Genomic DNA, 63,845 nt, shown 5'->3' with positions numbered 1-63,845 from the left:
CACCTACGCAATTCGGGTACAACAATTTTTCGTGATCCTCTAACATGCGCTGCAACTTCTTCTTCTCCAAATCACTTGCGCAGTTTCTCTTTGCATCGGCAATGGCCCGACCTAGATCATCAATGGGCTCATCCGATGCCTCTTCTTCAGCTTCTTCCCGCATTGCCGGCTCAGCTTCTTCCCGCATTACCGGCTCAGCTTCTTCCCTCATTGTTGTATCATCGTATTCAGGGAACCCATGGCCGGGATAGCTGTCGTCGTCCTCTTCTTCTTCATTGTCTTCCATCATAACCCCTCTTTCTCCATGCTTGGTCCAAACATTATAGTGGGGCATGAAACCGGACTCAAACAGGTGGACGTGAATGGTTCTTGACGTAGAGTAATTGCGACCATTCTTACAGCCAACACATGGACAATGCATAAAACCATCCGCTCGCTTGTTTGCCTCAGTCGCAAGCAGAAAAGTACGCACGCCATTAATGAACTCGGGAGAGCATCGGTCATCGTACATCCATTGTCGGCTCATCTTCAATACACAGCACCGAAAACATCAAATTAATACAATACATAAAGTTCATACATAAAGAGCATACAACACTTCAATGCAACAAACAAATAACTCTCTAGCTAAAGAATTTAAATGCAACAACAAATGCGATCAAGATCGCAACTAAGGTAACAATTGATCCAACAGCATAATGATACCAAGCCTCACTATGAATGGCATATTTTCTAATCTTTCTAATCTTCAAGCGCATTTTCTCCATCTTAATCTTGTGATCATCGACGACATCGGCAACATGCAACTCCAATTCCATCTTCTCCCCCTCAATTCTTTTCAATTTTTTCTTCAAATTCTCGTTTTCTCTTTCAACTAAATTTAACCTCTCGACAATAGGGTCGGTTGGAATTTCGGGTTCAACTACCTCCTACATACAAATATCTATGTCAACTTGATGGGCATAATTTGTCATAAACACGAAATGCAATGAATAGTTTTAAAAGAGAATATACCACATCCGAATCATAACCCGGACGAGGGCCGACGGGGACGGATATCAAAACCATGGCACTATGCATAACAAACAACGTATGGATAAGATAATTATACGAGTAACTATATATCCAAATCACACAAACATTATTTTTTTTATATAAAACTTCATGAACAAGAGGCTCACCACAAGGTGGTGCCGGCAACGGGACGTTGCGAGCGATCGACGGTGGTTACGACGGAGATTTAGAAAGTACTAAGTAAACCACACCTACATATGCAAAACTAAGTGTTATTTTTGACCTCAAATTGCATATAAATCAAATACTAGCACATATATATAATTCCTCCCAAATTACTAAACTCAAAAATCAATCACTATATAAAGCATTGCACGAGCTAATCTAGCAATGAGAGATGAAAGGAAAGAGTTGCTAACCTTTGTGATCATTTGAATGGATGGGAACATTCAAATCTTGGGCAAAATGTGTGATGAGCTTGAGAGGAAGAGGGAAAAGAACAGAGAGGAGAGGGGAAAGGGGAAGAACAGAGCGAGCTCGAGTGGACGAAGGGTCTATGTAGGACGACCTTTAGTACCGGTTCGTAATACGACCCGGTACTAAAGGTGCTGGAGGGGCCCCGGACTGACAACATACTGCCACCACTCACTTTAGTACCGGTTCGTGGCACGAACCGGTGCTAAAGGTTCGCCACGAACCGGTACTAATGAGAGCGGCCCGGCTAGCCGTTGAAATCGGCACTAATGTACACATTAGTGCCGGCTCAAATTCAAACCGGCACTAATGTGCTTCACGTTTGACCCTTTTTCTACTAGTGATCAAATGGAATATGAGATCCATATCTTTTCGGAAAAAATGTGAGATCCATATACATCCCTTACAAATGTACCAGGACTATGTATGTACGTCTTGGACGTTCGTCTTCCTGAAATCACAAAAATTCTGCAACAATTTGCATGTTGAACTCTTCAGAGGTTTGATAAAATTTAATCGTTGCTCCGTTGTCCTAGAAAACTAGAAATCGACACGAAACCTCACGTGCATGTATGTGCCAGGCCAAAAAGGAACTGATGGAAAATGTTTCCGTGTGTTTTGTTTTCCAACATATTGAACTGTGTATGTGAACGAATGTGAGAAGACAAAATGAAGTGGAATTATTATGCAAGGGTAGACCGCTAAAGTAGTTGCAGCAATTCCACGTGACCAGACTATTTTCAGAGTGTAACACACCACTTCATTATCTTGAGAAGACAATTTGAAGAAACGAAATGGTGGAGAAGCCCTGCGGCGCAAGTGTTGACCAGTCCTGGGGAGAAGGGGAATTTCATCTCGGGACATGGGTACTTTCTTTCCGAGAGGTTTTGATGAATACAAGCAACAAGGGCATGTATAATGCATAGCCTTAAGGTGATGCCTTACATGCCATGTAGGATTGGATATGACGTAAAGTAGGTTCGGATAGGGAAGTGGGATCCTTTCCAGGAGGCGGGTGCTTGAAAAGAAAAAGTGTGGTTCGGTGTCAAAAGCTGAAAAGGTTGGAGTAAAAAGTAGAGATGCATGTGTACTAGAGTCTTTATTTCTATTTTTTTAATGAGGCCCACTAGTAGTAGCTTGCATTGGGGAGAAAAAAATAAATGTAGGTGCCACAAATTACTTTTTGTCATGGGGCATATGTATCCATATGCCACCATTGTACATGCCCCAATATCAACAGGGTTTCTTTCTTGCCAACAGTTAATGGCAACTAGGTGCAAGCATGACAGATGGTGATGAAAGCATTATTGAAGCCAATGGAGCAAGCAACTGTGGAAAAAATTGGCACCATAAGCCATGAGCCAAGCAAATGTGCAACAAATTGGCGCGATAAGAGCGTGGAGAATATTGTGTGGTCCGTGATCGCCTGATTGACCAGCTCAATCTTTCTACACCATAAAATATTGTTTTCTAGACGAAAAGGTAATGCGGGGGAAATTATGATGAGAGCTGGGCATGGACCACTGTTTTGGTAACCGAACGAAATTTCGCGATCTCGCCCGGTTACCGCGTTTATCGCCCCCCCTTCGAGGAACACTTATACCGGGCAAAAAATCTCGAAATTTTTGAATATTTTGAATTCAAACGCTCAAAGTGTAGTTAAATATAGGCCATCTCTTCTATTTTAACATCAGTGGTTGTGGCCTAGTGGCAACGCCTGCCTTTCCTCAACAGCGCGTTGCGGGTTCGTATGTTGAACCACGTTTTTTAATTTCTTTTTGATATGCAAAAGTTGAAAAAAAACTAGAAATTTGTTGGAATGGCAAGGGGTCGAACTCGCCACCTTTTATAGCAAGGGGCAAGTTCGGCTTGAACAGCCACTACGCCTAGACCAGGTACGTGATAATTTTTGAAGTTAAACACCTATCTATATCGACTTAAAAAAATTTTGAATTCAAAATTTAATTTCAAATTTCGTCCGAATTTTTTGGTAACCGCGAATTCCGGTTCCCCTCGAGAAAAAATGTGCACTTGGGATCCAAAACCTTGGCATGGAGAAGGATTGGATGGGAACATCATGTGCATGCTCTAGCCTTACAAGCACAATAAACCCAAAATGCACACACCTTGAATTCAATTCAGTTCAATTTATTTTTTCTGTAATTTAATTGTTATCGTCTTGTAGATTTTGATCTTGGAGGCTAGCTAGTAGATTGTTTTTAGTGTTTGCACAATTGCATCCTACAGTAGACACGATTTTTTGTCCCCGGAAGGTTGCAGTACACAAGATGGAAGCAAAAGCAGAATTATGTAACGACGATAAGTACCTATCCAAGAATGAAAAGAAGGGATGATTGGCATACGACCACATGACAGCAGGAGCAGATAACAGTCGGCATATTCTTTCTAGCCAAACAGGAAATACAACCCAATAACAGTCGGCATGTCCACGCCATCACCCTCGTACTGTGCATGACAGCCAATGACGAGAGAGCTGTGCTGCCCAATTGGATGTGCGAGAGAGGGAGAGAAAGAGACAAGACCGGCTGCTAGGGTTCCGCCGCCGCCGCGAAAGCCACCTCCACCATACCTGCTCCCCAGCCTCTCCCCACGGCCATCAGGAGGAAGCCGAGCAGAGCAGCAGGAGAGGCGCTGGTTCCGCCAGATCGGTTGCCCGCGCGCTGTGGGGATGGCCCGATGGGGAAGATGGAGAGACGACGAGTTTAGGAGGCGCATCGCAGGGCCTTGACCCTCTCTTCTCTGTAGCACAGGGTGAGAGAAGTTTATGCTTCTGCTCACAGTCCCAACATCCTCATGGCAGGTCCAAATCCCTGAGGTATGTTTTCTGTCTCCGCTGAACCTGAATGAACCCTGTCTTCTAGCACATCTCACCGCCACCCGGATTGATTTAATATTTGCCACACTGTATTGCCTCATAGAAATTGCTATCCTCTCACTTGAATTGATGGTCTGATGGATATCATGTATGTGTCTGTTTGTTACATTTTTCAGATGTTTATTCTCTTAGCTCAGAGTATTTTCAGTGCTCCAGTTACTAAGATATTCTCATGCTCTTTTCAGGTTTATGACCTTGATTTTGCCATAGAGGTAGTAGAAGCAGATATAGTGCAAGAAGCCGACGCACTCATAATGTACACCCATCACCTGAGGAAAGAGAGAAGGTTTGTCTTCTGCACAAACTAACAAACTGTTTTTGCACGCTTGTATTCTGAATTTTGAAGGGTGCATTTACAGAAGACAGAATTATTTTATCACCATGTTTTGTCATTTATGGACACTTTGCTGTTGGGATCTTGATCATAAAGGCATGTATAATCATTCAATAATTCCTTTGCACCACGACGTGGATCTTAGTGGATTTCCAACATCCTAATTTTACCCTTTTACTCCCTCCGTTCCAAAATAGATGACTCAACTTTGTACTAACTTCATTACAAAGTTGAGTCATCTATTTTAGAACGGAGGGAGTACTTGATATCCACGTGACCGTAGGTTTGTTGAACACTAGATGGGAATGTACTCGACAGGCGAAGTCCTTAATGCTACCGTTGGGGTCCATCATCCAACACTCTGTTTGCATGAGCTGGACATTTTTTTGGCCCAGTCTCAGATGCGCTGGAGAGTGGAGACAGGGAACTTGGACCATGCCCGCGTGCACCCCAAAGTTCCTGGACACTAGCGAAACCTTCCAAAAGTGGGCGTTTGGAGGTTCGGCTCTGTTGCCCATCCATTCTCTGATTTGGTTTGGTGTGTTGGAGATGGAATTGTTTGACAGTCTTCAGTTTGTCAGAACAAAGGGTACCGGGTAATTAGAAGATGCATTAGCAAACTTTCTGATCTGGATCCTGAGACTAGATAAACTGTGGAGAAGATGATGATGATAAGCTTTGTTCACAACCTTGTTGTTGGACTACACGTCTTACAATTTCTTCAGCCCTTAAACGATAGCTAGCTCACTTTTTTTTCTTGTCAGAGCTTGACCAACGTCAGAACTAGATGGGTCTGCCAACAAGTGATGAAATGCAAAAGCAAGACATGCTCAAGAAATTCATGTCTTGGGTAAGTGGCAACATGCTCATCGTCCTACTTTGTATGCATTGTCTAACTTCTCAACCTGGTGTATCTGACCGAGCTTTTCATTGCAACACCCAGAAATGGTGCCTTAGCTTTAACTGTCAAGCTAAATCTATGTATTTGTCCCTTCAGATATATGGCACACATTTTATTTCAAAAGAAGAATTGATTGATCGAGAAGCTGCAAACTATTTCAGTTTGCATATGCTTTCAGCGTCGAAAATAATTTAGCCACATTTATGCTTTTTGCTTAAGTGATCCATGCCATGATAATGAATTTGCATAAGAATGCATATTTTCCATCAAAAATTCTATTGGATGGGTAAATATCTTGGTAGATTTTCTTAAGATTTAAGAGCCCAAGAGCACCATACTGTTTTCTCCAATTTGGAAATGAAGGGCGTGTTCTGATCTCCTCCAGATTCTCCAAACTTCTCAAATCCAGCTTCTGGGCGTGGCTTCTCACTTCACCTGTCGATTGGAATGTGTTCGGCAGCGGTCGCTTCTCCCAGCGCCATGTTGAGTTGGCAGCCCAGCTGGGGGGCTGCAGGCCTGTTCCTTGCCACTTTGGGCCAGCTGAAAGCAGCCCATTAGCACGTGGGAGAACACGAGGGAGAGGGGTGCGAGGGGTTGGTGCGCCTACTGTACGAGCGAGAAACAGAACATATCGAATCGTTTTCTTAGGCGGTGGCAGTATCGCCGTAAATAAGCCGAACTCCAGATTCCTCTAAACGCAGAGCTCGGTTTCCCTTGCTTCTTAAAATTGCACTAGGCCCATCTTTGCTTCGTGAAGTTAGCTTCCTGGCGGTAAAGCGTTCGGGGCTGCTCCGAGCTGACAGTTTGTGAAATCTGGAGTGGGAGAGATTCAGAACAGGCCCGAAGTATGCTGTGGGGAGTGGATGTACTATAAACTGGTCTAAAATAAAGAAAGAGCAATCTTCGGGTGACAATGAGATTCATGATGGAGACACCATGCAGATTGTCTTTCCTTTCCATTTGTTTCTTACTTCTGTCATCTAATGTAGATAAATAGATTATATGCTTTTGTCATGAATTACGTGGAAGGTTGATATAACCACACCTACATAAATGTTTGTTCGTTATGTCTATTAATGTATGGATGCCTACTGACCCTAAATATATTTGGTTAAAATGTTTCCCTATGAACTTTCTATACTATATAAGAAAGTTGGTCTGAAATATTTGAGGACATATTCTATTTTACAGGTTACTCATATAGTTGCATAGCTTATTCAGTTACATTAGTCAGAACAAGTGTTTGTATCTATCTTATTTTTCAGGTTACTCATATTGCATATAGATTGATTCCGTGCTTGCTCGTACACTAGATTTTATTTCATGTGTACGTATTCTTCTTTAACAAGCAGTATTCTGGACAGAATATATCCATCTAGGTCTTATATTTGAGTTACGAGCAATTGTCTGATTATATTGTTCTTTTCACCCTCTGATTATATTTTCCTTTCACCCTCCATGCATAGATTTTACTTAATTTGTCAGGACCAGTGTTGTCCTGAAATTCATTCTGAGCCTTTTCATCTTGTTAGGTAATCACGCTGATTGCCTGAGGTGTTGAAGTGTCGTGCCTCTGTGTGCTATGTTGTCGAGGTAATAAACTGCACACCTCCAAGATTTATCTATTATCTAATTTTCTCCTGGCAGAAAACAACAGAATCTTGCATTTCTTGAAGCTCTAAACAAATGCAGCCTAAGCTTCCATCATTTTCCTGTGTAGATCAAATGTGTTTGCTCAAGCTTTAGACTCTAAGTACCACAGAAGAAAAATACTAATAACTTGATAAGTTACTACTTGCTAAGCATGCCTTGTAACCATGAAGTTATGGTTAGTCTTGTGGTGAGTGCAGCCCGTTGTACACTTTGCTCAAGAGTTTTCAGTCAGAAATTTGTAAACACAATCCTTCGATCACTACATTGTTAGGCCTCTTTCATTGTAGTTACTCATCATGACATGATATTGTCTTCTGCCATGCCCTCAATCCTTTTCTCTCTACCTTACAGTACTTTCATGTGCAGTACACATGACAACTTGAAGAAATACATCCACCAAGATGATGCATGATACCCTCCCAGTCAAGCTTGGAGATGGAACCGAGGGTTATGCCAGTGGCTTCATGCTTGGAACCGACAAGTGGGCCAGCATCATGATGAACTGGTCATGGTTTCACAACCACACAAACATCCAGGAAGGTGTCATATGTGCCTTCCACTTCAAGCGCAAGGCAAGGTGTCACGTCTCTCACTGTGCATCGTCTCTAGGTGCACCACCGTCAACTACAGCTATCGCCTATACATATGATCCGTGTATCGACTCTGCCTCTCTTTGGGAGGTCGCCGTCTTTTGGAGGATGTTAGACTTTAATTTCAACCGATTGTCGTGCTCTGTGATCATTCCTCCACCTTCTAAGGTTGTCACCTATTAGTGAATACTATGTTTCTGTAGTTTTATTTCGTGTATTATATTTTTTAAAGTTGGTACTCATTTGCACTGCATACGCACGTTGACAAATGCAGCAACAAGATTAGTGCGCACAGTGACGCAAAGGAGGCCCGCCTGGGGCGGGCCCCAGCCACTAGTTATGATAAGAGCTGGGCGTGGATCATCATCTGCATGCTAGAATTGTGCAGAGACTTCATTTCACTTCAATATGCATGTTTTGGTTTTGATTTTCTCTACTTGTTATCTAGTAGTAAAAGCATGGCAAGCCAGAACATTAATTTTACACAAACCCATCCTGCAACAGTTCAGATGGAAGCAAAATCACAGTTACCTTTACCTGTTTCAAAAAAAAAAAAACAATTACCTTTACCTGTACAAAAGGATTAGGCGCGTGCTAGGCGTCAACCGACTGATTTTCCCTAGAAATCAGTCGGGTGTGTGGCCGTCGGATCGTTGTGATATGGACGCAGCGTAGCCACCAGCTGATTTGGTCAGCTTACGAGCGCAAGCGTGGCGGTGGTGGTGCAGATGCCGGTCTGTGTCTAGCCGTTGCCTACTTCGTTGCTCAAGCACTCCAACTCCATCCGAGCATGCGCAAGCGCAGCAACCACGTGACTCCGGCGAGCAACCACGCCGGACCAGCTCCTAGCAAAAACGTCGGTGAGCTCGCCATGACCAAGCATGCTACAACGCAAATATCCAGGGTTACTCCGGGGAGCAGTCGCGCCCAACCAGCTCATAGCAACGCCGGACAACGATCCTTGGCGACATCTCCAGTGGCGGGTGCTGACCTTGTAGCTTGCAACGCGACGGTGGTTGAAGAGCCCGCGATGCTCCATCGTAGCACCGACGTCCACGCGCGATGCTCCATTGCACCACCGGCGTCCACATGTGATGCTCCATTGCTGTACCGGTGATGCTCCGATGGCTTGTCGATGCTCCATCGCAACACCAGTTCATGCTCTATTGCAGCGTCGTCATGCTTCGGTGGCTCGGCGATGCTCCATCCCAGTGCCAGTTCATGCTCCATTGCAGCGACGGCGTGCTCCGGTGACCCGGCAATGTTCCGGTGGCTCGTCGATGCTCCATCGTAGCACCAACGTCCGCACATGATGCTCCCTCGCACCGCCTCGTCGACATGTGAAGCTCCACCGCTGCACCGATGATGCCCTAGCGGCCGACAATGCTCCAACACACAAGACCAATGATGCTTCGTTGCAGCACCGGCGATGCTCCGGCGGCCCATCAATGCTCCAACACAACAACGGCGGTGCTCCGGCGGACCCGGTAATGCTCAAACACAAGACCAGTGATGCTTCGTTGCAGCACGGCGACCGGCGACCCGGCAATGCTCCAACACAAGACCGGCGATGCCCCGGCGGCCCGTCAATGCTCCAACACAACGACGGTGTTGCTTCGTTGCAGCACCGACGATGCTTCTGCAGCCCGACAATGCTCCAACACAACACCGGTGATGGTTCGTTGCAGCATCGGTGATGCTCCGGTGGCCCGGCAATGCTCCAATACAACATTCATGATGCTTCGTTGCAGCACCGGTGATTCTTCAGCGACCCGGAGATGCTCCATTAAATCATCCCATGAGGTTTCGGCGGCCCGACGAATCTCCATCGCCGCACTGGGGATGCTCCGGTGGCCCGGGAGTGCTCCATCACAACGCTAGTGCTGCTTTGTTGCAGCACCGACAGCCGCCAACGGGTGGGCCAATGATTAATGGAGCAAGGCACGTTGCTTGTGGTTTCATAGCGGAGGCACTACCCACGGCTCGAGTAAACAACGGCGACATCGTTGTATCACTTGCAGGAAAGCTGCAACGCCGCACTATAACAGCAGACGCCGTGAGCACCTGACTTTGCACCCCCGCTCGTAGCAGGCACCCACCAGCATTTACCTATGCATCACCGAGCATGGCCAGGTTGAGAGGATCACATGCGATCCCAAGGGAAGGGATAAGGACGAGGGCAGAAGCAGTGCTCTGGGTCCACGGGACACGTGTCAGGTCAACGACACGGCTTACGTAAAAGGAGAGATCAGTCGGTTGACACTAAGACTTTTCCTTTTTTTTTTCCTATTCTCGAGCAGGCACCTAATCTTTTGGAAAAGTCTAGGTTTATGTCGAACTGTTCCTGTAGGCAGACTTTTATATGGTGTTGTCTAGGTTTTCGCCCCATAGCACTCGTCTCGATATCGGGCGTGGTGCAGTGGGTTTCCTAGCAATGCTCAAACTCGCTTTACTTCTTTCCCTCTCTCTGAAATGTTTTCTGGAACTGATATATTTCCGTTCATTTGCAATGAAAAGGGGTTTAAAGCCCGGTTCAGAAAAAAAGTCGGTTGACACTAAGACTTTTCCAAAGGATTAGGTGCCTGCTAGAGAAGAGAAAAAAAACAAAAGGATTAGGTACCACATGAGAGCAGATTTTGCTGAGCTTCTTCTGTTCTGCAGTTCGGACCTGAGAGTTGAGACTGTGCGTCCATCCCAATGAAACAGAGGTTGAACAGAAACTTGTTTCAGTGAATGAGGTTGATGCACCTCAGACAGAGTCAGCTAGCACAAGATCGATTAACAGAGGGGGAGGCGGCCTTCGCCGGCCAAACTAAGACAAGAGGAGGGGGGCAGTTGATTCGGATTACTCACCTCAGGTGAAAGATGGAGGGAGGTTGATTCGGATTCCTCGTCGCATGCTTTGATCCGCCGCCCTCGATGGCCGGCGCCTCCCACTCTGCTCTCCGACGAAGAAGATGGGCCTCCACAACATACTAATGGGAACACTTCTCCCTCCATCTGGGCTGCGCAGTGTTTGTTCACTGGCCCATCCATGACAGCCTCCGGCCCGCGTGCCTGCCTGTCTGCCTGCCATTTACAAGATCCATGATGCTGAGCAAAACAGAACATTGAGACAGATTCCATTCCACTGTGCACTCGCATCTTCTTCTGAATAAACAAAACAGAACACTGCGAATTTTCTTTCGAATGAGTTGAAATTTCTTCCAAAGTTAGTTCGACTTGGACGTACAGTTGATTCTCTGCGTCTTAGAGTTTTGCATTATTTTCTTTTCTTTTCTTTCTGTTGAAAGTCTGTCACACACACTTTGCCCTGGTTCCAACCTAGCGTGCACAGCATATGTGTACGTAATGAACGTACGACAGTGTACTGTACTCTCTCTCTCTCTCTCTCTCTCTCTCTCTCTCTCTCTTCTTCACCCCCTCTATTTTACTATTAATGCACCGTAATTTTATGTTCCGTAAGTTTTGTCTTATTTCCGACGTAAAAAAAGACCGTAAGAAAATATATAATCGCCGTAACAAATATTTTATGTTATGTAAAATTACAAACGTAAAAATATAGTCTAAAATACACATAAACTGCAAATTTTCTTATCTTATGACCTATATTTTTATTTTCTTATGCCAAATTTTACGTAGTGAATCAATAAAAATGTAACTATTTAAATTTCAAACGTAATTTAATTATGAAATGATTATAAGATTACCTCGGGTGAAGAATAACTTATGTTAAATTTAATTATGAAATGATTGAAAGATTACCTCGGGTGACAAATAGCGCGGCCCTAAGAAATGAGTTATTATAATATATATATGCTGCCTTTAATACTGCTAGCTTGGGTAAAAATGATCAATTCAAACAACATTTTAAAACATGGACAAAATTTAAAAAATGAACAATTCTCCAAAAACATGAACATTTTTTGAAACTTGAGCATGAAGAGAGCAGCGAAAGAAGCCCACAGAATGGACCAGTTATTTTAAACAAATATTTGAAAATACGAACATTTTTTGAATATGTGAATGATTTTTGAACACAAGAACATTTTTTAAAACTCCAAAGACAGTTTTAAAACGCAAACATTTTTAATTTTCGAACATTTTTTGAAATGCACAAACATTTTTTCAAGAAATAAATGAAGTGTGTTTAGACTTCGTAAAAGCTGCCGTGCTAGCCATCTGGGGCGCTCCAACGCCACCACCTGTCACGCGCTGGGCACTTTTCTCACCGAGATGTTTTCCTTTTGTTTTTCAGGTTTTCTTCGTTTTTTCATTTTTTTTCTTCTATTTCATCGTTTCTTTTGTTAGGCAAGAGCCTGTGTTTCGGTGTGAAGCACATATATACTTCCTGTGTGGAAATCATATGTGTATTTTCTTTTATTTTTAATTAAAAACACCCCCATATATCAATTAAATGAAAATGTTATTATAATAACTCACTACAACATACACCATGTAGGGCGAAAAACTATTAATAAGAACACCATCCGACCTAGTATCACTTTACAATTCCATGTGCCACCTCATGGCGATACTCGACGCCTCATTCAGATCAACGAGTGTGGCCCTATCATAAATTTTCTTTTCAAGAGAGGAAGCCACAGAAGAACAACGAGTCTCCAAAATAATAGGATAATGGCAATGCCAATATCGAGACCGGCAAGGCATGCCCTCAATTCCGCTTCTCAACACTGGTGCAAAAAGCAATAAAGTCCCACAACGAAATGATGATATTTTCGTAGAGTCCCTAGCGACAACCCCACGCTAGCAGCGCTAATACTCTCCACAAGCCAGTCGTGCCTAGCAACCCACAGAAGCCGTGCCCGGCAACCACAATAGCCAAGAAGAACAGCAACATTGCGTTTTCCAGCTCGAGCTCGGGGTTTTTTTTGTCAAGTTCCTGAACTGAGTTGTAATTTCTTTTCTTTGAGGGTCCTTGCACCAATTGTACTTTTTTGCAAAATTATCAACTCTGTTTGAAAAAAGAACTCAAAAAAAATTTCAAACACGAAACCGAGACATACATTTCCCTCTTTGACACAAATCTAATCTGGAGAACTAGTAATACCATACTCAACAAAGTTACATCGACCCAGATCATCGGATCAGATCAGGAAAATGGCGATCAACTTTTCTTTGGTTTCGAAATAAACACAAAAATGCCACACAGTACTTACTGGCTGCTGCAGTACTGCCTGCACTGTATGGGCCAAAACAGTACAGATGTTGCTATTTTTTTAATATGTTTCTTTTTCCATTTTTGCTCAGGTTAATCAAAGCATACTATCTGTGCATGTCTCTAGGGATTTTAATGGTCCAGAAATACAAACAATATATACTTTCGAACAATGTACAATCATGCTCGATTTCTTCCAAAAAATATGACATCCAAACAACATGTGTGTGCATTATTTGAAAGTACGGTACAAAGTAATTAAATGGCAGAAGGGAATGACTTCATTACCTGGACCAATTATGGCAGGGTCCGCAAAACAAATCGATTATGCATGATAAAGGAATGGCAAAAACAAAGAGATTTACGTTCAGCTGAATGGCAAAAACAAAGAGATTTGCGTGCAGAGAGGGAAGTTCACAGACAGCGGTCACTTACATCATAAATCCAAGTACAAGAGTACAGGTAGTTATTAAACCAAGCACACGTACATATGCAGACAGGCAAACAAACTGACTTACTGACATGAGCAGAAAGATTCAACTTCAGAGAAATATATATGCCACTCAAAGAAGTTGACCAAGGTTCCCTTAAGCTGCATCTCTGCTGACGGAGAGTAGTTCATTGAGCACTCATGCAGACGAGGCAGCAGCCATTGCTCCAGCTTCTTGGTGTTGATGCTGTCCATTATGCTTGAAACAAGGACGGTTGGGATGCTTTTCCATTGCTTCACTCACCTGGTCCAGGTTGCAGTCACCGTTCAGCTCCAGCTTCTTCAACCCGGGAAGGTGGTGGATTCCAGAAATTGAATCCATTTTGGCAAAAGACCAGACAATCATCTCGAGCTGAGGACCCGCTCCCGCATCAAAGGTAATGCTGGTGATGTCACTTCCCTCAACGACCAGAGACTTGAGACTCTGGAATTCTTCTTCCTTGAAGCTGAGATCGCTTTGGGCGAACGACTTGCACTTCAGCTTGAGGCAGCGCAGGATTCTAAGCCTTCCAAGTGTGCGTACTGCAGCTTCGCCCAGATAAGTCTCACTTAATGTTATCTTGGAAAGTTGATCGAGCTCTGCAATCCAGACAGGAAGCCCACTTGTGATGCCACTGATGTTTAGGCTCTCAAGAAGTTTTGGAGGTGAGGTTAGTTCAAACACCTCCTCCCCATCATGACTACCCTCACTTCTGTCCAGTTTGTTCACTCGGATTGACAAAGAGCGGAGGCAGGCACACACCTTCTCCACCTGTTGAAGTACAAGACCCAAGCAACCATTGTTACCATGGAGAACTAGACCCAGATTCCTCAGCTGTAGCAGCTGGCCAATGTCAACTAGACCATCAACATTGTCGGAAACTTCAACATGGGACAACACCTCCAATTTTACCATTCTTCGGATGCCACTAGGAAGGCGCACTGTTGTAAACGACTCCTTAAACCTATCAGTGTTGTTGCTTGGAGAATCTGTCTGGCCAGCAAGCAGATGCTTCAGCATTGGAAGGATGACTGACTTTGTGGAGAATGCCCTCACCACTGTTTGCCGGATATCCAGAGTCTCCAAGCACTGCAAGTTCTCGATTTTCTTCGGCAGTTGACTGACATCTGTGTTCCTGAGGCTCAAGTACTTGAGCAACAATATCTTACAGATGCTCTTCCAATGATGCTTCTTCAAGCCTTTGCAGCCTTCTAGGTCCAACATTCTCAATAGCTGCCACTGGGATGACTTGGACAGATATGGAAGAAGTGCTACGATGCCATTGCCACCAGATGCCACAGGATAACTGTAATGAGAAGCTTGCAGTCCTATTCCATGGTGAACAGGAAGGTGGCGAGCCAAATCAGGCGACAGGTCTGAATTGGCAAAGTTCAGATCTTTAGCAATCCTGGCTATGACTTCACGAACCACATGATGCATTGTGTAGCTCTTGATCTTGCCTGCATCACTGATTTCACCAGGATTAATAAGTCCCCAGGAGACGAGGGCATCAAAACAGCGATCAGCTTCATCTTCCGGGCGATTCTCTCTTGTAGCTATGAGGCCTTCAGCTATCCATCTTCTAGATACAGTTGTTCTCCTAATGCGGTTATTCTCTGGAGAGATAGCTAGGTACAACAAGCAGCTCCTATACTTGGTTGGCAAGTCATTGTACGAGAATCTTACCATTTGCTTTGCAGCTCTCTTGTATGACCCACAATCTGATAATTTTTTCACAAAGTTGCCTAGCTGTGTCCTACTCCTGTTCGGATTGACATGCAGAAGATGTAGGAAGATTTCCATTGCGAAGACCTCAGGGTAACATGCTCCTAAGATACGCCCTACATTCTCCATAGTGTTGTTATCAGATCCACCAGTAAGCTCCCTTGCTTTATCGTAGAAAACAAAAAAACAACTTTGTGGTTTCAATATCTTGTACGGAGACGATGAATTTGCTACATCATCTGACCATGTCGTGATGACTATAGCGCTACCGGGAGAGCAATCATAGCTACTATGAGATAAAGCAGATCGTATGTTATCCCATGGTAGTCTCTCTGGCACATTGTCAAGAACAATCAAGATACGTTTACCTTTCAGATAGTCCAGAGGTTTCTTGGCGAGTTCCATGGCCTCATCACCCACTGTTGTTTCCGAACTTTGCTCTGTATCGGTCCTCAGCGTGTTTTCTTCTACATCTGGAATTGGAAGGGATTCTACTTTTACAAGTATTTCCTGCAATATATGGTGTAGATCACAGCTCCTTCCGACGCGTATCCAGGCCTTGAAATCAAATGAGGCCACCAAGGAGGGATGTTGGTACACTTCTTGTGCAAGACGGACTGCTAAGTCTTCTTCTTCCTTTGGATTGTGTGAATTCCATAGGATAGGGATGATCCTCGGCTGTGGTTCACGATCTCCAACAGCAACAGGTGCTTCCTTCAACCACTCGATCATCTGATCGATGCTTTCTTTTACAAGAATATTCACATCATCTGGCGGTTCAACGTCTGTTGCAGATAGAGCGTGTCTATGAACATCTTCCTCTTCGCCTGCCACCAATGGATCCAAGAAGTTTGCATTGAATATTGCATCGTCTTGGTCAGCAGCAGATGGCACGATGACTCCATACCTCATCCGCCTGTCACCCACATCGCGCGCTCGGACTTTGAGCTGCCGAATCCGCGTCGCAACTCGGCGCCGAGCTGGGATGGTCCACACAAATCGGATGATCCGCCGAAGGTAGCCCAGTAGGCCTGTGGTCTGGTGGCCAGCACCTGCAACATACTGGATGTAGAGCTCGACGTTTCCGTCGCAGTCGCGGGTCAGGCCAATGACTTGCTTCATCCACGCCCGCACCTGGTGGTCGTGATGGTTGGCCTCGGCGAGGTGGAGGAGCAGACCATTCATGCTCTCCATCTCGTCCTTGATGAACTCAACATCACCCCGAATGCCTCCAAGCAGCTGTGCCTCGTTGACAAGGACAGTGGTGAGCCGGCCCAGAAGCGAGGTGAGGGCTCTCTGGGCATCCATCTCTGGTAGCAAAGATCAAGAGGCATCCATGCATATCAAGGGAAATGAGATGCTGGATGAAACATGGTTGGGATTTGGGACCTGCAAGAGGCATAAGCTAGCATTTCAGCTACCAATTGTTGACCAAGCAAAGAAACAGGCAAATGGCAGTTGCGAAATGCCAACCGGTGGCTGCCCCGTCTGTAGTTTGACTAAGCTTTGTTTTGCACTATGGACAACTCTCAAGTATAATATTGCTTTTCTCGTTGGTTGCTTCTTCCCTTCTCCGAAGGCTGTTTCTTCCTTCTAAGGGCATCTCCAGCCGCGCCCCCAACAGGCCTTCCCAGGCCATTTTTTCAGCGCCGGCGCCGAAAAAACGGCTCAGTCGCGCCCCCAGGACGCCGAAAATCGCCGGTTCGGACCTTTTTTTCGCCCGGCGGTCACAGGCCGAACCCGTCGCGCTGGGGAGCCGTTGGGGGCTCCGGCGCTAGGGAAAAGCACGCCTGGCCCACACCGACAGGGGAAAAGTCAAGGTTTTCTTCCCCCGACTCGCCTCGCACCCCCCGCGCCCTCGGCCACCACTAGCTATATCCTGGCGACGGCCGCCGCCCTACTCCGCTAGATAGCCATTCCCCGCCGGAAAATAGCAGCGCTTCGCCGCGGCAGCCCCTCCCACAGCAGCTGGGCGTTTCCGGCCGCGGAGGCGCGGTTTAACGGCGGGTACACGCCCACCGAGCGCAAGGTGTTCGGCGTTTTGCCTGTCTCGGCGATGGACTCGGATGAGGAGGAAGAGCTCGCCGCGCTGCTGGAGGAGGAAGCCGCGGCCGACGTCCAGGAAGAAGAGCATCTGATGGTGCTCGTCGCCCTCGCCCAGCTGCTGGCGAGCAATGAAAAGCCGCGGCGAGGTGGATCGGCGCCGGGGCGGGTGAAAGCAAAGAACCGGCATCGTTTGCAAGGCTACTGCATGCTCTACTCCGACTACTTCGCCGATGCTCCACTTCATGGCGAGAGAACATTTCGGCGCCGTTATCGGATGAGCCGAAAGCTCTTCCTCAGGATTGTGAATTCCATCCGGGAGTTCGACAACTACTTCAAGTGCAAGATGGATTGCACTGGCGCTCTTGGATTCACCTCCATCCAGAAGTGCACGAGGATGCTTGCATATGGAGCTCCCAGTGATTCACTCGACGACTATGGGCGCATGGCCGAGTCCACCGGCATAGAGTGTTTCTACAAGTTCTGTCGGGCAGTGATGGCAGTGTTTGGGCCACAATACTTGAGAACACCCAATGCGGAAGACACTGCTCGGATCCTAGCCCAGAATGCAGCAAGAGGATTTCCTGGGATGCTTGGAAGCATCAACTGCATGCATTGGAAATGGAAGAACTGCCCATTTGGTTGGCAGGGGATGTACAAAGGCGCCAAAGGCGGTTGCAGTGTGGTGCTTGAGGCGGTAGCCACACAGGACCTCTAGATTTGGCACTCCTTCTTTGGTATGCCAGGAACTCACAATGACATCAACGTGCTGCAGTGCTCTCCTGTTTTTGCCAAGCTCGTTGAGGGCCATTCTCCTCCGGTGAACTTCGAGATCAATGGGCACCAATACAACAAGGGGTACTATCTAGCTGACGGCATCTATCTGAGATGGTCGACATTTGTGAAGACGATCTCAAACCCTGTGGCAAGAGGCAAGAACGCCTGGTTTGCGAAGCTTCAGGAGGCTTGCAGGAAGGATGTCGAGCGGGCATTTGGTGTGCTCCAATCTCGATTCGCTGTTGTTCGGTACCCCGCTCAGACCTGGTCGAAAGATCAAATGTGGGAGATCATGACTTGTTGTGTCATCTTGCACAACATGATCATCGAGAGCGAGCAAGAAGACCCAGTGTTTGACACTGAACCATACTACAGGCAGGGTCCTCTAGCCGAAGTTGATCACCAGCTACCGGCAACTTGGACTGCCTATCTCAGTATGCGTCAGGAGATCCGAGACCCACAGGTGCATCATCAACTGCAGAAAGATCTGATTGAGCACCTATGGAGGCTCAAGGGGGACGCCGCGTGATGAAATACGAGTTTTTATTTGTTGAACTATATAATTTGTATTGAACTATTTGTTGTTGTAGTATTTTGTTGAAGTATTTAATTTTTCTGTGATGAAATATGTGATAAGAAATAATTGTGTTGATAATTGGACGCCGAGACACGGCGAAACCACGCCGAATATGGGCCTATTCTCGCCCATATGGGCCGTTTATTCGCCGAAATTGGGCTGCAAAGTGGGCCAATTTCGGCACCTGGGGGCGAGCTGGGGGCGACGACTGGGCGCAAAACCGCCCCCAGCGCCGAGTGTATCGCCGGCTCGCCCCCAGGGGGCGATTTTTATGCGTCCTGGGGGGGGGGGGGGGGGCAACGGCTGGAGATGCCCTAAGGAAAGCAAGAAAGCTGCATTCAATCATTAAAAGAAAAGAAAAAAGGCATAATGTTTAACAGGCAGTAGGCAGTTATTCAAAGGCAGTTAGTCTTAGTATAAGCTATGTCAATTAGAAAATGGTTATGATTAATCCATAGGTAATTAGTTAAGTATTGATGTGGTTTCTATTTCATACTTATCCACCTTGCATCCATTGTCCAGTTGTCCAAGCCCAGCTTCTGCTGTCCTTTTTTCTATTTGAGTCAAATAGAGAAACAAATTGTATGTCCGCTGACTATGAGATTAACTTGGAAATTAGAAAGAAAACAGGCAACAATGAAAATGTATTTTGTGTTTTTGCAGATGCCCGTCCTTCACTATCTTCTCCTCTATTGATATATAATACCTATGAAAATTAAGAAACAGGCACATAGGCAAATAAAAGGTTCTTACAGTTATTCATGTTTTCAGTCATACAGCACAGAAGCCAGCAAGCATTACAAAAACCACAATAATTGTAATTCCTTTGAACCAAAGAGGATCTTATAGAAAAACAATCTCAAGAAGTACGGTTGTCAGAATTTTTATTCCCATGCGATTCATTTGGATGAAAGATGCCACTATGGATGACTGGTCCAAAGCATCCTAAACCCGATTACCTGGAGCAGGTCTGGCAACTGAAGGTAGCAACCATGCAGACTACTTTCACTATGTTGTTGAGAAAATAATTCAGTTTTTCTGGGAAGAAGAGAAACAGTTGTTGATTACCTGGAGAAGCCCTGCTGCGGTGCTGCAAAGTGGCGGCGAGTTTCAGATGTTGCCCAGTGCCCGTGGAGAAGGGGATTTTTGTTTCAGGAGGACATGAATAGCACTTGAAGCAGAGCGGTGAGATGTAGGTCCTGCACACAAATAGAGTAAAGCTCCTCGTTACTGGAAGATGTTGCTGGAAGACGTATCCAAAGTTTACAGATAAGTTGCCACATGATTTTTCTTTCTGGACAACAACTATGATGGGAACATTATTAAAGCCATGGACCAAACCACTCCACAAAATATTGGCTTGGTATTGGTGAGAGCAAAGCAACAGGTGTGTGTTAAAAACTGTGTGGTCCATGACTTTGCCTCAATAATTGGCTCAATCCTCTGATGTATGAAGGATTTTGACATCTAAGGTTTTCATTTTCGGTACTTTACTTGTTATCTACTCCCTTCATCCCATAATAGAAGAGTGTTTTCGACACTAATAGTAGATTCATGTACTTTATTTTATCATTTCAATATGTTTGCTATTGCATTTTCTGTACTTTATACTACTAGGAAAATGCTTATCTCTACTCCTAATATCTCAGTTGGTAGGTCGCGTTCCAGGTTTAATTTTCGTCCCACCTCACCCAGTCTTTTTTGGTACCTGCTCTCACCTCCCGCTCAGCTGCGATGAACCAAGAAAAACCCTCAGGGCCGAGTCCCACATCCGCCCCCACGCGCCTAACCTCCCTTCGCACCCATCTGACATGAACAAACCGGCGAAAATTAACCAGCGAAAAAAAAACGCAAACCAATCCCCCGCACGTACGAGCGAGGTCTCTTGCCCTCGAGCGAGAAACAGACGCCCGAGTCTGTGCCCTCATTCGCCCGCCGCCGCTCTTCATCCCTTCACCGCCGCCGCTCCATCCCTTCGCCGCCGCCCTAGCACTGATCCGCGGCTGGTCTCCACTGATCCGGCGTCCACTGATCCGGTGCATGTCCAGTTGAGGACTCTCCGCCGAACGCTTCCAGGATCCGGCGCCGATCCCTTTCAGGACCCGTCGCCGAAGACGTCCAGGATCCGGCTATCCCTTTCACCAGCCGCCGCCGGAGGCGTCCGGGATCCCGCGCCAGAGACACTCACGTCCAGGTATCACATTTCAAACAACCATATCATGAACTGATAAGAAATTAGGTATAATGTTACAGCCATCACATTTCATACACCCACCGCCAGTTCCATACTGCAAAGTAATACCAGTTCCATATGCATCACATCACACTGCACTTTCTATGTAGAATATGAAGATCTTGCAAGCTATCAGCCAACCAAAACTGCAAAGTAAAACAGCAGCACGTAAGGTTCAGAATAAGTAAAACAGCTAATCTTTTTGCATTTTTCAACCATAACCGAAATAACAAATTGACCAAACATAATAAGTGAAGCAAATGTACAGAGAGAATAGCATGATTTCGTGAAGCAATGGTTTAGCTATAGTGTCAACCAGGAAAGCAAATAGATGCACTATGCATTTTGGATCAATGAGACATTTGGAACCATGCGATGGCTGCACCTTCTATGTAGAAGCAATTAGGATAATCTGAAGATCTCGCAAGCTTCCAGCCTAGCAAAACATATCTCTGACAAAACTGCAAACCATAAGGTTCAGCACGTGCTGTTCAAAACAAGTTCACACGGAAACACAATAAACAGGACACTAATCTTTTTACATTTTTCAACCATAACCGGACTATCAAACTGAGACAACAAAATAAGTGAAGCAAATGTACAGAGAGAATAGCAGGATTTTGTGAAAAGATGGTTTAGCTATAGTGTCAACCAGGAAAGTTTTTCGCCAAACAATAAGATGCACTATGCATTTTGGATCAATGGTTTATAACAAAGCAATTGCGCTTAGTTCAAGGTAGATCCAAAAAGATACACTAAACCAGAAAAGTAACCTGTTCCATGATAGTTAAAATAAAACCAGAAAAGTAACCTGTTCCATTATAGTTAAAATTAAAATTGGAGCATGCAAATTATATGGCTTTCACAGATCTGAAGAAAAGGTTTAGTTAAAATGAAGGGAGCAAAGGATTACCAGAATTATAATGGAAGATGGATGCATGATAAACATTTAAACAACAGTTTGTAGGCCAAAATAAGTAATAATCCAGTGAGTGCGTGCATTGATGACACATACAAAACATCTAATCTAAGGTTGATTGCGTTAATTACCTATATTTTTATTGGCTGCAAAAGTTACAACTTACTAATCTAAGGTTGTAATGCATGCAGTTTACTGCCTGTGCATTGTCGAAGACACAAACCAAGAACATCGTATGAAAAAGAGAGGACCAAACAAGTGAAACATTGCATTACAGATTTCAGAACTGCGGAAAACAAGATGAATTTGTTTATAATAGTCTCATCATCTTATGTCTGTGGGAGCATAGATGGAGCTATATGCCTTGACCAATTTCCTAATAACACAATTTTCCCGAGTATTATAGCATCACGGTTAACAAAAGTGATGTCTGCACTCGGCTCTAGAACAAACAGATTTCATAATAGGTGTTCTACTGAGCAAGGAAACTGATTTCAGAAACCAGAATTTCCATGTTGACAATATATGTGGTCAGGCATCAAAACAGTTCGAAAGCTAGTGCATTCTTTATCCTTAATCATACATGCCGACCGGTCTATTTTCTTGTTCCTAGATTTCCTAGCTAAATGTGTATAGTTCCTTTCTGTCAGCTAAACGTCAATATGTTGGATGATTTTATGGAGAGGGCCACCGAGAGGGGGTTTGCATTTCCAAAGTCAAAGGTCGCCATCGCCTTGAGCTGCCTGGACCTCCTGACCTTTCACAACGCTCAAACAGGAAACACATGTTGGAGGAGGAGACCACAGGCTAATTGTAAGCATCAACTATTTGTTAGCTATCAATCTTGTCCTTTGAGCATCTATACCTTATTTCCTAAACCATTATGCATGAGCTTTGCAGGATGATTTGGATCAGTGGATCAGAGGATGACATGAACAGGTATTTCCATTCGATCATACCCAAAATGATAACGTATACCCTCACTTAACATGCATGTGCTTGTGTGGAGTGCCTGCAAAATTAATAGTTCAAGTCTCTCAACATGCAGATGTGGAGAGGCTTCTCCTGGCGTCATTGCAACTGTGATGTGCATTTCCTTGCTTTCGGCTCTGATCAAGTTTGTAGCGTCTGGGAATGTGCATATGAAAATCCACACGTAATAGTATTGTAATGCGATTTGGCTGCTATATTTTTTTCACACTGGTTTCTAAAGATGTTCAAGTTATCTCATATAATATATCGAATTATAATGGATAAGTTAAGTGTACATACTGATTTGAAGATCCTTTTGTTGTCATACACATATTACTGCAGAACCATAGCGGACCATTGCAATGCGGCAAATCAAATCTCAATACTCGGCACTCTTCTATGTGGATCAGTAGGTTGTTTATCTACTTTCACTTTTAAATTGCTTGTTGAACACACTTGATTCACTTTGTGCCTGTTATTTTAATCTTGCTAAGTGCATACAGAAAAAAAATTCTACTTGCCCCTTGTCATGCACAAAATCGAATAAACATTGCAAATTACTTTACGCGAATCTGATCCTGTAGTTAAATATTATTTGGTCTAAGAAATGAGATGAAGTTTGTCCCTAGAATATATAATGGACTGAAAACAAAACCCAAAATGTGGCAATTCAAACACCCAAAATAAATTACTTGCATACCTTATTGAGATGATTTTTTTGAAGTTTATGCGTTTACCAGCTTGGTGAATGAATCACTTGAGCTCATGGTACTTGTCTCACTTCTCACTCCAACTGACTTCTTACTCCTGAAAGCAAACATAATTGAAGGTCAAATAGTATACACAGGAATAAACACATCATTCATCTACTTTATATTTCCTAGATTCAGTGTAGTACAAAGGTATAACCGAAAAAAGTAAATGTGCCGAGTCAATACAAAATGCATATAAAGAGAATAGTAAAAGACAGAGCTCGCCTAAGAAGTAAGACTGCTTATGAATGTGAGTTGTGACAGAAGAAAAGCAGGTAAGTATGCAGGGGTGATTTATTACAGGTGAATAACCACATGATGAAGAATATATTTTAGTAGAGATGAAGAATGCCTACATCTGTAGTATCAGTCCTTTATTTTATCCATTTTAGTAGGGATCTCTACTCCTAATGTCTCAGTTGATAGTCTCCGCGGTTAATTTTTGTCCCACCTATCATGGTTTTTTTTCGTCCCTTATCCCACCTCACTGTTAGCCGCGTCAAACCAAAAAAAACACGTCCCGATGCCCCCATGCAGTACAGGGCCGCACCTCCCGTCGCACCCATCTACAAGCGAAGGAAAAAGAACCTACGAAAATTAACCAACGAAAAAAAACATACAAAAATTAACCAGTGAAAAAAAACCTAAACCAATCGCACGCACGACTCTCCTGCCCTCCACTCGCACGCCTGACTATGCCTGACTCACTGCCCTCATTCGCGGCCGCCCTCCATCCCTTCGCTGCCGCCCTCGCACATCAAGATCCGCTTGAGGAGACGTCGCCGATCCGTTTAGAACCCACCGCCGATCACATTCAGGATGGAGGCGGCGATCCCCTTCTGGAGCCGCACGCCGATCCCCTGATCCGCCGCTGAACCCTTTGAGGTCACGTCCATGATCCGGCGACGATCCCCTTCAGGAACCCTGAGCCGGTGCTGATCCCTAGACAGCGAGGTATTATTTGAACACAGCTTACACATATATCATACAGCCATCGCATGTTCAAATATCCACATTATGACAAAGAGACATCTGTTAAGAACCTATATTTAATGCACCAGAATGGAAAGGGTGCACTCTATATATGCACTTTTGTTCGTTGCAAAGATTGTTCCTTGACTACATGTTTCACGTTCCAACAATGTATGTATGTCAATCAGTACCAAGTAGAACCATCGACAGCAAAATCACACCTTCCAGTGATGCATGTAGGTAGTACAATACCTTGCCAGGTTGGGAGAAGAAAACATCGTCAAATATTTGACCTGAAAGAATGTTTTGAATCAGTGTGATGCTTATCCAGAATCCACGGCCACACACAAAAAAAGATACTTCCAAAGAAAATTTGCACATGCAACACACATCTTCATTTTCATATGCCTGAGTAAACCATGACAAACATGCACTAAAAGGTGGGCATATGGTTTGTATATTTTATCAGCACTATTTTTTCACTCGCTCTAAAAAGGTCAATATATATATAGTAATTTCCTTTTCCCTTTTATTTCTTAAACTGCTAATAAGATCATGACTCATCAAGATTGATGCTTATTCATCTCATTTTCACTTGATCAATAAACGCAAAGCCCTGTTCATATCAGTACACTATCATGTATTTCATTATATGTAACCTCATCACGTGGTATCTCATCTAACTTGATCACATGGTTCCCAAAAAGCAAAGTTTTATTTCAGTTCAAAGTTTGAATTTTGCAGGAAAGCCAAGCTTCTGGATATAAGAGCATAATGAAAGTAGAAAACATTTACAATTTCTGAACCTTTCACCTCTGATATGTATGAAAGGAAATAAAGCTAGGCAATACCTTTCTAGCTGCGAGTTTACATTGCTGTTCACTTTTTGCTCCAGTGCAAACCTGATAACACAGCAACGGTATACTTTGCATCAGTATGTAATTAGGAGGATAAGACCACTAAGACAATAACTCTCTGGTATAACTATCAAATTCACTTTCCTGTAAAATGTTAACAAAGGCCACTGAATCAAAACATTTTTGCAGGTTTCCATTAAGGTGAATGGAATCAACTGATACCCAAGGAATTTTAATTGAAGTATAGTATCAATCCAATCTCGACAAATCTTTGCTTAACTTTTCAATGGCTGAATAGAGGGACTTTCTACTGATTAAAAAGATTTAATTCTGACATGTAGATAATAAGAAAAATATGTAGTGAACCCCAAACACTTAGTGTCCATGGGGGATCTGCATTGAATTTCAACACTCAGCTGACTACAACATGAATATCTACTCATATGCGCGTACAGTATCAGCTCCAACATCATTAGATAATCAAACTACAAAAGAACATATTCTGCATCAGATGTACATGAACTTGGCCTTACCATTTTTCCTGAAGCAGATATCAATGTGGTAGTTTTTGGTTCTCTTATCTGCATGATAACTGTAGCAAACCGTTGTTCAAAATAGAATGTCAGCAAAGCAAAGCATAATATATATGCTTCTGAACAGATTTGCATGCATCAGAACAACAAAAGACAGAGCAAATGTCCAGATTTCACATATGTGCATTTCACATTGACAAGCCCATCTATTTTATGCCTAAAAAGAAGGCCAAGTGATCAATTTAAAAACGGCATTATCAGTTATGCCTACATTGTTCCATTTTCCTCACCTCAGACTGACAGTGAATAGGCACATGATGATCTTGCTTTAGTTACTGCATGCATGTGGTTGTCGTTTACACCTGAACTTGATTGCCTAAAACCCAATAGGAAGTTCTGATTTATTGTCTTCTACTCCCTCCGTCACAAAATAAGTGTCTCAACTTTGTACTAACTTTAGTACAAAGTTGTACTAAGCTTGAGACACTTATTTTGGGACAGCGGGAGTATTATTTTAGTCGTTGTTTAGGTGAACTCGGCTTGCGTTCTTGTTTACATTAATCTTGAGTTAAAGCCTTCTATTACAGGAGCATTGTATTTTGCTGGAGATTAATGCCCATATAGTCAAATGCCATGCCAGCTTTCAGGGTGTGATTTAAATTGAATCTAAAACAACCTTATCAGGGTTCCTATAGTACTCTGTTTGTTTTCAGAGGAAGTGATCTCAGAGGAGTGAAAAATGCATGTAGCAATGTTTCAGAACAAGGATATGCATTGTCCAATGCTTAACTGGTTTCATTCACTAATATAGAAAAACTGCTGCATCTGTTCTCTCCCGACATATCTGGACAGAATCAATACTTACCCAAACATCTGATACCCAACCCCTCCATCGAACTAAAAACAATCCCCCACCCCCAAATGCCTTCGTTAAAAAGGAAATAGACAACATGATATCCGCACCCCGCAATCACAGAAACAAAAAATCGCTACACCAGAGAGGCCTATGCACTCGCGTGTCTCCCTCCTCTCTCGCTCGCTCAACTCGATCCCCACACCACCGCCTCCGCCGCCCACGTCTCTTGTCTCTCTCAAGACCCAGCATCGCTCCCCTCTCTCCGGCAATCGCCAACGCGCCCTCTTCGCCCACGAGCATTCCTACCGATGCGACCGCGACAGCAGCCACGCTGCCCCACCACGCAACACTTGCATTGGACAGGGCCGGCCTTGGGATCAATCAAAGTAAATTCTGTAGCCTCGTACTTGGAGGAAACGGGTGAATATTCAGCAGGTGCTGTCGCAAGGGACAGCAGAGGGCATGTTGTTATTTCTATCTGTCAGAATACGTCACCTAGCCGTAGTGTTGAGGAGGCCGAAGCAAAAGCAACCCTTATTTGGTTGCACGCACTCTCAAGGATCTACAGGAGCCCCGTGATTTTGGAACTTGACTGCCAAATTCGGATTAAGGAACTGATGACAGGGAAGCAGTCCCTCTCCCCCTGCTATGGACTGCTAAGAGACATCAAGCAAGCACCGACAAACTTCTCGGATCATAGTATCAGTAGTGTGGGGAGATTGTGCAATGCCCTTGCTGATGGGCTTGGAGCGTTGGCCAGGAATTCAGAAGACCAGGAGAGGATTGCTGACGTACAGGACTGCTGAATTTGTGGTTTCAGCAGAGTAGCTTTACTACTCTGAATCTCGAAAAGAAAAAGGTTGTGCCTCTCCGTCATGAGCTTGTGGTCACGCGCAGCGGATGCGGCGGGGGAGGGGAGACCGGGAGAGGGGCGAGAGAGGTTGAGTGAGTGGAGAGGAGAGGAGAGAGTATTGGGGCTTCTTTTTTTTGGAATTCCTAATTTTTTAGGCTTAGATTGGGTGCTGGTTGGGCCGTGCTGGATAGCTAATTTGGGCTTTGGATCGGCAACGTTTGCTCTACGAAAATAGATAGATAAATAAAGTATATATACCTCAAAAAAGTAAATAATGTATATATATTAAACATGGTTCATACAAATAAATATTTTATATACTTTTTAGATATATTGAGAGTATCACAAAAAATATTGAGAGAAGAAACCGAATATACTTGGTTTATGTTGGTTTGCTTGCATGTTTTTATCTTTTGTTGGACAATTTTCCATAGCCTATATAAATAATTTAAAATGATTTAGGAAATTTTAGATGAGTACTTATTTATATATGAACATTATTGTTGGTTGCTTTCCACGAGAGAAATGCAACATCTTTTTTAATAATATGAAAAAGCTGTTTTTTTTACAAAATAAAACAGTTGTGTTAGTTTCACTTTTATTATTATTATACATTATATATGTTTATATGATGCAGTATAAAATAGCGTTTATATTTCATGAGAGATAGAAAGTGACGGATTCCGACATACGCACTGATGTAACGATGACAAACCGGACTGAAACACCGCGAGAGGAGGTGCATGTAGCTAATCATTCTTTGTATGTATGTTAAACATGATAATACAAAGTGTGTATTTTTTATATATATTTTTCTCAAATATAGGAGACATATATATGGATTTTGGAGATGCACAAAAAAGAATCCATCGACAAGGGTTCCGAAGCGACGTCGTTGAAAGGGACCGAAAATTCACGAGTTATGATGCGGAAACGGTGATATCTCATAACAAACCCAAAAAATGCCAATTTAAATGTTATCGCACAAGGTATTTTTCAATATTATTATCGATCTTTCCTTTGTCATATTACCTTTTGTATTCCACTAATTTGGCTCATTTTTGTATCATGTCGACAATCTATGTTTATACCCCTAGAGATATTACAGTCATCGTATCAATCATGTCTGCCTCCAAGAAAACCAAGTTCATGGGCATCGCAAGTGAAGTGGACTTCAATTATTAATTAATTACTAGATCGGAAGCGCGCCTTGGCACGCGTTGCCTGGCTCAGCACAGTGACCCCAACGTCTAAACCCTCAACATAACAAAGCATTTAACCAAAAGAAATTAGAATAACTGCTTAGAATAAATGTGTTCAATATATATCACAAACACTACAAAGATCTATCAAGAGCAAGGTATAGTTTCTGCCCAAGATAACTGATTTTAGTATAGGGCATACAGATTAAATATGTACCAAAAGCGAACTATAGCTGTTGCCCAGGATAACCGCAATTTCACTACAGATCATAAGGGCAAAATTTGTACCAAAAGCTAGGCACAATGTTTGCCGAGGAAAACTAATTTGCATCAAATAGTACAAAACATAAAGACATAGATTCTATAAATATAGCCAGACAATTCATACCAGCAAGTGTAAGAATAAGTGTTACAGGAGATGTTGTATCTGCTCATAAACACAATGAGATAACAGACAATTGGAAACGATGCTCTAGAAACATCAATATCTATGGTACTTTATAACTGATCATTATTGATAACTCTACTTCCTCTTTCCAAGTTCTGAGGCGAAGCTAATGCAATTAGTAGTGGACAATACTTGACAGGCTTCATCATCCTAATGATAATATGGAAGCTCTATAGATAATATTAGAATTAGCTCATGAACTTAGCCACTATGCAAGCTATACAAAATTCAGATAGATGGCATGTTGAGATTGAAAACAAACCAGTAACACTGTGCCTGTAGAGAATAAGTAGAAAAGATTGCACTTAACAACTGAGAGATCCAAATAAGTATGCAGCTAAACGAAGAAACTACCTGCAAGAAAAGATGATGTAGGTTAGGGCAACATATGATCCACTTGATACTTGAGCAGGAAAAGGATGGATACCTATGTACAACTGGAGTAACTTATCTCATACGATGCAACGGTAGTATTAAGAGAGGACTGTGTAATTTGCCTTCAGATTAACAACGTATGGGGGTTATTTGGTTAACTAATTACAACCGCATGTCACTGAAATTACACTTTCTAAATCACAATGAAGTATAATAAATTAATAATCCACACCCATATAGATAAATATGCAATTTTACATTCCCATGATTTAGCTACCTTTGGATCCTCAGATAGGAAGTACAATGAAGTATAGCTGAGGTCTTCACAGCCAAACTAAGAAGTACAATGACATAATAGAAATACAAAGCACAATAGGAACCATTGATTTCTGCTATGTGATGATTAACGGATCATCACGTGAACTGTTAGCATGATTAGTTGTCTTGTTTGTGGGGGTGAGAGTAAAAAATCAGAACCATGATTATCTAAGAAATTCATATGTTTCTTCAAACCATAAAGAAATTCATATGTTTCTTCAAACCATAATTAGATTCATATGATTTTTCAAGAATCAAACACTATTCTTCAAGATTGTTCACCTAAGATCTAGGAGAAGTGTACTCTAAACTGAGGCAAATTCAGGTGCCTAATTCGAAATTGTACTTCAAACCATACAAAATACCATTAAAGCTTTCAGGACAGAGATCTTTGTAAATCACCTTTTACATAGCACTGGTCTAGCTCTCTAAGCAAGTACTACTCTATGGTTTTGTTGGTGCATATACATCTAAGGAACATGAATTAAAGCAGTTTATTTCTATAGCATGGATCCTTTCATTTGAAGTAGAGACGCACATGAATTTTAGCTATTGCATGTGAGGATAGGCGTTGGGCTTGGGGACGCAAGGTAAGGAAATACCTCAGGCTGTAGTGGATACGCCGGGTCGCCGGCATCGATTTCGTGGCCTGGCCACAGACTATCCCCACCATGATCTGGGTGACCACTGTGAGCACCATAGGTACCTAGATGACAAGAGAGGTGGAGGGCCGGCCTGACCAACATGCAACAATAAGAAAACAATTTACTACCTTTAGAATAAATTTAGAAAGAACCAAGAAGAATGAAAACCAGCAACAGTTGGCATTGCAAGGAAAGAAAATTCTGGTGATCATTTAAGAAACATGACACTCACATTTTAGTCAAATTCAACTTGGAAGAAGCTGAGAGCAATCGTTCCTAAAAGTGAAATGTCATACTCGCTAAGATTTGAATTGCCCAATATGATCTATATTTCAATGGAACCAACGACCCTAATAACATTTCTTAAAACAACAATTATAAATGAAAAGATATCATTTCTCTGAAATGACAATTTAGAACCAAGATCTCAAAGATGTACAGTTTGGCTACACATTAGACCTGACGCTCAGAACTATGCAAGGAAAGTACACACTAAAAAACCAAGCATCATAGAGCTTGGAGAGAAACATATATTTCTATGCAATGGGCGAGTAGATAAGCAGAAACATGCAGTGTAGGACAACAAGCCTATGAAACAAATAAGTTGGCTCAACAATGACCTTGGCGACAAGAGGCTGCGCTGGCCAGCATTCCTAGGAAAATGTTTCTGATAAGTAATAAGGAGCATGTACATGTGCCTTTTGCCTCAGTGTCTCTCCATATCCTTACATAACTCTCATGATCATAAACAGATTGATATTGGACTTATTCAGCATGCTGACCAAACCTTAATAAACACTACATTAACACATCTCATGTTGTAGCAGAGGCATTAGCAAACACACAAGTACGACACCAACTGCGACCAACGCATCATGTAAACAGTAACCTGCAGGACCACCACAACAGGAGAGAAAATCAGAAACTACCTTGAATCCATGGTCGACGACAACACTGCTCCTCCACTTCAGTGTGCTACAACCACTGCTGACCAAACCCCGCAACCTGGTCAATCTTGCACGATTGGCCATGGACAAGGAGGTCGTGGATGCTGCAACTGGCTCTTGTCTGATGCCCCACCTTCTCCAACTCCACCCTCACAAGAATTGAATGCTAGAAGAAATCGGTCAGTTCAAACTTGAGTCCCTCCAAAAATGGTTGCATGCTAAGATTATAGGATATCGGACCTTGAAAAAGCATGCCAACCACAAGCTTCACAGCAATATATAGACCTATAAAGGAGCTCAGTAGCCTGGAAATAGAAGAGGCTTTCATCATTATAGAACACATTGAGTAAGACAAGAAATCTATATATCTTCGATGTAGTTATTTTATCAAACCAAGTAACAAAGTAGCATTCCTGCTAAGTGCATGAAAACTAAGAGCTTGCTAAAAGTCATTCGTGTTTAGATTAGAAAATAGTTGCATCGAGATATCTTTTGGTGGGGTCACACAAGGAAAATATCAATACAAGACACAAAAACGGGTTAGAAAAACTCAGGTTACCTTCAATTGACCCAAGGAAACTACCATCAGAGTTCAACCGAACCACCATGATGAAGAACACTTCTGTTATTGTTTTAATGATATAGTAATTGATTGCTTTCTACTGACCTCCTATAAAGGCAATTAGCCACTTCTTCGATGGAAGTCAAAATAGTGCCTATGTTTTTCTTCAAATGTGGCCTAATATCACACGATAAATGCTTTAAGCGTGCTCAAACAATTAGATAAGGCAAAGCGCTACTGGAAATAACTAAAAACAAGAGGAAAATGAAATGCTAAGGAAAGGAAAAGTTCATTACCACACCCATCTGAAGGTTTGCAGCCTGAGTTCCAAGATACACAGATTGCATCAACCAACCCATCTTCAAGACAACAAACATGACATATATGGTTTACAATCTGTTCAAGAAAAAAACCTGCGATGAGCACCAAAGGAAGTGGAGAAGAGGCGGTAGAGATGACGCCAGGGACACAGAGAACGGGTTGTACGTCTTCCCCATCTGTGCTGCAGTCCATGGAGGAGCAGATACGCGAGCCGCAACCTCCGCTCCTCCTGACGATGCAGGCACACGAACTCGACCGGGGAGCAGCGGCCCGAGCGAGGCTGAGCCTCTCCTGGCGATGGAGGAGATGGAGGGAGGGGCGGCGAGACAGGAAGGACGGGGAGCACGGCGAGCGGCGGCGGTGTAGCAAGGAGCATGGCGAGCGGTGGCCTCTCCTGGCGATGGAGGAGAAGGAGGGAGGGGCGGCGAGACAGGAAGGGCGAGGAGCACGGCGAGCGGCGGCGGCGTGGCAAGGAGCAGCGCGAGCGGCGGGCGGGAGAACTGGAACGGGGCGATGCGGCGGCTAGATTTGGGATAGGAGAGGCGCGTCGGGCTTTTTATACATGTTGATGAAATTCCAATAATGCCCTTGGCGGGGCACCGGAATAACATGCATTGGTAGCCCAGTTTTAACACTGTTTCGATCTACAGTGCTTAGTTTTGATCCGACGAATGGGATCAACCGGGGGCTTGATCCGACGGTCCAAAATGTATCAAGAACTAGATCCAACGACCAGGAAGCGCTAAAGTCTGAGGAGGCTGGGTTCCTCCCACTATGTATCTTACGCGATGTCTATGTTATATTGTATGACGTGTGAAATTTAACATGCATTGTTTTTATATAACTCTTGCAAAATATTTCAAGAGCCCGTGGCAACGCACGGGCATTGTACTAGTAGATAGAAGTTTACCAGTAGCGCCTGTTTATGACCCTACGCTACTAGTATTTAGCAGTAGCGCTGGGCAGAAAACACGCTACTACTAATATATAACAGCAACGTTTGTTTGCTTGGGCCGCGCTACTGTTAGATGGGCCGCAGGGCAAAAGCAGTAGCCCACTTAGCTGTAGCGTTTGTTTTGAACGGGCGCTACAGCTGGTGGGCTTAGCAGTAGCGCCGGCCTCTAAACAGCGCTACTACTAGAGCAAAAGAAAACCGGCCCGAGCGCCCCCGCACCCCCTCACACTCTCACAATCGATCCCCTCCGCCCGACGCCGCCGCCGCGGTTAGGGTTCGTCCCCGGCCGCCTCACCCCTGTCGACGGTGCCGTGCGCCGCCACCACGCGCGGTCGCCTCTCGCCTACTCCGACGCTCCAGCCTCGTAAGTCCCCCTCGATCTCCTCCTCCCTGCGCGCGCCACACTAGCTAGGCTCCAATCGATTTGCCGCGGCGGCTTGCCATGTTTTGGGATTTAGGGATTGCACGGTGGCTCCGCGCTTCGATGCGACATGCTCCTCGCGTGATTGGGGAGAGAGTAGAGAGAGGGGTTAGGTGAGAGAAGTAGAGGCTTTTTGCTCACTGAAACTTAGGAGAGAGTAGAGAGAAGTAGCTAGAGAAGTAGAGGCTTTTAGCACATATAATTGAAACTTGGGTTTCAATTCTTGGCTGCTGCCCCTGGAGGAGTGGTGGCAGCGGCGGTGCCTAGTGTTCTAGGGTTTAGAGAGGGGGCGTCCATGTCGTGACTATTGTTTCCGACATTTAGGATCATTGATGTAGTACTTGTAACTACTTGTCATTCCTTCGCTGGAACAACCATAGTGCTCGACCGTAGAATCGTGAGCATTTTTTTAGCTCTGATATGACAGCAACGGTTGAGGGTTTCAATTCTTGGCTACTGCCACTAGCTTCTTTGTTGATGCACATAAAGATATGACCAAGAAGCCCTCACTGTTATGTGGTTTCATGGAAAAATCAATGCTTGATTCCATACTCTCTTTCAGGTTGAAGAGAGTATCTGTATGTGGTGATGCTCAAATTGCTAAGTTCTTATGATGCTGTTAGTGAGCCCATTTTTGGTAAATTTCAGAAAAAGAAAACACAGATAAACAGAGAGTTGTATCTGATCGAAAAGGGGGGTGTTTGCCTTTTATAGTTTTAATTATTGTGCATCTGATGCCAAAGGTGGAATGGATGTTTACTTATTGTGTTTTGGAAGATTCTAAGCTGGTTCAACTTTTGGATGTGGGAATAGATAAAGTGTTCCCTTGGACTGAACTTTATGTTTACTTTTTAGTTGTTATTTTGCTTGCCATGTGAACTCTAGCTATGAAAACTTTATGTTTACTTTTTGGATCGTTAATCCTTTAATCACATTGCTTTAGGGAAATGGCGCCACCACCACCACCACCATGTCGACGGTGCAAGTCAAGGTGCGCCAGCAGCCTTGCAACTGGCACGCTGTTTGGCATCTACTTCGAGTCTAGTTTTCTTCATGCGGCGGTAATAAATTATATGAAACTAGTAACTACTATTTTGTTTTTAGTGTTATTGGCATTAATGCATCGTGTATATATCATTTTGCTTCTTGTACACAGATCATCCCATGCAATGTGAGGTCACAATTCAACAATCTGACTGGAGACTCTGTGACCTTTGAGGCTCCTAGGGGCCCCTACACTATGGAGATCAAGAAAGGACGAAAGATGACGCGGGTGGGAGGAGATGGATGGGTCCGTTTCATCGACCACATGCGTATCACCGGTGGTGAGTTGATCAGCTTCTCCTTCAGAGATGAAAGACCCAAGCTGGCCGTGATTTATGTCAACAAAGCAGAAGATTATGAGGATGATGAGGATGATGACGACCCACTCGGTGATGCCATCATAGCTTAAAGAATGAAGTTGAGCGAGGAGGAGGTGTGCAACCTATGGGACATCATGCCGCCACGTGCTGACTTCGTCGGGGTGCCATTCGTGACCCGTCTGACAAGTACCATGGTTGATCGGCATATCATGGTATGTTGCATTTACTGTAGTTTTTATAGTAATTTGATGATATGCTTTATTGTTATACTTAGTTTAGAGTCCGATGATATATATGCTTAGTGAATCTTATATGCTTTATTGTTATACTTAGTGTAGAGTCTGATAATATATATATGCTTAGTGAATCTTATATGCTTAGTGAATCTTATATGCTTTATTGTTATACTTAGTGTAGAGTTCGATGATATATATGCTTAGTGAATCTTATATGCTTTATTGTTATACTTAGTATAGAGTCCGATGATATATATGCTTAGTCAATCTTATATGTTTAGTGAATCTTATATGCTTAGTGAATCTTATATGCTTTATTGTTATACTTAGTGTAGAGTCCGATGATATATATGCTTAGTGAATCTTATATGGTTAGTGAATCTTATGTGCTTAGTGAATATTATATGCTTTATTGTTATACTTAGTGTAGAATGTGTGAGGCTACTTATTAATTGATATATTTTTCTTATTCAGAAATTGCCAAAGAGCCTATCTGAGAGTTGTGGTATCAAGCCTGATGAAGAAGGCTTTGCTGGAATACGCCTTACCGCAAGGGGCTCCGTCACCACTTGTGCGTACGGCGTGGACACGGACGGTCGCACACACTTCAACTCGGTTGGGTGGAAGAGCTTCCTCGTCGGCAAAAATCTTCATGTTGGACAGGCAATCCTAATTACTATCAGAAACACCCACCGCCCAGGCTTGAGGATGATGGTCGTCATCGACATCATCTAGAACTTCATATGCATGCGTGTGGCTGTTGAACCATATATATGCTAGTATGACTACCTAGTAGACTTATCAACTATGATCTATCCATGCATTGTTGACTATCATATGAGTTTGTGAGATTGTGTGGTTATATTAAATGTGGTACTGTCGTTAATGTCGTTAATGTTTGTGAGATGATTCTGTGAACTTAGTTTATTTGCATTGGATTTGTCTTGATTTCCATGAATATTGCACCTGACTGCTTTTTTTATTTTTTATTTCTATTTGCCTAGTTGTAGCGTGGGGAGAAAATAAGACGCTACTACTACGTGATGATAGTAGTAGCGTTGGTGGAGAAATCGGCGCTACTAATGAGTATTTTAGCTGCAGCGCTTGTTTAAAAACGCGCTACTGTTAAATAATAGCAGTAGCACCCTAGCAGTAACGCAGGTGCCCGTGCTACTAGTATGTAAAAAACCAGCGCCACTAGTAAGTTGTTCTCTAGTAGTGTTAGTTGTTATCTGGTATTTTCAGGCCATCGAGTAGACACGAGGCAAGGAAGCAAAAGCAGAATTGTGTGACTATTAGGATGAAGAAATTCTTCCTCATCCTGCTCGAGAAGAAGAAAAAAAGGTGGATGGATGACTGACTTACCTCATGAGCTTCTTCTGCTCTGCTTCCTCCTTCATTCTCAGTTGCCACGGGATTCAATCTGTTGATTCAGGTGAGTCTTTCTTGGTCAGTCTCGAGGGAACGACTGCATCTTTGGAGGTGGGAGGTGACGAGAAGAGGAGGACAGAGGATCCCCCACTTGAATGGGAGGCTCTCGTCGGCGGGAACACGACATAGCTCCGCCGCCGCCGGAGGCCCCGGCCCCTCCGCCTCTCTCTCATCTCTGGTTTTTTTTTAGAACATCATCTCTGGGTTTTTTTTGAGCTAATCTGTACTCTTTATTGCACGTTCAAAAATATCGGAATACAGATAATTTCGGGCATAGTAGCAAGCCACACATGGCGCCCGGGAGGGAGAGATGCCGCTGCCTTAGCTAAGGCATGAGCCTCTCCATTATGTCTCCTACTCTCATAAATAAATTCAACATTGCTAAAAGACTTCCTTTGATGCTTGATATCTTGTAAGATAGGGAAGAACCTACACAGGGAATCATCAGCTATTCGTGTCACCACCTCCTGACAATCTGACGCCACACAAACGGATCGAACATTTAAATCCATCGCGAGTGCTAGCGCCTCACTGCATGCCCATGCCTCGAGAATTGCTGGCTCCAAACAACCTTCAAAAATGATGGCAGAAGCTCCCAGATAGTTACCCTGTTTGTCTCGGCACACCACGGCCGAGGCGCCCCGTCCCCAATCTTAGAGAAGCCACCATCTGCATTTATCTTCACATCATGGGATTCCGGCGGCAGCCATGCCAGATGTTCTGGCTGACCCACATGCACTCTGGATCTTGCAGACAGGTCCCTGGGGGTTACATGCATGCCCCCAGGCGTCACATGCAGGTCCTTGGATGACGCGTGCAATTCTCTTGTACGCGCCCCTTTCTCTGGAATTTGGTCCAGCTCCGCCATGAACTTCTGGACAAAAACATGCGTGCTAAGGGGACTTTGAAACTGGTTGTCGTGAATAGCTCTGCGCCTAGCCCACCAGATCGCCCACATCGTTACGAGCACGCACGCAAGGGACTCCGTAGGTAGGGTATCCACCAGCCAAAACATCCAAAGCTTTGCATCTTCGGTTCGGTTGGATATGATCGTTGCAGTGGTGTCCTCATCGGCGAGCGCCCAAACACAGCGTGCCATATGACAATCAAATAAAGCATGGCGCCATGAGTCAACTGCCGCATGGCAAATAGAGCATTCCGCGGAGTCTGCCATACTTCTATGCTTCCGGACCGCCCCTGTGGGTATTGAGGTTTTGGCTAAACGCCAGGCAAAAACCCTCACCTTGGAGGGGACCGCCGCTCCCCAAAGCTTGGACCATGATCGGCTGTCGGCTTGGATGTTGGAGTGGCCATCGTTATGCTCAAGCCAGTCGGTGCGCTGCTGCTTGGTGGAGGCTAGTAATCTGTATGCTGACCTGACTGTGAAAATTCCTCTTCGCTCATAATGCCAAGACCAGAAATCCGCCTGAATTCTGCTGCTAAGGGGAATGTTTAGGATTGCCTCCATATCCATCGGATACAAATGTTCATTAAGAACTTCCCGGTCCTAGGTGAAGGTGACAGGGTTGATTGGCTCTGAGACATGTTGCGGGGGGTTTAGGGATTTTGGACAGACCAGCCATAATTTGTAATCATGGGGGATCCAGTTATCATGCCAAATGTTGGTATCCTCTCCCGATCCGATGCGCTTCACTAGGCCAAGTTTGAGTGCATCTCGTCCCTCAACTATTGAACGCCAGACTTGTGAGGGGTTTCTTCCCACATTTGCTTCAAGGATTGTAGAAGCCGGGTAATATACTGCTCTAAGAATCTGAGCGCTGAGAGAGTCAGGCTGTGTCAGAAGTCGCCATGCTTGCCGGGCAAGAAGAGCCAAATTGAAAAGCTCAATGTCGCGAAAACCCATGCCTCCCATGCATTTTGGCTGTGACATGACCTCCCAAGAAACCCAGGCCGTCTTTCTCTCTCCTTTTTTTGATCCCCACCAAAACTTCCTAAGCAATCCGTTTATATGTTGGCACAGACCTCGTGGCAGTTTGAAACATGCCATAGAGTATGTAGGGATAGCCTGGGCCACTGATTTTATTAGCACTTCCTTTCCACCAGCAGATAAAGCCTTCTCCATCCAACCTTGCACATGTTTCCATATTCTGTCTTTCAGGTATTTGAAAGATCCCTCCTTGGCTCTCCCCACATCAGCTGGAAGACCAAGGTATCTGTCAGAAAGTTGTTCATTTGAAACCTCCAGAATTTGCTTTACCTCCTGCTTCAAAGCGTCCATACATCCCTTGCTGAAAAATATAGAGGACTTGTCCTTGTTTATGCGCTGTCCCGAAGCACCACAATATCGCTGAAGCAAGAGATCCACCCTTGTCGCCATCTCAGGTGTAGCTTCAAAAAATAATAGGCTATCATCGGCGAAAAGTAAATGATTTACCTCAGGAGCACTATCCGCCACTTTGATACCCCGCACCCTCTCATTCGGGTCATCCACCCTCAGCAAACACGAGAGACCCTCAGCAGCCAATAAAAAGAGATACGGTGATATGGGATCGCCTTGTCTGAGTCCTCGGGATGGGCTGAACTCTTCCTGCTTTTCACCATTGAAAACAACAGAGAAAGAAACAGAGGTGACACATCTCATGACAATCTCTGTAAATCGTGGACTAATGCCCAATTTTAACATCACCCTTTCTAGATAGTTCCACTCGATTCTATCGTAAGCTTTCATCATGTCAAGCTTCAAAGCACAATATCTGTTGCTCTTTAACTTCCTTGTCTTCATGTAGTGGAGACACTCATAAGCAGAGATGAAGTTATCCGTGATTAGACGTCCTGGCACAAATGCTGATTGTTCCTCAAAAATGATGTCGGGGAGAATAAGCTTGAGCCGGTTAGCCAAAACCTTGGATGCAATCTTGAAGATCACATTGCAGAGACTAATCAGTCTAAACTGTCCTAAATTTTTTGGACTTGCAATCTTGGGAATTAACACGATGAACGTTTTCTTTATCTCCTCCGGAGAATCCTCTCCCTTCAGAACTCGCAGCACCATATCAGTAACCTCATCACCACACAACTCCCAAGCCATTGAAAAAAGTGTGCAGGGAAGCCATCAGGCCCTAGGGCCTTGGTAGGAAACATTTGAAATAACGCGGCTTTTACTTCCGCGTTAGAGTACCGAGCGTTAAGCATATCGTTCATGGTCGCATCCATCCTAGGTGGTATATGAGACAGGACTTCCTCAATCCCCACTGTGTTTTCAGAAGCATATAGATTACCATAGAAATCCGTAGCCATGCTAGCCATCTCTTGTGCGTCCATACACACCATACCATCGGATCTTTGAAGTTCAGTGATACGGTTCCTTGCTTTCCTTGAACTAGCCTTCCAATGGAAAAATTGGGTATTGCTATCACCCTCGGCAAGCCACTGTATACGCGCACGTTGGCGCCACATGATTTCCTCTCGTAAGCACAGCTCGGCCATGCGAGCCTCGACCTGTTCCTCCTGTGAGGACGGTCCAACACGGTCAGGCAGCGCACGCATATCCGCTAGTTGCTGGCGCAACGAGCGCAGCTCCGACCTGATTGCACCAAAGGTAGTGCGTCCCCACTGTTGCAATCTCCCGGCAACTGAAGTCAGCTTATCAGAAAGTGCTGCAACCGTTTGAGCCTTGCCTGCAGAGTTCCAGGCTTCCTCAACCACCTCACCAAACCTTGGATCACGTTCCCACATGCACTCGTACCGAAACTGCTTCTGCTTTGCTCTCACACTTGCATCAACCAGCTCCGTTTCCAGCAAAATAGGGCAATGATCGGACTTAGCTGCAGTTAAATGTTCCACCATGGCAAAAGGGAAAAGTGTGGACCAGTCAGCAGAACCCAAGGCCCTATCAAATCGGACCCTGCAAAAATGACCTCCTGCCACCCTTATCTCCCAGGTCCAGTCAAGACCACGGTACCCCAGATCCACAAGGCCACAAACATCCACAGCCTCTCTGAACGCTTCGATTTGTGAGCTATCTCGCTCGTTTGGGCCAAATTGTTCCTCAGCACGCAGAATCTCATTGAAGTCACCAATACATAGCCAAGGAAGAGTGCTCTCTCCCCTTAACCTTTTCATCGTGTTCCATGTTTTGTACCGAAGAGATCTAGTCGCTTCCCCGTAGAAACATGAGAGGCGCCATTGTTCCTTCCCTGTTTCCAGCACCCAAGCATCCACGTGATACTCTGAATTTTTTTTTATTGCAACATCCACCGAGTTCTTCCAGAAAATACATATACCTCCACTACGACCACTACTGCCAACACCAAAACTGAAATCAAAACCTAAAGAGAACCGAAGACCTTCAACACGATTTTTTTGTAACTGAGTCTCGACTAAACAAAGAATAGTAGGCGAACTAAGCTCCACCAGGTCGCGGAGTTCCCGAACTGTCGCAGGATCGCCTATCCCACGGCAGTTCCAGCTTAGGATTTTCATTGGGCTTGGCGGTGCTCCAAGGAGGAGCCCGCCAATGACGCCATCTTTTCTGTTCCCTTCTTCACGGGTGAACCTGCCTTCTTAGCTTTCTTGGCATCTCTCGGGGAGACGTATGTTGGGGGTGGCGGCGGGACTGAACCTGAAGCCGAATCCTTGTTGCTTCCCACACCTGCACCATCAGCCGGGCAGCTTGCCAAGATCAGATCAAGGTTCCTACGGGTTGTTAAGGCAGAATTTTCCTCCTCCCTTGCCACCCCAGCCTTCAGTGGGATGGTCACTTCTTCCTCCTCAGCGGCCGTGCCCAGACCAGCATCTTCAGATGAGCGCTTTCACGGTGGGGAACGTTCCCGGCCAGCTTGCCTGCCCCGGCCTGCTCCTCCTCTACCCCTTCCACCTGAACGACCTCCACGCGGCACCCAGCCACTTTGCTGCTCTGGTGCAACTTCCCTCCGTTGTGCTATCATCCAGCTGCCCCACTGCTTATGTTTCTCCTCCCAAACACCATCGCCACACTCTTCGTGATTATGGCCCATGAGTCCACACATCTTACAGAAATAGGGGATCTTCTCATACTTCACCGGAAGGAGCAGTCTACCTTCTCCCACCACAGTAAGCGGTGTAACTCTTGTCAGAGGCTTGTTCACAAGAACCCGAGCTCGAACCCTAACATAATCACCTTCATAGAACAGCCTAGGCGCGAGCTGAGTTTCTTTCACCCGGCCGATGCGGCGGGCTAACTGATCTACAACCTCAACTTTGCGATAGAGTTCAGGGATGTTATGGATCTGTGCCCACACGTATAACCCATTGAATTCAAATGAGGTTGGTTCCTTTTTGCCATCGTAATCTTCAATCAACATCCCCATCCCCCTGAAAAGCCATGGACCTCCATGCACAACCTTCTTCCAATCGCCAAGGCAGAACATCTGAAAAATAAACAGGTTTTCACCCGCCTCTCTACACTTTGGGACATGCGCGAGAGACCAGATGGACTTCATGCACTCAAACATCGCTGATGGACTGAAAGTGCGCGTCATGTTCACCTTCCCAATCGCTAGCCATCTAACATCCGCTTCAAACTTCTTCACCTCTTCTTCCCCCACTGTCACATCATCGAGCTCACCATCCTTGAGATCCAGATGCTGCAGTAACTCTTCCAAGTTCTTCCCAGTCCAGCCCGCCGACGAAGATTCCGTGCGGTTCGCCATCTAGGGTTTTCCTGTGGATGAGTTCAGGTGCACCAGGGAAACCGATCCGGCACCCCGCCTGCCTATCAGGGCGGTGATCAGTGTAGGCGGTTTGGCCGGCAGTAGGTTTTGCCGAGAAATTTCTCTCGACGGCGATGGGATCGCCGCCAGAGCCTAAAACCCTAAACGAGAGGCATTCGGCGACTAACCTATTTAGCGCTTCAAGCGTCGGTTATAGGCCATGGCAAACCGGTGCACACCCCTCCCCATTGGAGCACGTGACCTCCACCTTGATTCCACATGTGTGCCACTTCTTGCAATTAGGAAGTGTTGGTGGCAGAACATCATCTCTGGTCTGCTAGACAGCCACGAACGAACGGATGGGCCCCCACGACATACTAACTACACTAGTACTAACAGGCTGGGCCGAACAGCTTTTTGCTGACTGCCCATCACTTCATTCGTCCACTCAATTCTCGAAAAAAAAACTTCATCCGTCCACTCCAAATGGCCTCAAAAGAAAATCATCCACTCCAAAAAAAAAAGAGAGAGCAGGCGTGCTCTGAATAGAAATTCCTTTTCCATTTGCAGGTATATTTACTTTTTTTAGACTGATATTTACTTTTATTTTTATGTGTTTTCCTGCATCGAGTTGCTGGTGTAAAAAAAAGCTCTATTGGTGTTCCCTCCGAGTAAGGGTTATTTCCCCTCAAAAAAAAGAGTAAGGGTTTTTTCACATAATTTTTGTTTTTTTCTTTACTTATGAAATAACTTGAGGTCCTGCTCCCCTCAATATAATTGCTTACTTAATGTACTCGCTTGTTTGCTCGATCACCACAAAATTCTCACTTCTCGGCATAACTTATGAGAAAGAGTGCGGTAAAAATAACTTGAGGGCGTGTTTGCGTGTTTCTCCGAAGACAAGAACTTAACCATAAATAGCATAGAATGCAAGGGCTAGAATATAAAGTATGACAAACATGATGGCCTGGACACAGGACGCATGAGCTAATATGTATTCCCTCGGTTCCTAAATATAAGTCTTTGTCTCCCTCCATCGGTTTTCTCCCTACTCTCTATTTACCAGTTTTATCCTCATCTGACCGGGACAGACCAACTTTATGTTTCACGTATGGTAACAAATCTCATATTTGGTAATACAAATACAATCAATTCACGTATTGTAATAAATATTATCTTGGGCGCTGCTATAAATAAACCGGCTGATCCAGGAAAAGGATCAGCCGCCTCCCTAGCCATCCGATTGCACAAGGATGCACCGATGGATCTTTCTAGCTATTCATCACCTTGTACCTCTACTCTATCCCCGTAGCAAAAGTCAACTCGCATGCGAGGAGGGGAAGAGGGAGTACCCGCGTCTCGAGGCGACCACGACGCACTGCTCCCAACATGTTGGCTGCACTTGTAGCCTATGATCTCACGCATCAACACGGCCGTCTTGCAGCAAACGCCAACGAAGTCGCCGCCGTCCCTTGCAGCACCGCTCCCGGCAGTTTCTGCCACACCCTCGGTACAGAAGGCCAGCGAGGCCCGCCTCCAGCAACCACCGTGATGTGTTGCAGCAGTGAGCAGCGCTCGCCGCCGGCCTTCCCCCTTAGCGCAATCAAGAATTGGAACGGGTGGGTATGGAGATATTTACAAGGTATGCCATATTACTTGACATTTTGTGTTTCAACAAACTAAGTAATGTACCAGCACTAACATCAAATGACCCATTTTTTTTGCGGAAAAAACTTCCAATCTATTCATCTTCAATCATGGTAGTACAACAAACACTAGAAATAATAAAAGTTACACTCAGATCCGTAGACCACCTACTAACAAATAACTGTGTACAAAACTTGTGTTAAGTACAGGCAGTTTACAATGGGAGAGAGGTTGTTGTGAAGTTGCTTCATGTTGATACCGTGCAAGGAATTGATGACCAACAATATATCAATGAAGTTGGTAACCTTTTGAGGCTTAACCATCCAAATATCATCCAATTACTTGGTTATAGTTACGAAACACGATCTGAATTAATTGTAGTCAACGCATATATAGAGTCCTCTGCTTTGAGTACTTGCAGAGTGAAAGCCTAGACAAAAGGCGACGCCGCAAGTGAGATCATCCAATAAACCAAGAGAAGGGCATCGATGCTTCATGTCCAACATGGTGAAACACATGACGCTCATCCTTAGTTGGTAAGCTATTCCAGCAAACCTTGTCCGCTTGATCTGAACAACCTCTCACAGATCTCATCTTCTTGATTTCGCTAAAGTATTCTATGGCAAATCAATATGGCAAACACAATAGTGCCCGAAACTGCATCATCATGAAATCCTCCATTGAAGTGAGCCTAATACCATGGCTTCCCAATGTGATGGAACTGGTTACAAAATACCTAAAAAGCAGGATGACTACTCCTACAAGGATAGTCGACCGTTGCTTCATGCAAACCATGATGAGCGTACACGGCGAAGGCTAAATATGAAGGAGTCAAAGCTACTACATTGATTTTTGCCCCTCGCAAGGAGGCAACTTCAATAAAATATTATCTCGATTCCGCCCCTTATGAGGAGGCGAGGCTACAAACTGTACATTGATTTTGTCTCTCACAAGAAGACGAGATTAACAAAATATTACTCTGATTTCGCCTCTCACGAGGAGACGACGTCCATACAATCACACATTGATTTTGTTCCTACAAGGAAGCGTGATCGATATATGTTCTATTGGCAAGCATCATCCAATGCGTCGGTGATATATTCTACATCGGCATCTTGGCCGAGTGTCGATGATACAAAAGGCTACACAAACCATCATCTTCATCATACGTCTAGTGCTGATGTGGCCGGACGAAATTCTGGCCAACTGCCGACGAGGCCGGGTCACCTCTTTACTGACATGTAACAAACCTACCGAATTGGACACACTGTTGCTGGGCACCGACGAGGCGATAGCAACATACACATGTCCATGTCCGATGAAGTCAGGGCATCACATGACTGGGCACTGACCAGGCGAAAGTCATCCCCTTCATCGACACATCATGTTGGTCACACCAACATGGCGATAGTACTCATGACCGGGTTTTGGCGAAACAAAGCCACCCATATAATATTCACATGAACATCACACACATGGATGAGCTATCCGATACATGAAGATGATCATCAGCGCAGCTTAATTGGAGGTATTCCGTGGGATCGACCCCATGGATGTAATTAACCAGTTGCTTGCAAACGCACTGGGAATCGGTGAACTACACAATCTCTTCATTCGGATACTCCTTAAGTGTGACGCAGAAGGCAGAAGGATAAATTCCTTGAACTTGTACAATGTATTTGTATTCAATACAACAATCAATAAAGTGCAGTGTTCCGTATATGTATTTATTCACTATTTTATCTGTCTATTTATTTGTTGTTTTTCATAAAACAAGTGGCACGCCCGCAAATTTTATTACTTGTACGCATTAGGAAATACTCTCCCTAAAATGGGAGCGGTGCATTTCTTTTTGACGAAACAGGAAGTGAAGATCCACAAAGTCTATTTGAGAAAGGAGGGACAGAGCAACATAAACAAGTTGCATGAGATGAGGATCATTTTTCATCGTAGCTAGTTAACGGATAGTACAAGTTGCGTGAGATGATGAAAACTTTTGCTTGTAGCTAGCTACCGGATAATTTTTGCTTGTAGGTAGCAAGGTAGTTGATCACTACTGTTTGTGGATTTGAAGTTACCACTAGAAGTTTAAATGGCTGCAATATACTAATAGTTGGACCCCTCCTCCCGACCCCGTGCGGCCGCCGCCGGGCCGCACCGGGCGGCCACATCCCGACCTCCCCTCGACTCCCCATGCATCCCCCTCCCTTCGCCGCCGCCGGCAACGTCGCTGGGCGAAGGCCCCGTGGCGCGGCGGCGGCAGACCTCCTCTGGCGTCCTGAGATCTGAGGCGGGGTGGCCTGATTTGGATCTCCCTCCTGACGAGGATGGCGGGCAGCAGCGGCCGGGGCACGGCATTTGGCTGCAGCCGTCGGGAGTAGTACGAGATGGCGGCAGCGGCGGCCGGGGCACGTCCCGGGCTCGATCTAGGACCTTCGGGTCTAGGCGGGCGGCTGCCGTTACGTCCTCAAACTGCTGCATCTCATCGGATTCAGCGACGGCTCGCTGAAGCACTCCGGGTCTGCATCGCATCATGAGGACTATGGCGGTGGTGGTCATGTCTTACGTCGGAGGTGGTCGACCTGAGACTGGATGATCGGATCTCGAGATCTGTAATCTAGTCCCGGCTGCGAGTCGGGGAGACATAGTTGCCGGTGAAAACCGAGCCGATGGTGGACGATGGCGGCGTTCTGCGCTGTTACCTTGATGAAGGCATCGTTCTGTAACTACTGTCAACCCACTCGTGCTGCTCCGGGGGAAACCCCAGGATCTGGTTTTCCAGATCGGACGATGGCGGCACCGCGGTGTTGTTTCTCTCTTGGGAACATCGTTTGTGGAGCAGCGCTGGAAGTCAGAGGCAGGAGGTGGAGCGGCTTCGTCTTGCACGGAGCTTTGGTGGAGATGTCAAGTCATGCCTGGCCGACAGGTGCTACGCTTTGTCATGCCTGGTCGGCAGGTGCTACGCACGACAGATCTTCCAAGGACTTCAAGCTGTGTCGGCTGGTGGTACTTGGCATCATGGCGCTGAGATGTATCAGTGGCGACCGCGACGTGCTCAGCTGTTTGCGCGCAGGGAGGAGGTGCCGTTGGGCGCCGTGGTGGCGTCGACAATAGCTAGACCGAGCAAGGTTGATGCATCAGTACAGTTCTGAAGATGGAGCGGTGGCAGTTGGCGGTGGCGGCCTCTGAGAGCACGCCGGACCAGTGTGTGCCCCAGACCCGGCAAGTGGCTAGGTTGGGGTCTCAGGTCTTAGATGTTAGGCTTGGCTGCGATGTCTGTTTGGTATTAGGCCCAGGCTATCTGCGCCCCTTCATCAACTGGATAGGTGTAGCGACAGTTTGTTGCTTAGATGACGGCTTTAGTCTTACTGTTGTATGACTTTGTAAGGTCTTGTGAGAATAATTAATAAAGTGGTTGTATGCATCGCCCAGATGCAGAGGCCGGGGTCATCCTCTTTTTGGAAAAATATACTAATAGTTGGGTTTTTTTAATTACTGAAAAATACAAATTGATGGCATTGCCTCACAATAAACGTCATAGCTAACACAATATATTGCTGACGTTAGGCAGGTGACACGCCATCAGTACTAAAATACTATTGACGTGTCTGCCAACGCCACCACTAAATTGTTTTCACTGACGTCATATTGATGGCATTGGGCCTCTACGCCAGCAAGGCACTTTTTGCCATGCCATATGTAGGCTTTTTCCACTAGTGGAGGGGCCGTGCCCGAGGAAGGAGAGGAGCATCGACGGGTGATGAAGGCCTGCCCGTTGGCCATATCGCCAGAGATGGCCTCATCGAGGAGCTGGGGACGAGCGGCGGCGACGGCTAGCTATAGCTGGAGGAACCCTAGCTAGCCTGCAGGGGCGAGAGGGACAGGGGATCGAGTGCGAGAGGGAGGGAGATTGACGGAAGGTCAATTTCGACGCGGGCCTGGGCAATGTCAACTTTGTTGTAAATAAGAGCAAACAACAGGAACACTTTGCTATACCCCTTCGTTTTAAGTCAAAAGCTGCGGGAAGCCATCCTCCCCCAGCTTTTTTTCCATTATGAAGGAGAGGAGGTGGTGGAAATAAGCTAAGTTCATTTCTCCAAACGAGTTCTTGTGGGCTTTTGGCTTATTTTGACAATAAGTTGCTAGAAGCTAAAAAAACAGGCCCTAAGAGCATATACTGCCGGACTTTGCAAATTCGATCCCTCAAACATCCGCGGATGCGCCTGAGCGCGTCCATGGACAGTGAACGGTCACGCTTCAAAAAATGCATTCCACACATCCGGATACCTCAAATCCATATTATTACATGCAACGCAACGATCTTTGAGTGACGGCTTCATTCGGTTCCGCACCCCGCTTGCCCAGTTCCGTCATGGCCATGTCCGATGGCCGGCTGCGCCCCTCAGAGTGTTGCTCCGGTCGCCGGCAAAGGTAGATCAGGGCATGGTACACGAGCCGGCTCACGGGACTCAAGGCAACGCCATCGCCAATGCTCTACTCTTCCTCGTCGGAGCTCATAACCCGAGCGGTGCCGGCGGACATCAGATCAATGACGGATCCATCCCGGGACAAAGCCGCCACGTCCACTACGATGTGGTTGCGGCCCTGGACTGATGCACCATATGGGGCACCGGAGAATGTGACTCCACCTCACCAACGACCACCGCCGCCTCCCGCGCCTCGTTCCTGGCACGGCAGGCACACCGTGCCATGTTCTCGTTGGACGAGGCATGGTGCGTCCCAATGCTCGGCACATCGGTGGAGGGGTTGCGCATCCGCCACCGCGTTCCAACGCCAGACGGACCGCATCGCCTCCGGCGAGGCAGCTACGGCTGGACTAGCGTCGGATCCATGCGCCATTTGGGCGGACGCAATGGATTCCCGACGAAAGGAGTCCGAGCGCTGCCGTGCACGGGCCTCCTCCCGGGCGCGACGGAGCGCAAGCCAGACGACCATATCCTCCTTGGGGCCGCATGGGATGAGCTCAGGGTCGACGAATCTGAAGGTGAAGGACTCAGACCCGCTGCCCGCCATGCCGGAGATAGCCGGAAGACGCCGGAGACGAGTTTGGGTGGCGAATGGGAGTGGACGGGAGTGGCTAGAATTTGGTCCGACGAGCGGATGAGAAAGAATATATGTGGGGTCGGGTGGGCCAGGGTGGGCTGGATCCGATATGGCGGGCGTGCCCGGGCGCTCCATATTTATCCTATATTTAGACTGGATATAAAGAGGTGCCGGTCAACCTAGACGTTTGAAAACCGTTTGAGGAGTTCGTCTCGGTCAAAATTCTATGACTGGACAGTGATCGAGTGGCCCGTCCTCAGCAGGTCTGAGCGTGCGCATGAATGTTTGTCCATCCATCCAAACATGGCCCACGCCTTAGCCCTCAGTGATTGAGGAAGAAAACCTGCACCCAGCTGCCATTATTGACCACGGCTGGATCTCACCTCCCGGCTGGAAGTACTACTACCCATATCCTCCTGAGATTGAAATCCCTTTTCCACAGTCACTGGGCAACACTTCGCAGCGCTGCAGCAGGGCTTCTTCTCCAGGTAATAAATCACAGTTTCTCTTGTTCCAGGTAAAATATCTTCTCAGCATAGTGGAAGTAGTACTCCTGCTCCTCCTGCATCTGCTTGGTTGCTAGTTTCTTGATGGTGTTTAGATGCTTTTGACCAGTCATCCGTACTGTTCCAAGACCTGCTCCTCCTGTATAATGATGCCTGCACCTAGTTGGCATTTTTTCTTTTCTTTTTGCGATAAACCTAGTTGATTTGGTTGCAGGATCTAGATCTGACTTCTCGGCTGGAAGTATCCATGTCCTGAGATAAACCCCCCTTCCCCACAGCAAGATCTGGATCTCACCTCTCTGCGGGAAGTACCCATGTCCTGAGGTAAAATCCCCTTGTCCAAACAGCACTCTGTCCAGTGTCCGCGGGACTGGAACGTCTGAAACTCGCCGTCCCCTCACAGTGCTACAGCTCGGCTTCTCCCGCATGATTGCTATCTTTAGTTCCAGTACCTGCTGCGTCTTAACAGTGTTTAGGATGCTTTGGACCAGTCTTCCACACGTTGGCATCTTTGATTCAAATAAATCCCATTGGCGTTGTGATATGAACCATTTTGATTCAACGGATTTGCGTGTAATTTTGTAGGATTTTGTTCTTCAGGATTTTCTTTCACCACAAAGCTTGTGTGATTATTTGTAGAATTGACAGGCATGCAAATTTTACCATGGACTAGTTAACGCACAATTCAAAAGGAGAATCTAATCTCATGGATTTGTTCCGCTGTTTATATGACAACTATGGCAAGCAGATTCAAAAAGTGTCAGCCTTTTCCTGTCGTGCAGCCAAACAAGTTCAGTTACTTATTACATTCTCTTTTTTCCTGCGGATAATAGAAAAAGACACTCTTATCTCTACCGACTGCCTTGGTCGAACCAGCCACTTAATGCTGGGTTTACGGAAGAGACATACTTGTCTATTCATGGTATTTATCCAGTTAACTAAGAATAATGGTTTCAGAGTTTTGCTCGTTGAGGGAATGTGAGCAAAGTAATCCAATCTTTTCTATTTGCAAAAGAGTAGAGTGATGATCTTTGTGTAATTCTGCCCTGAATGTAAATATCACAATGCTAAATTTATTTTGTCAGAACGATCACACATTACACTTTTAATTAACTATATTCACAAAGTTACACTTTTGTCTTTGTGTCTTGCTAGGTCTAACCGTCTAAGTATAGTCCTGAAAACTATAACATGCTATAGGGTGCATTTTATGAAATGTGATATGTTTAAGATTGGTTCTATGAAATGATTCATGCTAAAGTGCAGCGCTGTCTAATTTTTTTTCTTAAAGGTGTAGTATAGCAATAGTATTGTAAAGGAAGTGTAGTGTCATGATATTTACTCTGTCTTTCATGATCGTTGAGAATCTAATACACTCATGAATAAATCATTCTCTCTTGTTTCAAGGTTATTTTGTTTGTAACTGCAAATGGAACACCATGATATTACCCCGCAAAGTGACCTGGAGGGTATTCTGTTTGATGAAAGCGCAGAACCAAAGGCTCTACCATTATCACTTCTGGAGCACATCACCAGCGGTTTCTCTCGTGGTGAAGAAATTGGCAATGGTGGTTTTGCAACGGTTTATAAGGTATGGATATGGTAACTCTCAGCTGCCTTTATTTAGATCGCAGTTTATCTGAAAACATAAGTTGACGCTGCCAAAACATGTTGCGGTTATAGGGAATGCTTGACAATGGCATGGTTGCTGTGAAGAAGCTTTTTGGAACGGTTGATCTTGATGAGAAGAAATTCAGTGAAGAGATACGTTGTCTGATGAAGGCAAAGCACAAAAATATTGTGCGGTTCCTAGGATATTGCGCTGACACACAAGGAGAAATGGTAGATTGCGGGGGAAAGCTTGTCTTGGCAGATGTACGACAAAGGTTGCTCTGCTTTGAATATCTACCTAAAGGGAGTCTTGATAAGCATATCACTGGTAGGATGATGTGGCACGTATTTGGTTCAAGCATCCATGTATTTAGCACTTAATGACTAATTCATGACTTAAAGTATTTTAATTACTAGACCAACTTTCTGCTCTCCTGCTTTGTAGATGCATCTTGTGGACTTGAATGGAGAGAGCGATATCAAATTATCAATGGAATTTGTGACGGTTTGTATTATCTTCACCAAAAGCACATCGTTCACTTGGATCTTAAACCCGGAAATATATTATTAGATAATAATATGATCCCGAAAATTTCTGATTTTGGTCTTTCGAGATGCTTCGATGAAAATCAAACTCGTACTATTGCTTCGAAGGTGATTGGAACTATGTAAGCTTGATATGACCGTTGGAAGCTCTGTTTTTGTTATGCATGAATGAATATCAATCCCTTTTTCCATTAATCGGTTAGATTATATAAATGTTCATGCAGGGGATATTTGGCACCAGAATTCTGTAGTGTCAGACAGATCACAGTCAAGTCGGACATATATAGTCTTGGTACGATAATCATAGAGATAATAACAGGAGAGAAAGGATATGCTGATGTTGCCAATGTAAGACAAGCAATCCATTCCAATATAAAGGCATGATTTCAAAATTAGTTTATTACAGTACTTCATATAACATCATTCTTCTGTTTAAACATAGCATATTAGTGCAAAACACTAATTAGCTGCAAACGAGTCAAACATATTTTCCCCAGGTATCATGGTGACTGCAAAATTTCTAGATACATAGGAATGGTTATGTGTTACCATAATGGATCTTCGGTGTTACCATCTACTACAATCCGGCTGGTCAATATTAGAATTGTAACATACATATTGAACTGTGTTAAGGGTGTGCTTGGATTTTGGCCAACCGCCCTTACAATTTTGGGCCATCACCAAAATTTTGGTCTATGTTTGGATGGCTACCATTTGGCATGCCAATGCTTCTTTGTCTATTCTAGTTCATTTTTGTTGCCAATGTTGGCCAATTTATGGGCAAGCAAAAGATCTACTAATTTTTTGGTTAGCCAACTATTTGGTAGGGCAAGGCTATGCTAGAACCAAACACACCCTAAATTGTCCTTATGTGCTACTTTGTCAAGTGTAAAGCAAGTGATATTATATAGTGGGCTGATATACGTAACATTTCCTAGCTAAAATGTTCCTTGTTTTTCAGTTTGAGTAAGTGAGTAGTTTTTTTAGCTAGGCTGGATGCCTGTTGCTTCCGGGTGGCGGAAGGATTTTGCTATGATTTTTTATGCCTCCTATTTTTATAATAATAATAATAATAATAATAATAATAATAATTTTTTGTATTCTGTGAATTTTGCCACTCTTCTTTATATGAAGAGACGCGGATCTTCAGCATGTCCTGTAAAAATATATCTTGCTCCTTTTCATAGATTATAACACACGATTCCAATTTCATAGGTAATTGAGAGGTGGAGCAATAGGTTGGAGAAATCACAGCCAGACACACAACTGGAGCAAGTACGAGTATGCACTGAAATAGCGATAGAGTGCAGTGACTTTAACCCGGCAAGAAGACCAGATACGAATAATATAATTAATAGGCTTCGTGCAACAAAAAATGCAGATGAGTTTGCTACTGAACTGAAGGTAAGGTCATGCATGGCACATGCCATATGAATGCTATGTTAAGGCAGCAAAGACAACAATCCAGCTAGTCTACAACAGTTTGTGCCAGTACGTTCATATGGTTGTTATGGTTATGTGTAGTTGTGTTTTTAAAATGGATTGTTGTGTTGCAGTTTTGTGCTGTAGCATGTTAAATATCCATAGGCTTGATTTTTCTCCTACCATTGCATTCTCAAATTTTGAAGGAATTGACTTCTTATGTTTGGGGATGTTGCACTTTTCCCAAGGTGTCATTTTTATACAATTAAGTGCGGCAGGTTTGCACTTACTTAAGGAAGAGATTAACTTTAAAAAATATCATATTTTAGTTGGGTTTAATTATAAAAAATCCTAAACCTATTTAGGTTTCCAGGAGATTATATTCTGATATTTCCATGTACTCAGATTGCAGATATGCTTCCTGATAGGGAAACATCGTCAGATGTGGAACAAACATTAATCATCGGATGGACTGAGGAAAAACAGAAAATATTGTCTATTTTATCCGAGAGCATCACAGAAGAAATGGTTATCCTTCCTATATATGGCATTGGAGGCATTGGCAAGACAACCTTGGCACAACTGGTATTCAATGACCCACAGTTCCAAGACTACACTCGGGTGTGGGTATATGTTTCCCAGGAACTCAACTTGAGCCAGATTGGCAACTCCATAATAACACAGTTAACTGACAAAATTGGCAATATATCTACCAAACAGATGCTTCATAAACGCCTTAAAGAGCTGTTTTTTGGTAAGCGCATCCTTATTGTTTTAGATGATCTATGGGAGGAGAACCCAAAAGAGTTTGATAAACTGAAGGTTATGCTAGGGCTTGGCCTGGGAAGGAAGGTGGTTATAGTAACTACACGTGATGGAGGCCTCGCAAGGAAAATTTGTAGTCCTGCAGTTACACCATACAAGCTGGAGACTTTGACGGTTGATAAGTGTTGGACTATAATAAAACAAAAGGCTGACTTTGAAGACCGAGTCGACCAAGAACAATTGGAGCATATAGGAAGGGAGATTGCGACCAAGTGTGGAGGTGTGGCCTTAGCAGCTCAATCACTTGGACATATGTTGAACGGCATGACGGCAGATGAATGGGAGTCGGTGAGAGACAGTTATTTCTGGAGTCTATCAACTTCGGAGGGCCACGAAGTGCTTGGATCCTTACTGTTAAGCTATAGCCACATGTCTGTTTCGTTGAAGTTGTGCTTTTCCTATTGTGCAATCTTTCCAAAAGGTCACATAATGATGAAGTATGATCTAATTTACCAATGGATTGCTCTTGGGTTCATCGAGCAATCTAGGATATTTGATTTTATGCAGCTCTCCGAGGATTATATCATGCAACTTTTGGGGATGTTCTTCCTTGAATATTCAAAGGATCCTAAGGTGAGTTGCTACATAATTCTCACATTAATTTCAACATTACGTAGTCCTACTCGGCTACTCACATCAGAGCAAAAAAAACACACATTCTAGTGCATCTGCCCGTGTTACAATTTTTCCTTTGAATTTTTGTTGGTAAATTCATAAATGTCTAGTAAAAATGTATGAGGCTATTTCCTTACTAAGAAAACATATAATATAATTATATGAACTGTACAAAAGAGACATCTTTGTGCGCACATTGCTGCCCTATTTTGGCAATTTTTTGTCTATTCCGTGCAGATAACAAATATGCACAATTTACAGATATTTTTGCTAGTGCTTATAGTTTAATTGAACAGACAGTTGTGAATGCATTTGTTTGATACGAGATAACCTACTCTTGGTGTAACATAACATTTGTCATGAGCGATTCGAAGAGGGTAAAAAACATGGATGGATAATTATGAAACTAGAGGGTATAAAAAACATGGAAGTATTTCTATTGATAATTAGAGCACTATAAAACGAAATAAAGTTCAAAGTTCTGATAACATTCGGTGTTTTTGCTGTAGAGTGGTGAAATGCAGGACAGAGATGTTACATTTTTCAGGATGAATGACCTAGTGCACGATCTCGCCAGGATGATCTTGGCCCATCAATTTAACGATAAGGGCAGTGTTGGTGGAAACAAATGCCGCTATGCATTGCTCACAGATTGTAGCAATCCATTGCAGTTTTCCTTCACTTCTCCTGCAAATATAAAGGCGCTGCATTTTCGGGACTGCAGCAATACACAACTTCGTGGAAGTGCATTTTCGTCAGCTAAGTGCCTCCGTGTCTTGGACTTAAGTGAATGCCTTATTCAGAAGCTACCTGATTGTATTGGCCAACTGAAGCAGCTGAGATTTCTTCATGCTCCACGGATACAAGATAAGATGATTCCCAATTGTATCACCGAGCTCTCAGAATTAAATTATCTCAACCTTAGAGGCTCTGAGAAAATCTTAGCACTGCCGGAGTCAATTGGTGATATTAAAGGTCTGATGCATCTTGATTTATCAGGTTGCACTGGAATAAGTGAACTCCCTATATCATTCGCAGAGCTGAAGCAGTTGGTTCATCTGGATTTATCACATTGCCGTGTGTCTATATCAGAAGCTTTTGGTGGTTTTACCAAACTACAATATTTGAATTTATCAGTTGAACATTCTGACAGAAGGCTACCAGACGTCATCGGCAATCTAATCAAACTCAGGTATTTAAATCTATCGGGATGCATGGAAATTTCCGTCAAGTGATGATCAAATCGGCCGTTTGCTTGGCTCTATCTGCACCCTTTCCAATCTAGAGCATCTGGACTTGTCTGGGAATAGAAAGCTTTCCAGTATACCAACAAGTATTGGCAACCTCAGGCAGCTTCATACGCTGGACCTCTCAGGCTGCCATCGCCTAAAGAAGCTTCCTAATAGTATGATTAATATGGTTAATTTGAAGGTTCTAATTGTGGAAAAAGAGGTTAGATTGGATGAATCTATGTGTGCTCTCTTAAATTTTGTCTCGTTGCCACACTTTGTGGTGTATGCTTCAAGTGATAAATGTAGCAGCAATATCAACCTCCTTGAGCCTACAAATCCTGATAAGCTGACGATAGATAGACTTGAAAATGTGAAGTCTACAAAAGAGGCATGGAGTATAAAGCTGATAGAGAAACAAAACATGAAAGTGTTAACATTTCGATGGACCGAAAATGCTGAGAGGTTTGTGGATGACAAGGATGTGCTGGAACAGCTAGTGCCACCAAGCAGTGTACAGATATTGACTATAGTTGGTTACACGAGTCTCAGCATTCCTGATTGGCTTATGGATATTAGGCAGTATCTCCCTGATCTTTTGGAGTTAAATTTGTTGAATTTTCCTAAGTGCAACACGCTACCAGCACTTGGTCAACTACCAAATCTATTAGAGCTGGATCTCTACCGTATGGAGAGCTTGGAAGAGTGGAACACTGCATATAACACTGGTGAGGGAGGTGCAAATGGGCTTATGTTTCCTAAGCTTGAGAAGTTGAGCATAAAGCAATGTCGCAAGTTGAGGATAGGACCATGTCTGCCTAGAGCTTTGTCTTAGGACATAGTAGATTGTGATAATGTGCTGTCATCATGGGGAGAGAGCTCATCACGCAGCGGTGCCTCCTCTTCTCCAATAACTGATCTGGATGTTAGTGAAAGCAAGGTGCCCTTGCATGAGTGGAGGTTGCTTCACCACCTCCCTGCCCTCCGTAAGTTAACTGTCCTCCATGTGTATATATATATGGATTTTTCATAGCCCGGTATTTAAAACATTTTGTACTGCTTTTATTCTCGCACTGACCAGTGCCCACTCTTTCTTTATCCGCAAATATATACACACATGGCATGAGTATCTCTGGAGAGTCATTCTAAGTGTCGAATTAGGTGTCTATATTTTTTTTCTTTACTTGATACTGTACCTTTGTGTCAAGATTACTCAGTAAAATATGCAATACTTGCACTAATTATCCATCTAAGAGGAAAATAATTCTGGTTGTAGTTGTGCACTGCTATAGCACGGACAGTTATACATGTTGTGTGCTGTTCTGATTATACTGTTACTGTTGTTCAGGACTTCGACTTCCTACCATCAAACTACTCAGACTAAGAAGACATAATCGGTTACTCTTCTTTTTGCGGGGGCAACAATGCCGACACTCAGTGTATACGCGTATGCAGGAAGAGCAGCCATTACCGCAGCTAATCAACTTCCTGCCAGAGCATTCGTCCACGATTCGGGAGGAAACATCAGATGAAGAAGTGATAGCAGAATCGACCGTCGAGGAGACAACCGATAGCCAAGCAGTAGATATTAATCTGTGTTTATTCATGTGTTTAATTGTAGTCATTTGCCATGCATGTTCCCTAATTCATGTTTGTTTTGTTACATGCATGGGTAATTAATTAATATGACTTTCTGTCGTGAAAGCTGACATGACAAAGCTGAAGAAGCTTTCGATTATGAAACACAGCATTTTCCTTATCTGTCCTGTGAGGATGCGAACACAAAATTAATCTGCAGCTTCGCATACAGCAGCGGCATTCTCTCCTTTGGTTTTTGAAGTCTTTTGATGCTCTCATCTACTGGCTCTTTCAGCGGCAGAGCGCGCGAGTTATATAGAATTGCCTTGCTGGTGCTGTTGCTCTCTCAGCGACGTACGGCGAGAGTTCTGCAGTAGGCGTTAAACAACAATATGTTTGCCGTGAATTGCCCCATGGGCTGCACCTCTATTTAATCTGATAGACCTTGTACAACAAGGATACAATCAATTTGATACTAATCAGATCGTAGACTACCATACACAGCAGATTACAATTGCTACATAATATCTCCATCATAATTACATGAGATATGACTGATACTATTCCATGTACGTTAACATTCCCCCTCAATCTCAACCGGCCACAAGGTTGAGATTGTGTCGTAATTTCTCCAGCATGATCTTTGTAGCAGGTTTAGTGAAGGCATCTGCTACTTGATCACCGGAAGACACAAAACGTACATTCAATGCTCCTTGTGCCACCTTTTCTCTCACGAAGTGGAAATCCACCTCAATATGCTTCGTCCTTGCATGGAACACTGGATTTGCAGTTAAGTATGTGGCACCTAAATTATCACACCATAAAACTGGTGGTCGCGGCAGAGGTACTCTCAGGTCTCTAAGCACAGACTGCACCCATGTGACTTCAGCTGCACCATTTGCAAGGGCCTTGTACTCCGCCTTGGTACTAGATCGTGACACTGTTGGCTGTTTTCTAGCACTCCAAGAAATCAGATTGGGTCCTAGGAAGACCACAAAACCACCTGTAGAGCGTCTGTCATCGGCACATCCCGCCCAGTCAGCATCAGTGAAAACACTTAGAAGTGTGGAGTGTGATTGACGAATCTGGAGACCAGTAGCCACAGTACCTTTAACATATCTTAGTATGCGCTTGACAGCCTCCCAATGCACATCAGTGGGTTTGGACAGATATTGGCACACTTTGTTTACAGCAAAAGAAATATCTGGGCGGGTAAGCGTGAGATACTGCAACCCTCCGACAATACTGCGATAGCTGAAGGCATCATCACCATTGAGAGGAGTGCCAAGAGCTGCTGCCAACTTATCAGTGACGGACATGGGAGTAGAAACCGCCTTGTAATTCTCCATATGTGCACGGTGAAGTAGGTCATCGGCATACTTACGCTGAGAGAGCACCATTCCCCCTGAATTGTAGGTGGCTTCAATCCCAAGGAAGTAAGCGAGACGACCTAGATCCTTGATAGGAAAAGACCCGGCAAGAGTGCGAAGCAGTCGATCCACCGCTTTAGAACAGGAGCTAGCAATGACAATATCATCAACATAAACAAGCATGTAAATGACCACACGCCCTTTCCGAAAAATGAAGAGGGAAGTGTCAGCCTTAGAGGACTGAAAACCAAGTTGATGTAGTCGATCACTGAGGCGGGAATACCAAGCTCGGGGAGACTGTTTCAGCCCATAGATTGACTTCCGAAGCTTGCACACATGATGAGGGTAGCGAGGATCCTCAAAGCCCGGTGGCTGCTGCATATACACCTCCTCATCAAGAAGACCATGGAGGAATGCATTGCTCACATCAAGTTGTCGCAAACACCAACCCTGTGAAACAGCGAGTGAGAGCACAAGGCGAACAGTAGCTGGTTTGACAACTGGACTAAACGTGTCGAGATAGTCAACACCATACTGCTGAGTGAACCCGCGAGCGACCAGGCGGGCTTTGTACTTGTCAAGAGAGCCATCAGAATGTTGCTTGACTTTGAAAATCCACTTACAGCTGACAATGTTGGTGCCGGAAGGACGTGGAACAAGCGACCACGTCGCGGTGTGCTGAAGGGCTGAAAACTCCTCTTGCATAGCGGTTTTCCATGCAGGATCAACGAGCGCCTGTCGGTACGTAGCTGGAGCGGCCACAACAGCACTGAAACCACGACGATACGGGTTGTACCGGACAGTGCCATCAGTGGGGATTTTCGGGCGTTGTATGTTGTTCTGAAGACGCGTGCGTGTCCGCTCAACGGGGGGAGCCGCAGACCGAGCCGGCTGCAAGGCAGGAGGTGATGGAGGAGCGGCCGCCGGAGAGACCGACGGCGAGGCCGGTGGTGATGCAGAGGCACTCGTCGGAGAAGCCGTTGGCGAGGCTGGTGGTGATGGAGGAGCGCCCGCTGAAGACGCCGGCGCGTCTGGTCCGGCATTGACGCGCGCAGAGGCGTCAAGTGCAGGCGATCTACGCGCTGATGGTGAGGCCGGCTCGTCTATCTGGTCAGTACATGGCGTAGACGTGGTAGAGGCCGGAGTCGGCCCACCTGATGGAGAAGCACCACAGCCGGGGCCTGCTGCTGGACGTGTGGCACATGATGGCTGGGTGCATGGCGTTGTAGCATGCACGTCGCTATGGCCCTGTACAGCGCTCGTAGATACATGTCGTTCCTCTGTATCTGCAGGACACAAGTCAGGAAACAAAAACGACAAGTTGTAGTTTCTCACATTAGCATCCTGAACTACTGGCTCATTGGAAGGAAAGGATACAGGAGGATTTAAGCGAGACAAGTCGGGACACGCACTAGTTGCAAAGGGAAAAACATTTTCATCAAAGACGACATCACGGGAGATATAGATGCGACCAGTGGACTTGTCAAGACACTTATAACCTTTATGGAACGGACTATATCCGAGAAAAACGCACATCTTGGAGCGGAACTCAAGTTTTCGGGAGTTGTATTTACGAAGACTAGGCCAACATGCACATCCAAATACACGAAGAAAAGAGTAATCGGGCGTGATGTGAAGAAGACGTGTGAGTGGTGGCATATTTTGAAGGGTCCGGCTGGGCATGCGGTTAATCAAATAACATGCGGTAAGAAAAGCTTCATCCCAATAACGCAAAGGAAGATTGGAGTGAGCGAGGAGGGCAAGCCCGGTTTCAACCAAGTGCCGGTGCTTCCGTTCAGCTATACCATTTTGTTGGGATGTATGTGGACAGGATATGCGATGAGAAATACCGACACGCTGAAAAAATTTATGCAAGCGGTGGTATTCACCCCCCCAATCAGATTGAACCGCACGGATTTTTGCATTGAGGAGTCTTTCGACATGGGCCTGAAAATTATAAAAAAACTTGTTCGACATCAGATTTATGTTTAAGAAGATAAATCCACGTAAAATGGCTAAAGTCATCAACAAAGCTAACATAAAACTTAAAACCTCCAGAGGAGGCGAGAGCAGGACCCCACACATCGGTATGAATAAGCTCAAGTGGTTTCGAAGAAACACGGGATGAATTATTGTAAGGTAATTGATGACTTTTGGCGCGTTGACATGCGTCACAAACGAAAGTATCATGACTCGACGAACAAGGGAGTTTATTTGACCGAACGACAGACTCAACTACATTATTTGATGGGTGACCCAAACGATGATGCCACTGACTCGATGAAGAACGGACTCCGGAGAGAGCTCGACGTGATGATGACGACGACGGCCGACCATATGGGATGGGGTAGAGGCCATTGCGACTTCTACCGAGAAGGACCCTCCTCGTGATTTTGTCCTTCACACAAAAGAAAAAACGGTGAAATTCCACAAACACTTGGTTATCTGAAACAAGACGATAAACAGAAAGAAGATGTTTGTGAATTTCAGGGACGTGCAGAACATTTTTAAGGTGGATGGGATCACTAGAGCCAGCAAGTTTAGTATGACCAATATGAGAAATTTCCAAACCTGCACCATTTGCAACTTGAACTTGATCCTTTCCACCATAGCGCTCGTGCACCGTCAAGCGGTCGAGGTCGCTGGTGAGGTGGTCAGTGGCACCCGTGTCGAGGTACCAATTGTTGTCGCGGTGGCCGTATGTAGCCATGTTGCCGCTGCGGTCGTTGTAGCGATCGCGACAATCGGTGGCGTAGTGCCCCTCCTCGCGGCATATTTGGCACCTTGGAGGACGACGGTTCCTGCCGCCGCCGCCGTTGTGACGGCCAAAGTTGTTGCCACGGTTGCCATTGGAACCATAGCGGCCACCATTGCCACCACTCCTGTTTCCATGGCCACCATGGCCACCATTGCTGTTCTGGTTGCCGTCGCGGGAACCGGAGCCATTGCCGTGGCGCACGACGTTGTTGGCTGATGAAGAGAAGTCGCCGCTGTTCGCGGCATGCTGCTCCTGACGCGCCTCGAAGCTGAGAAGGTAGGCATAAAAATCGGAGAGGCTTACTTCTCCTGTGAAGATGGAGAGCGCAGTCATGAGGGGGTCATATTCCTGACCCAGCCCACCGATTATGTGCCCGATGATCTCGTCATCGGACAGTACCTCGCCGACGGTGGCCAGTGCGTCGGCATAGCCTGTCATCTTGTGGAAGAATTCTGCCGCTGACATGTCCTTCTTCTTCGTCTGCGACAACTGCGTACGGAGTTGGCGCACACTGGCCCGATTCTGGGCAGCGAACATAGCGCCGAGGGCAGTCCAAATGGCCGTCGCGGAGGTCGCTCGCGTCATCTGGGCGAGCACTTCCTCCGTCATGGAGGACAGGAGCGCGCCGAGCACGGCCTGGTCGGTCCTCCTCCATGGCTCGTACTCAGGGTTGGGCACGGAGCGTGCAGCATCGCCGGTGCCCTCGGTGATCGTCTTCGGCGGCGCTGGAACGGAGCCGTCGAGGTAGCCGAACAGACCGGCGCCAGTGAGGTTTGGGACAACCTGCGCCTTCCATAGCAGGAAGTTGGCGCGGGTGAGCCGGACGGTGATGAGGCCGGCGAGCGACGGCATGGTAGCGGTGTGGCCGGAGACGAGCGGGCCGGCGGTGGTGGTGACGAGTGCGCCGGAGGTGGTGCCAGCCATGTCGTGGAGAGATGGGATCGAGGCTCTGTTACCACGTTAAACAACAATATGTTTGCCGTGAATTGCCCCATGGGCTGCACCTCTATTTAATCTGATAGACCTTGTACAACAAGGATACAATCAATCTGATACTAATCAGATCGTAGACTACCATACACAGCAGATTACAATTGCTACATAATATCTCCATCATAATTACATGAGATATGACTGATACTATTCCATGTACGTTAACAGTAGGACGGTGGAACAATTGCAAAACTGAAGAAAAGTCAGTCTAGCTTGTTTGTCCTGCTAGTTTTTGCCTTTTTGGCTGCAGCAGGCAACTATAGCTTTAGTTGACACTAACCATGCCCGCCGGCGTTGCACTCCCTCAGTATTAACCAACGTACTAGCATACACTCCCTCAGTCCGGAGAAATGTATATATCTAGAACAATTAATTTGAAAAGAAAAAAAAAGCATTTGAAGAAGGTGCTCCTAAAATTCAGACATTTGAACCTAACATTTTGAGCAACACAACTACACAAGGTTCAGTTGGTTGCCGAAGCATAACAATCTTGCTTTTCCAAATAGCTTATAAAATCCAAAAAATAGTTTAAATGATGGTCCGGATACAGGCAACTTGCATAAGGGAAACATCAAGTCCAAGAAAAAAGAGTAATTATGGGTTCAACGCACATCAGGAAAACCCACTGCCTGTACTCTTAGGTGGAATACAAACTATGGGACAAAAAACCTGACGCACCAAACTACCCTGTTACAACCACGCAATATAAGCAACAGAAGGTTGTACATAAACATACGGTAAATGTCCCGGGGACTGGGATACATAAAAGATAGTTGCAGAGAACAGAGTTGAACCACAAATGTGTAGCGCCTCAGAGATGGACGGATCTTTGAGGGAAAAGAGGGTCAGATCAGTAAACGAAATGATGCAGGGCAAATGGAGTGAAGAAACCAGCGGGCCAAAATGTCTACCCTTTCTTACAACGTGTCAACTATGCACTCGCTCAAGTGACACTTGCATTTTCGGAAATTGAGTTCATCCATCGTCTCTAATCATAACAACCAAAACATATACAAATGAATTACCACTGCGACCAACCAGCAGCAGTAAAATTTCGTAGTGCATTTTTCAGAAAGTTGATGAGCCACTACACTTGCTGGTCCTCCTGCATCCCCCATATATGCAGAGCCATGGGTATTGTTGTCCGGTAAATGAGACAAGTCAACAAAACAGAGCTTCCTCCGTGAAGGCACCATTTGGATGCACCTCATCAATCATACCAACAC

General features: G+C 44.9%; 4 protein-coding genes and 1 long non-coding RNA gene across 7 annotated transcripts; 3 read left to right on the top strand and 2 right to left on the bottom strand.

Moving 5' to 3' along the window:
* The first annotated feature begins 3,952 nt into the window (after positions 1–3,952).
* On the top strand, positions 3,953–5,471 carry LOC125532365 (uncharacterized). The gene is made up of 4 exons (XM_087525296.1): positions 3,953–4,324; positions 4,570–4,670; positions 4,744–4,814; positions 5,002–5,471. Exons 1-4 carry the CDS (start codon positions 4,274–4,276, stop codon positions 5,316–5,318), a joined length of 540 nt encoding a protein of 179 aa, XP_087381422.1. The 5' UTR covers positions 3,953–4,273; the 3' UTR covers positions 5,319–5,471.
* Positions 5,472–5,480: 9 nt separating this feature from the next.
* LOC147967413 (uncharacterized) lies at positions 5,481–8,093 on the top strand. The gene is made up of 3 exons (XR_015603753.1): positions 5,481–5,568; positions 7,152–7,212; positions 7,639–8,093. It is a non-coding gene; the product is annotated as an uncharacterized LOC147967413 (long non-coding RNA).
* A 4,344-nt stretch (positions 8,094–12,437) lies between these two features.
* On the bottom strand, positions 12,438–19,878 carry LOC147967412 (disease resistance protein Pik-2-like). The gene is made up of 2 exons (XM_087525285.1): positions 19,702–19,878; positions 12,438–16,625 (listed from the first exon to the last, which is right to left on the bottom strand). The coding sequence occupies exon 2, from the start codon at positions 16,542–16,544 to the stop codon at positions 13,671–13,673; it is 2,874 nt and encodes a 957-aa protein (XP_087381411.1). The 5' UTR covers positions 16,545–16,625; positions 19,702–19,878; the 3' UTR covers positions 12,438–13,670.
* A 977-nt stretch (positions 19,879–20,855) lies between these two features.
* LOC147967411 (uncharacterized) lies at positions 20,856–27,464 on the bottom strand. Of its 3 annotated transcripts, none has more exons than XM_087525295.1 (5): positions 25,872–27,464; positions 25,333–25,383; positions 24,734–24,774; positions 23,458–23,564; positions 20,856–21,012 (listed from the first exon to the last, which is right to left on the bottom strand). In XM_087525295.1, exons 1-4 carry the CDS (start codon positions 26,004–26,006, stop codon positions 23,483–23,485), a joined length of 309 nt encoding a protein of 102 aa, XP_087381421.1. In that variant the 5' UTR covers positions 26,007–27,464; the 3' UTR covers positions 20,856–21,012; positions 23,458–23,482. The 3 variants fall into 3 exon arrangements, with proteins under 3 accessions (XP_087381421.1, XP_087381420.1, XP_087381419.1); XM_087525294.1 differs by lacking the exon at positions 20,856–21,012 and adding an exon at positions 21,048–21,318 and having other exon boundaries at positions 25,872–27,461; XM_087525293.1 differs by lacking the exon at positions 20,856–21,012 and adding an exon at positions 21,048–21,327 and having other exon boundaries at positions 25,872–26,960.
* A 22,029-nt stretch (positions 27,465–49,493) lies between these two features.
* Positions 49,494–57,304, top strand: LOC125506845 (uncharacterized). Its single transcript, XM_087523119.1, is given in 10 exon segments — positions 49,494–49,654; positions 51,080–51,263; positions 51,356–51,611; positions 51,729–51,951; positions 52,054–52,177; positions 53,045–53,233; positions 53,657–54,649; positions 55,201–55,910; positions 55,912–56,926; positions 57,269–57,304. Coding segments are annotated over 9 exon segments (3,708 nt in total). The 5' UTR covers positions 49,494–49,654; positions 51,080–51,101.
* The last annotated feature ends 6,541 nt before the right edge of the window (positions 57,305–63,845 follow it).

Source organism: Triticum urartu, chromosome 5A (assembly GCF_056163025.1).
Source record: "Triticum urartu cultivar PI428250 chromosome 5A, HENAU_Tu73, whole genome shotgun sequence".
NCBI lineage: Eukaryota > Viridiplantae > Streptophyta > Magnoliopsida > Poales > Poaceae > Triticum > Triticum urartu.
The sequence above is the reverse complement of the archived record's forward strand: the minus strand, read 5'-3'. Positions and strand labels throughout refer to the sequence as shown.

Coding starts and splice junctions, on each gene's coding strand:
- LOC125532365 (XM_087525296.1), top strand. CDS start 4,274: ATGCTTCTGCTCACAGTCCCAACATCCTCATGGCAGGTCCAAATCCCT. Junction 4,671..4,743: donor CACCTGAGGAAAGAGAGAAG/GTTTGTCTTCTG, acceptor GTGCATTTACAG/AAGACAGAATTATTTTATCA. Junction 4,815..5,001: donor TTGGGATCTTGATCATAAAG/GCATGTATAATC, acceptor ACGTGACCGTAG/GTTTGTTGAACACTAGATGG.
- LOC147967412 (XM_087525285.1), bottom strand. CDS start 16,544: ATGGATGCCCAGAGAGCCCTCACCTCGCTTCTGGGCCGGCTCACCACT.
- LOC147967411 (XM_087525295.1), bottom strand. CDS start 26,006: ATGCAAATCTGTTCAGAAGCATATATATTATGCTTTGCTTTGCTGACA. Junction 25,384..25,871: donor TATCTGCTTCAGGAAAAATG/GTAAGGCCAAGT, acceptor CTGTGTTATCAG/GTTTGCACTGGAGCAAAAAG. Junction 24,775..25,332: donor GTAAACTCGCAGCTAGAAAG/GTATTGCCTAGC, acceptor ACATTCTTTCAG/GTCAAATATTTGACGATGTT.